The sequence below is a fragment of the Ambystoma mexicanum genome, chromosome 5p (genome assembly GCF_040938575.1).
Source record: "Ambystoma mexicanum isolate Mex_15411 chromosome 5p, UKY_AmexF1_1, whole genome shotgun sequence".
Lineage (NCBI taxonomy): Eukaryota > Metazoa > Chordata > Amphibia > Caudata > Ambystomatidae > Ambystoma > Ambystoma mexicanum.
In genome coordinates, this window is record NC_090930.1 from 576,283,073 (window position 1) to 576,355,161 (window position 72,089).

The following is a 72,089-nucleotide window of genomic DNA, read 5'->3' on the forward strand; positions in this document are numbered from 1 at the left end:
GAGCGTAGGCTAAGGAGACAAGCTGGACCCCTGAAGGTTTACCCTTACATCTGGGATCTCCTTTAATGTGGTCAGTCGAGCCACAAACAAAGCATTTACCGAACGCTTTTTGGAATGGTGGCTTGTTCTGACCTCCTTCCGGTTTGGCACCAGAAGACACACTATCCTGCTGTGGTTTTCCCGGTGGCTTACCCTTCTGGTTTTGTTTGGGGCCCTCTGTGAAATTTGAGTTATTCGAATTCTCTATTGAGTCTTTTTTAGGCTGTTTTCCCTCATCCTTTTTCTGAGTTGCCCCAGAATCCTTATGAGTAGCCCTGTTGGCAACCCACAAGTCAGTGGCCTTAGCTAGCGTCTGGGAATCCAATTCCTTCGAATCAGCCAAGTGCTGTCTGAGCTCAGGAGAACAGGCATCATAAATCGACTCCAACATAAAAAGATTCTTCATACCCTCATAAGTGTTCACTTTGTAACCCTTAATCCATCCCTCTAAGTTTTTCAATCCTTCACTCACCCAGGTAGCCCAAGGGGTACCTTCATGCTTTTTGAGGGTTCTAAACCTCTTAAGATACTGGGAAGGGGTCTTCCCGAATCTAGCTATCAAAGCTAGTTTCACACTTTCGTAATCCGTCTTATCCGCCTCCCCCAACTCCATTACCACATCAGTCGCAACAGGAGGGAGCCTAGAGAACAACCAGGGAAGTAAATCATTCCCGGTGATGTCCTGGAGCCCATGATTGTACTCAAACAGTTTTAACCAATCCAACACATCCAATCTCGGTTCATACATACCCACTAATTCCTTAGGCATCCGGGGTCTTTTGGGACTGGAGCTCCTAGAGGAACCAGAGGAGAGAGAAGCATTTTCCATAGACAGCTTTTTAATTTCTAACTCGTGATTAAGTTCTATTTCCCTGAGTCTTAACTCAGCTTGCTTCTGCTCAGCCTGGGCATTCATCCGTCTGAACTCGAGCTCTTGGTTTCATTCAGATTGAGCCAAGAACCGTTTGTATTCTAATTCGAGCTTCATTTTTTCAAGTTCAAAATAAGCAGGGTTACTTGTGGGACCTGGTATGGTCCCCGTAGGTACAGCTGGTAAGGCAGGTAGAGGACCAGGGGAGACAGTTTCGTTAGCCTCTCCGTCCTCATCAGCCTCTTCATCGCTATCATCAGAATTACGATTTAGATCAACACCATCACTGTTATCTACATTTGCTGGAGAAATTGGTTCCTCCGAACCAGTACCCAGACTTTGGTTTGCCAGCAATCTCTCTATTAGTTCTAACTCCTTGCCTCTTACAGAAAGATTATCTTGCCTACAGAGAGCTTGCAAACTCTCAGTATTTTCACCTGACAAGGATTCTTGACTGTAAGTTTCCATCGTAGATATGTTTGTGAAAGTTGCTTTTTAGTGCTAAGCTTTGTGGTTAGTTATCCTAAAGTGTCGAAAAGCACTCTAAACTGTATACTCGATACAAATCCCACCGCTGCCACCAGTGTTAGGCGGAATCCTGTGCAGTTTCCTCTGGGACCACTGCAAAAGATTTAGGACTACAGGTGTTTGGCAGTAAACCCACTTGGTAGCAGTCTGTACCACACAGATTCACTTGGTAGCTGTGGCTGAGCAGTCAGACTTCTCTCAAGAAGAGTTAAGCAGTATGTGGAGTATACAATATAGGACAATTCTTCACAGTAAGACAAGCAAACATGCAACAAGGCTTCAGTGTAAAGATATTAAGGTATTTATTTATAACAGAACATCTATAGAAAACACTATGGCACTATCACTGCAAACAATTCAATTACAATTACTCTACGAAGAAGAAACGATCAAACCCCCTAACAATATTTCGACAAGTCTAGGTTCTACCGGTATCACTTATTTTCAGACAGAGGTGTATACCTCAACCTAGATGGCACTCTAATATCAGTTAGGACGGGAGAGAAAAATAGGCAGGTTACGAAATCAACACAGTTCAATACTTCACGGGTAAAGTGCAAGGCAAGAAGACAAGAACCACAATAGATCATAAAGTTCAGAGGCCAGGCCCACTCGGAGAGAGGCAAGGCGATTTGTCCCTAAAAGTCTCTAGTGGAAATGCGTTCGAGTCTTTGTAGCAAATTGTTATCGGCAGATTGAACCAGTTCAGAACAACACGCTAGAAAAAGCTTGCAGGCAACCCAACGGAAAGGCGAGGATTAAGACACCTCACTCGAACCGATCGAAAGGGAAGCCAGGCGGACACGGTACCTTGTTTGTGGAGAGACAGCTCCGGCGGGGGCAGTTGTTCCTGGTGGTGGATGCACGTCGGGTCTTTGCCAAGAGTAGAGATGATCTCGTCGTCGAAGAAAAGTGAAGTCCGGTGCACCACCAGGGAAGAGACCAGCCGCGGAGTGCTCCGTCACAAGGCACCACCTTTTGGTCGCGGTACAGGGGTAGTGGCTATCCGGTTGCCGGGGTGCTCTGCACGGACAATTCGACCACCGCGTCCTGAGGCGAAGAAAAAGCAAAGGGGACTGGTTGTTCCCACCAGTCAGGGGAAGAGACTCTCCGGCAGGGAGATCTCCTCTGTCATCGGGAAGTGGTGAGTCGGTTCCGCAGGGCTCCACCGGAGGTGTCATCGTGCAGGTCGGCTCAGCGTTACCCTCGTCAGATTCTTAGGTCCTGTGGCGACTTCTGAAGATCCAGTCCCAAAAGCCCTGCTTTTATGCAGAAGACCCCCATTCATTCAGCCTAGCTGTCGATCAACACACGCTAAGTGGTGAGCGGGGAGGCTCACCACTTGGGCCAATCACACCAGAGTGCGACCGGACTTGGCAAGGCAACTCGGTCCAGGGTGCCTAAACCCCCTCCCACGCTCCTGTTGTAACCCAGACAGAATGGCACCACTTTGGAGGGTCTCTGTCCATGGGCCCACCAAAAGTGGAACAAAGGGCTCAACCTTTGGTTTATGAGTCACAGAGACGAACACAGACGCCATTTTACAAACCGAGTTCTGGCAGAAAATACCATCCGATAAACTTATTTAAGATAAGTAGACCTTTGGTACGTTAGAGATTAACGAGGAAAAGTATCAATCTCCAACAATGGGACGAATCCCATAGGGTTATGCTCGGGGTCGAACATAACAAGTAGTTTCCACTGCCACCAGCCAAAACTCGACGAGGGGGGACAGGACAGTGCCCCCTCGACCCAGGAGTAATCGAATTACCCCTACTAGCACGTCCACAATAAGATGGTTTGTACTAGTTCTGTTAGTAAATTTAGGTCTAGTAAAGCCAATGGTGACTTTACATGCCCGGGGAGACAGTAGTCAGTCCCCGGGTATGGAGTCTATGGTGGAGCTCCGCTAGGACGCCCCAGTGTTACGGCACGTAGGGTGCGGTGTAACACACATAAAAAAACATATGAGACCCTATGGAGTAAAGGACCCCATAGCCCATGTCCAAGAGTGAGAGGAAAAGAGTCTCACTCTTGGCAGGATGGAAAAAACAAACTCCAGAAATCCAGCAAAGCTGCTGGGGGACTCACTAGGTTAGGAAATTCAGCCTAAACAGAGAATTCTCCCTAACAGCCTGTCACAATAAATGACTTCTTGGAGGACAAAGAATCAATGGATTTATCTATCCATCTTGAATCTGCTGAAAGCCCGAAACCAGCCCTGAAGACGCAAATTTCTGAAAGTAGGTCTAACATCCAGGGCAAAGACTGTGAGCAACAGGGGGCTTTTCTTCTTCCGGGTTCAACTCTCAAAGCTTCAATCCCGGCGCTCCCTGAGAAGCACAACAAAGAAACTCCTCGGAGACCATCTGCCCACACTTCAACTGTCCATCGGAGATATTATGCCTCCACTACAGAGAGCTCACCGAAGGCTGAACAATGAAGATTGCCCGTGAGAGACCGACATGGGAAAAAAACATCAACCTAAGGAACCTTTCGGAAAGAAGACAGATCAAATTATGACCATCACCCCACAAGAATCTCTGAGATGTCAAGAACACATAATGATCGAAAGCAAGGGGAAAAGACGAGCTCTACGACTCGCCTTTTCATATTGGAACAAACCCCAAAGATAAAGGAGAATATGATCCTCAACAGGTGGACTATTCTACCTTGAAAACAGAGGATTTTATCCTTATTAAACCCTATCACAGAGAAGGGCTAGCCAAAGCATATCTACACATTAAAGCTTCGTCTCTCGTTAACATAAATACGGACGCTCACCATGACTTCGAGTCTAGTGGTTTTCGTCGCACTTAGCTCCAAACCAGCAGATTGAATATGACCAGAGGAAGGGATTACGCCCCCAAAAGTGGAACAACCCACCGTTTTGTCTCAAAAACAGGAGTGCTATACAGGAACTCAAGCTGGGGTAGACTTCCAAGAGGCCCAGATAGAGCCTCAAAGGACTCTGAGTCTGCCATAAACCAACGAGACATCCCTAAACCATCAGAGATCAACCATGCGATGTAGACTACCGTGATTCAAAGGTCCCTCCTACTTCATACACAAAACCTAAGGATTTTGATCAATTGCTACGATACTCACAAACACCGGAATAGGAGCCCGTACCTGCGCAAAAGATCAGACAGGTCTATGGACCGGAAAGCTTTGGAACCCACGTCTCCAACAAAACATCAAGAAGTAAGCTCAAGGAAAGGAATATGGGCATGGCTGCCGAAATCACTTGACCCAATGAACAAGAGATAGCAGTCACTGCCGCTGCGTCAGACCCTCTCCAAAAACCTTGACAAATGCAAAGACCAAATAAAACAGTGCCGACTAAAGCTCGGATCATGGAACACGAGAGGATACCATCACCTCACGCAACCAGGAAGAACAGACCTTGGCGCCTTTGACGTAATATGTCTTCAAGAAACCTGGTTGGAAGGGATTCCCCTCTTCGACGACTTCACAGTAATCACTTCCCTGGCAACCAGAGGCCTTCTGGGCAGACCCTCATCTGGCCTACTTCTAGCTGTTCGAAATGGCTCAGGGATAACCCTGATCGAGAAAACATCAGAATCTTATGGCCATCTAGCTGCCCTCTTATCCTGGGACTCCTGGGACAATCTGAAAATGGCGCCAAGGAAAATAAAATTGGGGGTAATCACCGTTATTGGAACCCCCAGAGAACAAGCACCAAAGCTCTTTGTACGACCGTAGGAGAAGTGATTGATGATTTCTTGGCTGACCACCAACTATCCAATATCCTGATCTGTGGCGACTTGAATGCTACCTGTTCCAACCTAAGCACTAGACTGCAATCAACATCTACAAGGTCAGCATCAGATGAAAGAGGCGCTGAATGGCAGTTGCTTATGAGATCTAGATCCCTGAACAATGCCTCATCTATATCTCGAGCCGTCCAAATGATTCCTACATGGGAAAGAGCATCCTCTTCTGCTACCTTGGACTATATATTTGTCTCTGCAGGTCTATTAGCCAGACTGGAATCGTTTGAAGTGCTGAGGTCTGACGAAAGTGACCATAACCTGGTGGCTATAACCTGGTCTGCCATCATCAACTTGGCAAAAAAATACAATCAGCAGTCTAAAGCCAATACAGATAATGGCAACAAACTAATAGTAGACTACCAACCTCTACTTATGAAGCATTGCATACCAACTAAACCAAGTAAAAGAAAAGACATGCATGGCTATAACACTATTCTTGTTGAACAATGTTGCAAGCTAAAACAGCTTAAAAGATGTACTCTGAAACTGGTAACTGGAGGGATAGCCCGACTAAGGCAGAACAAAGGGTGAAAAAGACTGGGAAATTAGGCAGTTCACTAACTGCAAAACGGCCAATGTAATTTACATCATTGAATGTCCTTGTGGGTTACGCTATGTTGGAAAAACAACCAGACAGATCCACAAAAGGATAGGAGAACATAGATCCCGTAACCGATGCAAATCTGCCGCTGCCCCAATGGTACAACATTACATTGAAAACCATCACGGTCCTGACGATATCCTATGGTGGATAGCAGATGCAGTACCAAATACGAATAACACCACCAACTCACTTAACCATAAAGAAGCATGGTGGATTTTTAAATTGAAAAGCACAACCACTGGGCTTAACGAGATAGACCCCTCGTACTTCAGCAGATAATTAACCTTTATCAAAGTTGTTCTCTCCAGCCAGGTTATTATTCCCCTATTTAGGGTTCTCATGCCCCCTTGAGATCCCACTATTCAGGGCCCCACTCAATTCACCGATACCATTTTAACAATAGTTGCGCCCCATACAATCCCTGTTAGGCGCTCTACCTCCTTCATGGGGATCCCATCCACAATATAGGGCCCCCTGGCACTTGCCTACATCTGTATACAGCCACAGCTTAATTTTCTCTATATATATTGTGCCCAATTGCAACTAGCTATTCACATCAGACCGACACCCAGCTCACAAAGGTCTGCAAATAATCGTAATATATTACAATTGTCATATAGCAATGCTATGAGCATGACTCCAGAATAGTGTCTCGCTGAATTACTCACACACAGCAACACTACAGACAGGCGGGCCCATGCATGCGCACCCGCGAATAACAACAATCCTAACACTACTCTCGGCGTGCATGCGCAGTCAGGGCAGCCGTGCACATCTCGGCACCATTACTTCCCAGCCTCAACAGAGTGCTCCAGTCGCAGCCTCGAAACGCGATTACACTCGCTAGCATGCAGTGAGCCTACATCTTCATTTTCAAGGTAAATACTCCTCCTGTACTTGGCTGTTCATACAATTTTTATTTCCACTACTCTTTCTAACGAGGCGCATGCATCTCGTTCTCCTCACAGGTTCATGTTAGGCAATCATGGTAACTAATACCCATCCAGCCTACATTACGTGCTGTTCCATGTGCTTGTGAGCAGCCATCTCACTGGAACCCCGCACGTTTTTTCCTGTGCCTCACCACTCAGTTACAACGCACAAAGGTGAGCGCCTGTTACTTTTATGCCTAGTCTGAGCTCATTCCTGTGCTGTTTTGTAACTGTCACTAACAGCATCCTTACCCAGAACACTATGTTCCCTAATTCCTGCAGTCACCTACAGCCGGAAAACAGAAAACTAAATCATTTCGCATCACAGCAGGCCACAGCTATTCCAGACCAAGGGAGTCCTGCAGCCCCCAAGGTCAGTCCCGTGTACCTCTTGTCCCTTATTTTTTAGTGGTGTACCACAAATATGGATGTATTATGTCTTGTTTTAACCAATACGTTTTTACACCTCTCAACCCAGTCACTAATAGAGACCCCCTGCTTCTCCTTTTAGGGAGACCTACCCCAGGGCCAAGATGAAGGCATCCAGCCGAAACGTCTCATCGACCAGCACCTCTAAATTCCTTCTGGTCCCTACTTCTTTTTAGATCAATATCTAGACGTCGACCACTTGTTATGTCACCCTCCAGCCTGGCTACACCTACCCAAGAGCTTTCTCATTAAGTGCTTGTGTCTTGGTTGTCATGTATAGATTACATGCTAATCACTTGTCACTAAGGTGGTGGTTTCACAGTGTTTCTTCTTAAACACTATTTTGTCATGTTTTGAAAATTTACCTTGTCATAAACAGATGCTTTAGGAAAAGTCAAGATTAATAATTAATCTCCTTATAAACTCTGTATTTTTGAAATGAACCCTCTGTGCATTTGCTGATTGTGTTCTTTCAACAAATGTTTTTCCCTTCTCTTCTTTTATTTTAAAAAAAATTATTGATGCAGTATTACCAATTGCATCCAGCAGCAAAATAAATTATAAAAGCTGTAAAATTGCTATCTATGTGTGTCTGAAACTCCCTTTGGTACATTCTCACATTTATAGTGTTTGTGTATCTTTCCTGACATAATAAAAATAACCCAGGCCTACTTAAGTCAAATAATAGGCCCTAAAAATGTTATACGACAGAACAGGCCCCCACTGTTGATCTAGTACTCTGAAACTGAGCACTAATGAAGCTTGGTCCCTATGTGCTATCGAACGAAAGATTTACAGCTTGTGGCTTAAATCTCACAGGATCTTTTTATACCAACAAGATGCGGAACACATGCTCCAGGTCGTCGCTCAAAAAAACCCAAAGGAATTCTGGTCGCTGGTAAGGCCTTCAGGCTTGCAATTGAATGAGATCCTTACCAACTCTGTAAGCGAAGAGAAGTAGGTGCTTCACTTCAAGAATCTCTTCGCTCAAATTTCAGACATCCCTATACAGTCGAATGAATCCATCTCGGTCCCATGGGAAGACGTAACAGACAAGGAGGATATCCTTGGGAAGATCAAAAACTAAAAGTCTCCAGAGCACCGGGCCCAGATGGCCTTACCAACTTGGACCTGAAGCAGTACCCGGAGGAATAGGCAACTTTGATCAGTCAAATCTTTGCACGGTGTATTGAATTTAAAACCATTCCACCATCTTGGATGACGGCGGTGGTGGTGCCCATTTTTAATAAGGGCTTGAGAGAAGATCCATCCAACTATCGGCCCATAGCCCTTTTGGATATTGTCGGTAAGATCTTTGCCTCGCTACTGCTTGAAAAATTCCAACATTGGGCAAAACTGTCGGCCTGCGCGGACCCTCTCCAAACCGGCTTTCTGAAAAATGCCAATACATCGGCCAACATCATGACTCTCAACATTCTGAAAAGTAAAGTTCGAGCAGGTGCTCTGCGAGTGTACCTTGCCTTCATGGACTTAATCCAAGCATTTGATCGGGTCGATCTACACAAGCTATGGGAGAAATTAGCGGTCTGGAATTGCCCTTCATCCATTTTGGCACCTATCAGAGCTCTCCATACAGGAACTAGTATGCAAGTCCGCCTAAGCGAAAAAGGCTTGTTTTCTGCAGAGATTCCATCTTTCAGAGGGATTAAACAGGGTTGCCCTCTGGCTCCTGCACTTTTCACAGCCTTTTTGGGAGATTATAAGGACTTGGCTCTTCAAGTTCGGGCTTTTCCGCCAAAAATTGACTCGTCGGAGATCCTGTACTTAATGTACGCGGACGACGTGATCCTGATCGATCAAACCCTGATCGGGCTCCAGCGCAAGCTCGTCAATTTGGCGACCTATTTATCCCAAAATCATCTGCAGATCAATAAGAACAAAACTAAAATTCTGATTATGGAAAAAGCCCCACTAAAAAAAAAAAAATCAGTCTGGTTCCTGGAAGGCTCGAACTAGAGTAAGTCGACCATTTTATATACCTGGGTGTCACCTTTGGCTGCTTCAAATCCAAGTCCAGTTGCAGCGATTGCTTTGGTCCAAGATCCGCAACCTCGCCGCCCAAGCACAAATGCTCGACAAGAAGTAGGGAAGGTTTTCCCTGTTGCCGGTCATCCAATTTTACAAAACAAAAGTTACTACGTCAATGATATATGGCATGGATGCTTCTCTGTCTATGCTAGAGACCATTTGGCCTAAATTGGAGGGCTTCTTTTGGCGCTCAGTCTTGAAAATCCCCAAGTCAACAGCTGTTTCTGTGATTAGACGTGAACTTGGTCTGCTTTCTCTATTGGTGTCTCTAAACAACAGCAGAATCCAACTGTTCCGAAAACTCCTGCTTCTGGACAGTCCAACGCTATATCACAAGATCAAAGAGGAGGACTCAAAAGGGACCTGTTCCCAACTATCTAGCTGTTGTGAAAAAAATAGAGCTCATCTGGCTTCAATAGCGTCTACGGAAGAGGAGTTGATGACCAATCCGTTGAGGATAAAAACTAAGATGGAGGCTCTAGATTGGATCAAAACTCTTAATCAGGTGGCTTCAAATAAACTTTTGGCCCATCTCCCCCAAATAGTGCGCAGACGAAAGGAAGTCGCAGAATATGTAAAATAATTCCCAAACAAGATCTTGAGAGGCACATTCCTTAGAGCTTGCTTCAATCTTTTACCTACGGGGGTAATTTTGAAAATGTGTTCCCAAGTGCCAACAAACGCATGCAGACTTTGGGCCTCATTACGAGGTTGGAGGCAGCCATGGAGCTATTAGCTCCATGGCTGCCTCCAAAACCCTTCTGACTCCGCCCTGGTGAATGGAGCAATTACCGGTCCATTCCGAGGTCGGAGGGACTGGTAATTCCCCATTCACCAGGGCCATTCCCCATTCCCATTTAAGCCCCCGTAGGGCTCAATGGGAATGGGGAAGGCGCTAATAACGGTACCGCAAATTGTCCCGTCCTTTACGTCTTTTACGCCTGCAAAAACCAGGCATTAAGGAAGGACCCACAAAGGGAACTCGTAGTAGGGAGGTAAGGGATTACCGGCACCGGTGCCCTTACCAGTGCCGGTAATCCCTTACCTCCCACCTCGTAATGAGGCCCTTTGTTTGGATAGTAACCAGCTGGAAACTATTTACCACTTAATGATGGAATGTCCAGCTACGCAAACCCTTAGAAAGACCTACCTCTCGCCATTGTTCTTGGACAGCGACTTTCGGGAGGAGGATCTTTGGTGGACGCACCTTCGGGCTGGTGACAACACTAAATGGACAATCGCAGCAGGCAATATTCTAAAATTGGCAATGGACAAAATTGCACATCTTTAACATGTGACTTCTACTGCAAGTTAAACATAAGCATAGACATAAGCACTCTTCTTCTCTTCTGATTTTTAATATTTCTCTCTTTTGACTAACTTCTCAACTTTTCCACTCCTCAACATCTCAATTCTTTCAGTTTCAATTTCAGTCCAACTGTCCTTCTCTACTACACAGAACAAGTCATGTAACTTTAGACTCTTTTATCTCTTTCTGCGTCTTGTAAAAGCCTTAATTGGCTGTAAAACAAGTAAATAAAAAAGAAGAAAGCATTTTACTGTACTTTAGGTCATTTTTCTTCAAACCAAGGTGTTGGAATGCATCTGAAAATGTAATGGAGTTTGTGACTCAAGACCTAAAGGTTGTGCATACACAAGATTTAGTTGTGGTCCACCACTAATATTTAGAGGGTCACCACAGGCCTACACTTATGTACCGGATCAGTTTGGAAGTAAAAACAAAAGAGGCTAATACACAGCCCTTGTTCAGGCCACTGGCAGTGGATATTATTGAAGTATATTAAGCAGGTGTCACAGGTTTCCCCTTTTCTCACCTGTTTTCTCTGTTTTGCGGAGTCCTTTGTCAGGGTTTTCTTCCGAGCAGTTCGGGTCTTGTACAAGCCCGCTCGGCCGTCTTCGGATTCCAGGATTCGTTCAGCTTCTTCGTCCGGGATCTAGGAAACTCCAGGAAGCTAGGAATGGAGGCAGCACGCGGAGGCGGTCTGCGCGGAACGCGGAAGAACAGGATTACGGAAGGTAGAAGGAAAGGAGAAGGAGGAAGGTCCGGGAACCGGGAAACAACACAGTTCAGGAGAACGAACTACGGAGCACGTCAGGCCACAGCTAACGGTAGCGTTGAGACGCACGGAACCGCAGGGGAGTGGCTAATTTATAGAACGTGCTGCATAGGACGTAAAGGTCGATAGACCGCGTTCCGTGTATACCGCCATGTTGGGTGTACTGCAGCGAGTAACCCCCGATGTGCCAGGGACCAGGAAGACCAGAAAGGGCGTGAACGACGAATCATGACAGCATGCCCCCTTCTAAAACCTGTTCCACCGGGTTTACCTGGATGAATTTGGTGGAACCTTCTGAGCAATCTGGGGGAGTTAAAATTTGAGACTGGTTCCCAGGTGCGTTCGCTGGGTGGATAACCTTTCCATTCCACAAGGTATTGAAGTTTGCCTCGTCTATATCGGGAATCACAAATACGAGAAACTTCGTATTCCAGCTGGTCATTGACAAGCAGAGGACTAGGTCTAAGAGTAGTCCGGGTAGTTTGGATGAAGGGCTTCAACAGGAATTTGTGAAAAACTGGATGTATCTTCTTCCAGGAATCCGGGAGTTGAAGTCGAAAGGCCACAGGATTGATGATCTCTTTTATAGAGAAGGGTCCATAATACCGGGGAGCCAACTTATTCGGTCTGAAATGTCGGGGTAGAAGTTTCGAGGATAGCCATACTTTATCCCCAATGGAGTATGAAGGCCCTGGTCTTCTCCTTGAATCTGCATAGTGATTGGTTTGTATTCGCTCTCTTTCGAGATGTTCCTTGGCTTCTCTATGCACATTTATGAGTGTTTCGATCCAGGAATCGACAGTAGGAACAGGTGTAGGGTGTGGAAGAACAGAGGGTAAGACCGAAGGATGAAATACTTGGCTGCAGAAAAAAGGGCTGGTCTTAACAGCCGAATGGTCTGAATTATTGTAAGCGAATTCGGCTACTGGTACTAAAAGTGACCAATCATCCTGGACTTTAGTAGAGAAATAACGAAGATATTGTTCAAGGGTTTGGTTTGCCCGTTCTGTGATCCCGTTGGTTTGGGGATGATATCCCGAGGAGAGAGCTTGTTGAATCCCTAGTATCCTGCAGAGGTGTTTCCAGAATTGAGATATATAGTGGGGTCCTCTGTCTGATATGATCTTGAAAGGGAGTCCATGCAGTCGGAAGACGTGTTCCAAGAAAATACCAGCAAGTTCTGAGGAGGATGGTAATTTATACAGAGGGGTAAAGTGAGCCATATGAGTGAATAGATCAATGGTGACCATGATAGTGGTATAACCTCTAGAAGGCGGCAATTCCACAATGAAGTCTGTAGCAATGATCTCCCAAGGTCTGGTTGGTGGTGTAGGCTGAAATAAGAGACCTGCTGGTTTCTGGTTATCATGTTTGTTCTGATTACAGACGGAGCAAGACTGAATATACAGTTGTACATCGGTCTTCATCTTGGGCCACCAAAATTGTCTTTGTATTAGACGGAGGGTGTTGGAAATACCACGATGTCCGGAATGAAGAGTATCATGGCAGAGGTTTATTATTCTTTGTTGTAATTTTTGAGTAGGGATAACCAGATTGGTATCTTTGACCAAGTATCCGTCCTTGGCTCTCAAGTTCCATTGATTCCTTTCTGAAATTCCTTTTAAAAGCTCCGAAGTCTGAGTTTGCATACACATTTCTTCCAGGAGGTTGTTTGCTTGAGCTACGAATATGGTATGAGGAAACATCTTAGGATACGTCCGATCCTCCGGAGGTTCATAGTCTGGACAACGAGAAGTGCATCAGCCATTACATTTTGGGTTCCAGGGATGTGGTGAATCTGAAACTGATATTGGGCAAAAAAGAAGGCCCACCGAGCTTGGTGACTATTCCTACATTGCAGTGCTTGCAATACTTGTAGGTTTCGATGGTCCATGCGGACATGGACCAGAAATTTGGCTCCTAGAAGTAAATGATGCCATTCTGTGAAGGCTTGACGGATGGCTAGCAGCTCTTTCTCTAGGACAGAGTAATGGGTTTCACTAGGGGTTAATGTCCGAGAAAGATAGGCGATGGGATGTTCCAAGTTATCCTCAAATTGCTGTTTTAGGACGGCTCCAATGGTGTAATTGTAGGCGTCTGTCTCCACTATGAATGGTCGATTAACATCAGGCTGAGCAAGAATGGGAGCTTGTGTAAATGCAGACTTTAGCTGTTGGAAGGCTTTCTCTTGGGTCAAGGTCCAACGAAAAGGAATGTCTTTTTTCAATAAGGCAATTATTAGTTGGACAATATCGAAAAAGGAAGGTATGAATTTCCTATAGAAATTAGCCAAGCCCAGGAAGGATTGTATCTGTTTAACCGAGGCAGGGCTAGGCCAGGATAAAATAGCCTTAACCTTGGATTGATCCATACCGATACCATCGGGAGTAAGGACAAACCCTAGGTAGTGAACAGTAGAAGTATGGAAGATGCATTTCTCGGGCTTTGCCAGGAGTTTATTTTCGCATAAGCGTTGTAATACTGCTTTCACATGTTCTTCGTGCTTGAGAGGGCCCTTCGAAAATATTAGAATATCGTCCGGGTAGACAATCACAAAAAGGAACAGCATGTCCGAAAACACTCGATCCATGAAATGTTGGAACACTGCTGGGGCATTAGCAAGTCCAAAGGGCATGAGTAAGTTTTCATAATGCCCAAAGGGTGTTCTGAAGGCTGTCTTCCACTCGTCACCTGCCCTGATATGAATCAAATGATAGGCGCCCCTGAGATCCAGCTTGGTGAACACAACTGTGTCTCTTACTGCTTCCAGGATGTCTGAGATTAAGGGCAACGGATAGCGGTCCCTGAGAGTACATTGATTTAGACCTCGATAATCCAGACACGGTCTGAGTTCTTTAGTGTCTTTTTTAGGAACGAAGAACAGGGAGGCCCCTGAAGGAGATTTAGATGGTCGTATAGTGCCATTTGCGTGATTTGTATCCAGGTATTCACGAAGGGCTTTCTTTTCAGGTTCTGATAGGATGAACATCCTTCCAAAGGGAATCACCGCAGAAGGTTCCGTTTCAATAGCACAATCTTCAGGTCTGTGGGGAGGTAAGGCCTGAACAATGGCAGAGGAGAAAACATCGGAATATTCCTGGTAAGCCTCCGGGACCCAGATGATGTTTGAGACTGAGATTGTGTTCTGATGAGTTGTAGAAAATCCTTTCGATGGGCTAGGATCAAGGTCTGGATGTAAGCAGTGGGACATACAAAACTCAGAACCCAGGAACAAGGATCCCGCTGCCCAATTGATATAGGGGTTGTGTCTTTGAAGCCAGGGCATTCCCAAAACCATGGGGTAATGGGCTGACTTGATGATGTCAAATCTTATCCTTTCTCGATGTTGATTTATAGCAAGCTCGATCTCCTTGATCTGCAGGGTTATAGGTCCAGAAGAAAGGGGTCTTCCATCAATTGCTTCCACAGGTTGCATGATAGTCCGGGATTCGTAAGGAATAAGATGTTTTAAGACCCATTCATGATCTATGAATACCCCCATAGCTCCACAATCGACCAGTGCCAGGATGGGGTATATTTCATTCTTGGATTTTGTCAAGAAGGCCTGTAAGATTACCAAGGAATTTTGTCCAGGAGAGTTCAAAGATGGAATAGAGGTGGAGCAGACATCTCTCTCCCGAACCTGCCGTGGGGGGGCAATCGGACATTCGCTTACTAAATGTTTGTCGGATGCACAATACATACATAATCCAGTATGAATCCTTCACATCCTCTCTTCAGGTGTAATGGGTCCACGGAAGGCCCCTAATTGCATAGGTTCAGGCTCATTGCCTGGAGTAGAAATGCCTTCTGAGCTCGAATGGGTTCCAATGGGGTTTTTCTGGAGTGGTAACTTGGTCTTCTTTTTTTCTGCCTTTCTCTCCTGAATGCAAAAGTCAATCTCTAGAGCGAGATCCATTAGGGCTTGAAAGGAACCCGGGCGTGCCACTCTGGCTAGTTTGTCCTTGATCTCTTCGTTTAGCCCTCTTCGAAATAAAGTAAAACAAGCTTCAGAGGACCAATCCGCTTCCTTAGCCAGCTGTTTGAAGCGTGTGACATACGTGAGCAAGTCCTGGGTACCTTGATGAAAGTCGAGTAAACGTTCCTGGGCACTGTAAACTTGTTCTGGGCGTTCGAACATGGTCTTGAGGGCCTCTATAAAGCTGTCATAGTCATCCAGGAGAGCATCACCAGTGTTAACCAATGGGGTGGCCCAGGTCAAGGCATTCCCGGAAAGATGTGAAATAATAAAGCCCACTTTAGCCCTGGGTGTAGAAAAATAATAAGGCTTAAATGTAAAGTGGACCAAACAAGAATCTAGGAATCCACGAAGACTCTTGGCTGAACCGTCGTACTTGTCAACGACGCCACCTAGAATTATACTCTCCTTCGTGGTGGAATCACGGGATAACACCAATTGTTTAGCGCAGCGTTTTCCGCCTTTAAGTTTTGCACTTCGGTCGTCAGCTCTTGCATGCCACGCATAAGATCCTGGACGGCTGTCTCCATGTCTGTATCGAGATCGGTCAGGTGGTGTCTCAATCTGTCACAGGTTTCCCTTTTTCTCATCTGAGTCCTTTGTCAGGGTTTTCTTCCGAGCAGTTCGGGTCTTGTACAAGCCCGCTCGGCCGTCTTCAGATTCCAGGATTCGTTCAGCTTCTTCGTCCGGGATCTAGGAAACTCCAGGAAGCTAGGAATGAAGGCAGCATGCGGAGGCGGTCCGCGCGGAACGCGGAAGAACAGGATCAAGGAAGGTAGAAGGAAAGGAGAAGGAGGAAGGTCTGGTAACCGATAAACAACACAGTTCAGGAGAACGAACTACAGAGCACGTCAGGCCACAGCTAACGGTAGCGTTGAGATGTGCGGAACCGCAGGGGAGTGGCTAATTCATAGAACGTGCTGCATAGGACGTAAAAGTTGATAGACCGCGTTCCGTGTATACGGCCATGTTGGGTGTACTGCAGCGAGTAACCCCCGATGTGCCAGGGACCAGGAAGACCAGAAAGGGCGTGATCGACGGATCATGACAGCGGGCCTTCCTAGATATTCTGTGGTCTCCATTCTCTACCTAAATTTTGACAGTTACTTGAGCATTAAGCCCATGCGCCCACGTCTTTCTGAGAGTGCAAAGATCACAAAAAACTCCTTTCTCTGTTTCCCAATGTAGTTAATGGGAGTTTTTATTATTACAACAATGCCCTCTGTGATAACATGTGTTTCGACGGGTTCTCCGTCTTTCTCAAATCAGGGCTTATTATTTTACCAAGTTCACAAAGTAAAATATATATATATATGCATGTAATTTTCAAACAGTCATTACACACATATGAAAAATCTATTCATAGATAATGACCATTGAGGGAGGGGAAAAGGGTAGGAGTGTTTAGGAATGAGAGAAAAAACATCAAAAAGAAGAAAATAAAAGGTAAAAAATGAAATTTTTGTTAGTTACTTTGGTATATATTTTGAACATTGTAAACATTCATCACTCACTCTTATTTTACTAAGTTTGCATTTACATGCCCATTTTAATAATGAAAGGTTCGTATGGTATTAGGGTTCAGGAGCTTACCCAATGTTACTTTTTCTCGTTTTTATCTCTGTCTTGTGTTTCAAGTCATGGGTTAAATCCCAAGCTAATTGAAAAAGTACATAAAAGTGATAAGTACAAACGTGTCCTGTTTGTGCACTAATCCCATTTTAACTTTTAATTTATCTTACGTTAAAGACGATGTGCGCTAGAATCTACAGATTTGGTTGATTTACTTCTAGAATTCCCTGTATTAAATTACATCCAAATTAATGTTGAGAGAAAACCCCCAGCACTGGCTGTGCTTTGTTTTGGTATTACTACCACGCAGTCATTCAATGTTTAATGTATTTCAGAATTTCTTTTTTTATATATTTGTAACTGTTGGCATCGCTAGTATAACATGAGCAGAATCACGTGTTTGCTCATGTTTATAGAAAATTGCCTGGGAAGCCCCCCATGGACGCTTACCTTTTGTTCTCGTTCTCGTACGAATGTGTCCTAGTTCGCTCCACGTCCCTACTAGTTTCTGTTCTATACATACAATGGTTGCTAAGCTCTCTACCTATACTGTATTTGTGATAAACTCTCGTTCCCCAAGTTCTCTATCAATTATTCTCGCAACACAAATAAAAGGTCAACCGGTAGCCTATAAACATATGAATAATGTTTTCCCTTTCATCATGTGTATTATTAGAGTAAATGAGTACATGTGTTTGCTAGACAAACAATTGTTCCTTCTTTCATAGAACCCCTATGAAATTCAGAAGACAATATATTTCTATTGCCTTTATCTCGAGATAAATTAGTAAATGTTGGCAAATATTTTCCCAGAGGTAACCAATTGTGGTATGAGTCAAGAAAAAGAGAGATTGGGCTGCTATACTTTATTTGTATTAATTGAAAGCATGTAAGCTTCCTTTCAGTGATACTTTTATTTTCTGTAGTGCAAGTATCCAAGAATTTGAAGAGCGGGTAAATTCATCACGTTCCTTTTGAGTCATTTTCCCACAATTGTTCTGCCCCTAGAACTAGTTATTTTAGTGAATTATCAGACCAGTTATGATGCACATTTATACTCTGTGCTTTGAAGACGCCTGTTCCCAAGATGGTATGAAACAAAGCCAAATAAAGGACGCACCCTGTAGGGAATGAGACCAGGAGATAGATTGCAAGTTGAACAAAGCTTATATCAATAAAGTTGCACACGCAGAGTGCTCGGCCAACAGATATATGGGCAGCAAATTATAAACGAGAGAATCGCCACAAGTGACGCCATGACATATAGTGAAGTACAAATATTTCAGTTGGTCGACCTGCACAGTCCCATATAGGATGTAGGTAATTTTGGCCTCCAATTGGTTGCTGTGGCTGGGGCAGTTCAGTTGGCACGTAGGTCGGCTGGGCTCATCTTCACTGGGTGAGGTCAGACTTTGTTCACAAGATGTCATACTTCTAACTAATCTAAGCTACACAATGACCATTGGCATGCAAAGAGTAATGTTAGACATGAAGCCATTAATTAGATGGAGAAAGCTATAAAATGTGGACCGATATCGTACATTCTAACCCATGCTTCTATGGGGGCAAGTGTACCTTTGGCCCTTCTTACATGTCTTATCTACTAGACCTTATCTGTGACTTGTTCTCCCTGGTGCATGTTGATTCAAACGAGTGGATGCATGGTTGTTAGTTTTGCAGAAGGACATATGATCGCACTGGATTATATATATGGTGGGCAATTTAGGGCAGTCCTGGGGAAGGGTCATCCAGCAGTTACATCAAAGAGAGAGAGAGAAAAATGCAGGCACAGGGTAGCACAAAATGGAGTCTGTGTGTCTTCCCAAATGTTGTTTTTTTTTTACCATCTTTTGCATGATTTACTTTAAGGCCAAATTATTAGAATTGACAAACAAACTTGGGGACGTCTCCCTCCATTTGGGTAAACACGTGATCCATTTTACGTGGGAATGTCAAGGGGTCTGAAAAGACCTTTCCTTCCTTACATTCCCCCCTTTCATTACTACTAAAGTAACAAATACCTTTGACCAGTGTTTCTGCATTCTTCTGCTTTCTTTACTGCTGCATCCCATGTTGGAGTCCCTTTTACTGGCATACGTGTACAACATACATGTCTCAAGCTTTTACCCCTCCTAGCGTATTTTTCAAGAGTGCATGTCATATAAATAAACCCCAATCCCCTGCCAGGTCCACCCATACCTCCTGATGGTTCTCTAAGTCTTGGGGCTCATCAATGGTTGTATGCCACAGATTATCTACTATATCTCCTGTGTCATACACTGTGGTCATGTGGTCCTCTGGTCTCATTATTTTCACCTGTGTGTACTTGTGCTTTCCTAATATTGTGAGGCACCTTAATTGGGTTATCCACTGTCACCATCATCATAGCACTACTAGGAACAGCTTTAGCACAGCATTGAACCACTACCTGGCACACACAGAAAATCAGCAGCAGAAAAACAATGATAGGGACCAGCATCTTCATTGCAGTCCAGAGCCATGATTGCACCCAGTCGAATACTGTGTTGAACCAGTCACTGGGCTAATCCCCTCCTTCCCTTTTCATTCTTGCCCGAGGTCATGTACAGCAGCAATCACATCTGATAGTTTCCCATTGTCGGCATCTGAAGAAGGTATGAAAGTGCAACCTGCGCTCCTGATTTTTTGGCAAACACTGCCTTCCATTGCTGTGAGGATGTCCAGGAAACAGCAGTTCTGCATCGTCATTAACAGCAAGGCTCTTAGTTCCACCTTGATAACGTTGAACCCGTTTTCAGTGTCATTAGCCAGTTGGATTATCTCCCATCTGACTATCTGCAGCCATTTGGCATTTACTCGAGCTTGGATGCTTGGTATCAGGGATGCAAAACATTTCTCTGCCGAGTTAAACAATGTATAAAAGTCAAGTATCTGTACCAGGAGGTTGGAAGAGTCTCGAGAAAGGTAGTTGGATACCCTCTTTTTGAGCGATACCTGTTCATGGAGCTGTTTTTCTGTCAGTGCATTATGGATGGGGGATTCTTCCTTCGTTGACTGGGGTGATGGCGACATCTCGATGGGCCCCCTCTCCCCCTGAACATAGCTTACTGGGATCACCAACAATCGCCTCTCAATGATTTCAGGAGATGAAAATATGCCTGGTTACCACATACCCAATATTTGTCCATCAAAGCAGCAGTTCCTTTTTGCATATCGGGAATAATAAGTGTTGTATTGAAATTTTTATTTGATCCCAGGGCCACCTTTCCTTCTCTGCGAAAGCAAAGATCAACTGTCTCTTCATGCTGTATTTTGATTGGTTTCTCAAGAGCCGTGACCCAATTAAGCTTTGTGATGTGTTTTGACCACGTTCCAGCACATGTATCTTCCATCCACTTCAGCCAGTCATCTGTCTGTTCGCGTAGTGCTTCAGCCTTGAACATCACTGTTGCATCATACCATTTGCTCTTAGTAAACATAGTCCCCTTTATTTCAAAAAAAGGTTCCTTAAAACACGTAGTACCTGTAAGGATATATTTAGGGATTTTATTGATAGTATGCAGTATGCCATATCTAAATGCAGCCATTTCAAAATAGGTGCACAACAGGTGCAAAATAGTTTTCAGTAACAGCCAGCAGGCATTTTTTCAGAACATTTAGTAAAATGTTTTAGCACAGTGTGCTGCCATTTTATTATGAAGAGGTGCACATTTTTTACAAATTGGATATTTTCATGTGTGCAAACTGCATTAAAAATACATAATTAATTAACCTTATACTTACTGCCTTACTAATATATTAACTTCAACCCCTGTAAAATGATTAATGCAGTTTTTGTGCGCAATGAAATGCATTCTATGTTTTTACATGCACGGTTTCCAATTCACCTTCTTTGCCATGAAGAGATGCACACTCAGTCCATGTGAGCGTTTTTTTTATTTTTTTTATTTTCGTGGAGAGCAGAAATAAGCCACTAGAAGGAAGATAAATAGAAACAGTTGCTTTGCAGAGCTGAGATCTTCATTGCCTTGAAAAATGAGGGCTGGTAGAGGACACATTCTTTTATTCTGATTGGTAGAGATTGAGGGTGGATGGGCCACGTCAATAGAGGGCTGACCTAGGGGTGATAGGTTGGAGGAGTTTTCTTAAGGAATAACCAGGGGGAAGAGTTCAGATCGTGCTGGGACAGAGAGACAGATGGTGCTACACTATAAATGCTGCTGGACTCCATGTGGGTGTGAGCGTTAGCTACAAACTTAAACAGCTGGGAGCTTCCCACACATGTGAAGGAGTTCTTGGCACTGGGTCTGCAAAGCGGCAAGGTTGTACCGATAAAATCCTGACAACGAGAGTTTCAGACTTCACTGGCCTGGGTGAGTTAGTGCCAAGTGAGGAAAAATAATGCATGGAAGATGACATAATTTGTTGGCAGTGCAGGGAGTTAAAAAAAATATAATACTGCATGTTTATCTTTATCCATGTTTAAAAGTGCTGAACACCACATTCATTTTTGCAATGTGACCACATTCATTTTTGCAATGTGTCTGCTGTTTTCTATTCTCTTTTATATTTTGTAGGCAATGCTGTGATATTATGTGGTAAGATGTATTTCTGTTTATAATTGTTATATAATACAGAGTGTAAAAAAACAAAGGCTGGGATTTTAGTGTAATTCATGCATCTGTGAATCATTTCGACACAGGGGAATCACAAGGGTTTGATGTTTATACCATAGCGGTAAAGCATTTGCTAATTTACCACATTAGCTAAAATAGCAAGCAAGGAAAAGTGAATAAATACCTTCAAGGTAGGAAGGTGTATAGGTGTTGTGAGTGATTCCTTCTTTGCATGCTGAAAAGAAGACAGTGTCAGATGAGACAAATTACATAAGCCAGTAATACCAGCCGTAAACCATAGGTGGTGCTCTGAATAAACTCATTGGGTTCTCTTAAGTGTGATAGGTCTGGGGGTTATCTAAAGGCGACCAAAAGACATTCTAATCGAGAGGAAAGGTTTGTTTTATGATGGGGTTGTAGTATAAAAAACCATGTTCACCACTATACCACAAAAATAAGGTAATTCTGAAAATACCACAAAGTAAGGTAGCACTAAAATTACCACCAACACAAGCTAACAATATATTATCACCAAAATAGGGTAATACTAAACTATGTCTAAATGTAAGGCCAGTTTACCGCCAATTCTCCACCAAAATAGCAGAGTAAGAAAATACTGCCAAATCCCAAATTTACCCCAATAAGACAAACCTTCCTACAAAATGGTGCATTGGGCCTGTGGGAGCAGACTGTAGAGCATCTACTGGGTGTGGAAAGTGTGTTCCACACTGCCATACATGCATTAAAGGGAACTCATTTTGTGAGAGCAATGTGACACTGAAAGTGAATCTGAGAATGTCTCAAATTGATGCCACATTCACAGAGTTGGTGGAATATTTGGAGGCAAAATTATATGCACATGGAACATGGTCATCGAATAATGCCACAGAGTGGCATGACCGTATCTATGGGAAGTTCAGAAAGAACCGTTGGACAACATTTTTGATAGCAAGGGACAGCATAATTCAGGTCTGTCTTCTGAGATTATTAAATGCTGCTGGCAAACCTGCAGAAAAAGACTGTTTGATATGGCTGTGTGCCAAAACATGGTTCATTTTAAATAGGTCTCTGCAAATGCAAGAAAATGTTGCCAAACTAAAGGTCGAATAAGATGAAGCTAGTGAACAGGAAACTAAGTTGAGAGCAGAACTGGAGGTATGTCAAAAGGACATGCAATCAAAGTGTAAATAATTCAACACTCCATTGTCTCAAAGGAAAAAACAGTTTGAGTACAGTGAGCAAGAATTAAAACACTTGAAAGGATTGGTAGGTCACCTTAGAAAAGATGAAGAGGAGGCTATTTTAGAGATGCAAGTTTTACAAAGAGAGAATCTAGAGAAAGAAGGTGAGCTCCAGACTGTTGAACAAGAGATAGCTAAAATGTTTCAAAAAATGGAAAAGTGGGACAAAGAGTTTAATGAATGTCAAATGCAGATGAGCGATATGCAAAATGTGATTAATAAAATGGGTTATAAAAACACATACTTGCGTAAGGAGGCAGACCGACTTCTTAAAAAGTGCAAGGATTTGGAACAGCAGATATGCGATTTCAGGTCCCAAGACAAGCAACAGGGCACCACATTCAATGGGATTGAGGTGAATTCCATTTCTACACTGGGAGATAGCATCCCAGTGGCTGTACCAGTGTCTGGGCTTGGTTGCAGCACCTTTTGGGGGTTGACTCACCCATTGGGGGTTGCCACCAATCCCACACAACTGGGACAAGGGTTGAACCACAAAGTGATGAAATTCCAAATATAGCGCAAATTAGCCCTATCAAGATAATAATTGCAATCAAGGCCCTGATCAAACCGTTCAAAAAAGGAAAGGAGTGCTGTATAGAGGACCACTTAGAAGGGGTGCATGATATATTTAAAGCCCTACACATACCCAATGAACAATACAGACAATACTTTCATTTAACTCTTGATGCTCCAAGAGCAAGCATCATCAGGGGATTGAATGAACAGGAGAACATGTCATGGGCAGAATTTGAAAAAGAGATTAGGCGTCATTTCTCTCCATTCCAGTCATTACAGGAGGCAAAGAAAGTTGCATACACGATCACAGCTGGGCCAAATACATCACCTCGCCAATTTCATCAAGACTTAAAAAGAGCTTTTTCTCGTTTTGATGTATCTTTTAATCCCAATTCCAATGAGTTTAAAACTGCCTATTTTTATGGTTTTCAGAAAGACATTATATCACAGTTATTGTGCGAGATTGATCGTGAGAAGTTCCTTGAATGGATTGTGCGCCAAAGTACAAAACTGTATGAAGTGCTCTACTGTCAGGGTAGATAGGTCGATAAAATGAAAGAAACAAGATCTAAATCGGAAGAATCTTCGGCAACGGTAATGGAGATCAGGTTGGCTAAAATGTCACTTGAGTCCGCTCAAAGTCCAGGCAAAAATAATATCACACCCGAACAGAGGGGTACTCCACAGAGGTTGCCGCCCTCGGCACCGATGTTTCAGTCACATGATCCTAGTAATAGGGAGAGTTACATTAGCCCTAGGTACTTAGGAGACAGACCCCGGGCAGGATATCGACCCAATATGTCAGTCATGAACAACAATCATAGACAAAATCAAGATCAAAGAAGTAATAGTCCCTACCAGACGTTTGGGACACAGAGCAGATTTGACTCCAACACCATGATATGTGGTAACCAGGACAGACCATGGTATGTGGATTGATTTACTGAAAATGGGAATCAGTATAGGGGACAATACTCACAAAATGAGAGACAGAACACGAGGCAGAATATGAACTATGCTCCACGTCAATACAATCAATCACTGCCAGCAGGGGATTACAACCAAAGAATAGGTACACCCCACTCTCTGCCCCACATGAATCAAGAGTTCAGAAACAATTCAAATAGGAATCACTATTCTGTGAGGTACCAGAATAGATTTAACCAGGTGGAGAATAACCAATATCGGCATAGGCCGCAAAGAGAAGATTCTAGAGAAATGGAAAGATTCCAGTGTCTCGAGGCCCAAGTAAAAATGTTGGCTGAACAAATAGGAAAATTCTGTACAGCTACAAAACAGTCATCCAATGAAGGGGCAGAAGTTCATAGAAGTGACCTGGTGGTTTCTGATAATAAGTGACTAAATATTCATGACACCTGCAATGATAAAAAGACAGATTCCCCTAATCCGGTTTTGTACAATGACCCTGAGCTGTTTAATGATTTAAAAACGAAAATACCTGCAAATGAACATGAGGCAGAAATTGCAAACACATGAAAAAAGAGGTTTGGTTTAACCTAGCGTTGAATCAAATGTTGGAAATTTGTTCAAATGAAAAAGGAAAACGAGAAGAGCATGAAATTCCAAAGGAACAAAGAGACAGATTTAAGAAAGACAACTCATGCACGGATAAAATAATTGATGAGGGAGTAGATGTGAATGTCAAAACATCCTCCCTAGACAATAAAAATGCTAATAAAATACAGGCAGGAAAAAAAGTACTAAAAAGGAGGGTACAGATTAGTCACCTGAAGAGTTATTTGAGCCACAGATTTTTGAAGAAATTAAAAAGACTGGTATCATGCTAAATACCAACAAATGCCCAGAATTAGAAAATGACAACTCATCAGTTGATGTTTATACGCATATTCAGTTGGAGAATTGCAGTTTCAACTCTGATGATCCAAGGATGGAAGGGCGAACAGTGGCCACAATCCAAATGACCTCTGAACATGGGGAGATGGGTAAAGCTCAAATGGAAATGGACAGAAAGGAGGGAAAAATGTCCTTTCATTTACTGATATGCTTAGCCAAGAGAGAGAAGGGTCTGATAAATGTGTGTATTAGAGGAAGTTGAGGACAGATATTATGCTCCCATTACTGTGGAAGAGAAGTGCAATACATTTGCAACGATTGACACAGGTGCACAGGCCACAATTTTGTCCAAAGAATTGGTAAAAAGTATCAATGAAGGGAGATCTCCACAGAATCAGATCAAAGTGAGACAGTGAAGGCCCAGTACATAACTTTAACGGTGAGGAGTTGCCTACCGAAGGTGTCACTGAAGTTGACATAAAGATAGGAAAACACAGAATGAAAAAGGAAGTATTAATCACATCTATTTGTCAAATTCCATTCTTGATGAGAACAGATTGCCTGAAAATATTGTCTCCTCTCATCAATGGGGTAAATGGGATTATGTGGTCGTTAACTAAAAAAACATTAAGGTCTACGAAAATAAAGTCACAAAACAGCAGCATAAATGAATGCCATACTGTTTCTAAATCGAATGATGCAGTGGAGGTGTACTTCCAGAATAGCTGTGTGCCTAGTCACCATTATTTTGATGTGTCAGGACAAAATGCAAAGTGAGAAAAAAAAAACAATCTGTGCAGATTTATTTGGATCCTAGGAAGAAATGGCAAACTGAAATAGATGAACACACATTGCGCTTCTATTTAAAAGAGAAGAAGTGCAAACAACGCCATCCCTAAAGCAGACACAGAAAAACACATCAGCACTCTTGCTGAAATACATATAGAAGATGAGCAGCCATGGATTCATATTGGTATAAATGGCCATTCTAAAATGATAAAAGCCACTTTGGCACTTGAACAGGAAAGGAGTTTTATTAATGAGAAACTACTGCAGAGAATAATGCAAAGGGAGGAGATCCCGAAATTTAGAATTAAAAACCAATACATTTCTGGTTTGGACAATCCAGATTTTGAAAATCGAATTGCAGGAAGGTGCATGCTAAAGATTAATGTTGGCCAAAAAACCATCTACCACAATTTGTGGATAATGCGTGGAACACAAAATGATTTTTATCTGGGCAATGATATCATGCACAGGATGTGCATGGTGTTAGATTTCCTTAACAAAAAAATATGGTCCCGGCTAGGCATGCCTGCACCCGAATTTGAATACAAAGGAAAGGCTTATCATTGTGCACAATTGCTGCCATATGCAATTGAACTACAGGTGAAGAAGGATATTACTATTCCTGCATTCACCAAGCAGGATGCTATAACACTAAAGCGCAAGAATGGACACAAATGAAGGACTCTGATGCATTTGTGTGCTTGAATGAATCCATGAAACAGCAAGGGATGGATTATGAATATACCCCATCGGTAGATATTGGGGAGGGGTCTGTCAAAATCATGGTGGATAATAGAGGATGTCAAGATGTTCATTTAGAAGAGAATTCCATGCTAGGAATGGCCATACAAAAATCACATTATATGGCAGATTGCAACAATATGGTGATTGGAAATATCCCTGAGAGATATGTGGATGCACAGGGTGTGTTACCAGAGTACCTGAATTGTCAACCTAAAAGGATGTTCAAAATTCAATCTGTGTATCCTTATGATTCCAATGAGACAGTCTGCTGTCGCCAGGAGAATTGTTTATTATTTGATTTAAATGAAAATGAAACTGGAAATCAGCACATTGAAATGGAGGCTGATACGACAACATATTTAAAAGTGGCAGCTTTGCAGAGAGATACAACCACGCAGTTGGAAGAAAGCACAGAGGTTCCTCCTTTGGAGGATTTCCCGGAATTTTCAAAAATGGTAGAGGAGCAGATTCTGTTAGCAGTTGCAAAGAGGATAAGAATGAATTGAGAAAAATATTTATTGAATTTAAGGATTTTTTTGCCAAAGAAACATATGATTGCGGCCTAACTGATTTACATGTTGCCACATTACCAGAGGGGTGTGGTAGAAATCCAGTATTTGTGCGCCAATATCGATTGCCAGTGGCATGCTTAGAGTCATAGGCAGAGATAATTGAAAACTTGGAATCTAGGGGATATATCAGACCCATTAATAGTACCTGCAACACTCCTACCTTGGGTGTATTGAAGCCAAATGGTCAATGGCGTCTGTGTGCAGACCTGAAAGAATTAAATAAAAGAGTGCCAGTATCTAGATGGCTGCTGCCATACATTGATCAAGGCCTTGCTCAGGTGCATGGGTCAAAGGTATTTTTTTTTGTTTTTTTTTATTTTTATTGGTTTGTTTCAAACCTTTAAAAATGTAAAAAGAATACAAGGCAAGTCATCAAACAAAACAAGTACGTCTTAGTGCGTCCTGTTCCATATTAGTCACCACATTCGTCGTTAGGTCACTGGTCAACCTTTCACCTCTATTGAGTAGCCGACTTAGTATGTAAACGGTCTTTAACGGCTTGGAGAAAGGAGACCAGGGCATATAGCACAGGTCTGTTCGACCCATCGAACAGGGCTTTCCACCAGTCCTCCCGGGATGCGAACTGAAATTTCTTTGTGACTGGGCCAAAAGTTCTGTTTCTTTCTTGTTCTAGCCCAGAGCATGTCGTTGTCAGGTGTTTAAGGGTCTCGTTTGTGGTGTTACAAAAACGACACGTCAGATCTAAGTTGATTGTGACCAGAAACAGAGACGCTCTTTAGTTGGCAGGACGTTGAGCCTGAATTTCAGATAAAGAGATCTCGACCACTGGTCCGGAAAACAGGACAGGTAACCCGTAGGATGGCCATAAGCTCGTGCCTCAGTCGGGAAGTCTTGCGCTGATCTTGATGCCGATTTTAAGTTGCAAGTATGGATCCAGTCAAGTCTCCAAAGCTTCAGTTTTGAGGCGTCAGGGTTTTCAATCAGCATTTGAGTTTTGATGTTATGTTCTTTCAGAACCTCGTGACATAACACATTCAATTGATACAGGATTGTGTCAGGTTGTTCAGACTCTAGGTTGTGGAGAATTGCGATTTGAGGCACCTGGTTTGTTAGTAAAGTTTTCCTGAAAAGGCTTAAGAGGTTCCAAGTAACCCTTGCCTGAATGGAAATGTAGCCAAGTTCATATCTTACGCAAGCTGTAGGAGTCCCCTTAGGGAGGTGTAAGACTTTGGTCCAAAAGATGTTTTCAAACGAGTTCCATACATCATTCCCACAACCAAACCCATTTTCTCCAGCATAAATCAGAGCTGGAACCACTTTTTGCTGAAAGAAATTAAGCGTAGGTTTTAGGGAACATTTCCCAAATTTTTTGTTGATTAAAGAAGCCTGACATGCCAGCTGACGGCATTTCATCCTTGCGGATTCTACCCAGGGTGCGTCATTCCTGCTAGCACTTATACGCATCCCTAAGTAGGTGGTGTTTTTTACAAGGCAGATAGGTTCTTTGGCCAAATACCATTTGAATTTCTGGGCATTTTATTTGGAGCCTTGGAGTTTTTCAAAGACAATGATTTCATATTTCCCCCTGTTGATATTCAGGCCGTTCTCTGTTAGGTATTTTTCCACAGCAGTAAGTTTGCGTTGCAGACCTATCGGTGTGGAATCCAACAGAATGATGTCATCCGCGTAGGCTAAGTAATCAATGTGCGTGCCGTGTATTTTCGGTGGAAACGTGTGTAGCCCAACAAAGACCTCTTTAATGTCCGATATAAACAGGTTAAAGATGCTCGCTGCTAGCGAGCCTTGTTTAACTCCTCTAGATGATTCAATGGGGGCTGATAGATTGCCCTTAATATCTAGTCTGACTCTAATGGAGGTGTTTGTGTGCAGTTCACGAATTGCAGCCAACAAGCTAGGTGGACAGTTCCATTTGCTCATTTTCCGCCATAATAGATCTCTGTTTATACTATCAAACGCCTGAGATAGATCGATTAGGGCCAGATAGGTCTTAGAGTTTTTGCGGTGGGCTTCCATCTTCAGTAGGTTTAACAGAAGCAGGTTAACGCAGCAGCCCACACCCTTGACAAAGCCTGTCTGTCTCGGATCCACAAGATTGCTTTTAGTGGACCACTCCAGAAGTTGTTGTTGGAGTAGGGTAGCGTACACTTTCCCTAATACATCGAGAAGTGCAATTGGTCTATAGTTCTTGGGGTTTCTGCGGTCTCCTTTTTTAAAGATCGGTATGATCACAGCGGATTTCCATGATTTAGGGGTCTTACAACGCTTGAGAATCCTGTTGAACAAATGCTCGCAAAATTCAGACCATTCTTCTGGATGTCTTTTGATCACAAAGTTTGTGAGCCCGTCAGGGCCAGGTGCTCTTGATTCATGCACATTCTTAATGACTCGCAGGATGTCTTCATACTCAAAGACAAGCTCCCAGTGCCTTAGAATTGGGGGTTCCCATTCTGTAGTAATTTTGTCTTTTTGAAAGAGAGCAGAATAGAACACTAGCCATTCAGTTTCTAGGACCGAGTTAGCTTGAAGGGCATGTTGTGGTGCAAAGGTGTCATTTATAAGTCTCCAGTAGTCGGCTGAGTTAGAACTCGCCATTTTTACCAACATAAGCTCTGCATCATTTTGTAGCATGGTGGCCCTGTGAGATTTTAACCAATTCTTATAGCCCTGTTTTAGCTTGCGTGATGAGATGCTTGGATCTGAGGATGGTGATTTGCATGCTTGTCTCAGTTTCTGACGGAGAAGTCTTTTCCGTTGGGAAATCTCAAGGTCAAATTTATGTTTCCGTTTGAATTCAGTGCTTCTTAGAGATTTGTTCTGTTCCTGATAAAGAGTCAGAAGATGATCGTATTCCAGTGTTCTAGAAGACTGAAAAACCGTCAAGATGCTTGCTACCTCGCTAGAATCAAGGTTTAGACGAATACGACCAGTTCCTGTTCTGACTGTGTGTGAGAAAAGATCTTGAGTACTGCTGGTATATGCAGAAAATTTTAAAATCACCATATCATGGTCACTATAAGTCGTTTTTCTGATCACGAGACTGATGGTTCTCGTGTGGATCTTTCCGGATACCAGGATGTAATCAAGTGTTCAGCTTTGGTCACCTCTTCTCCAAGTAGGAGCCGCCGGAATGTCTCCTGGTGTTAGTCCGTTGAGCATCGTTAGTTCACGTAAGTCCATTTCTTGACACCACTTGGTTGTCAGTTGTTGTTGCAATTTGCTGACCATTTTCTTGTTGTCAGTTAGCTTTAAGTGGCTAATACAGTCGATGTTGAGGTCACCGCAGATAATCAGGTCATGTAGGTTTCCTGTTTCCATAAGGTCGTCAATTGCCGTTGTGACTTCATCAATGAAAGGATTTGCTCTAGTAGCCCCATGATTCCAATAAAGATTGATGATACAGAGATTTGAGGCAAGGGCGTTCGCTGCGCCTGCAAAACTGACCGTTACCACCTGGATGAAAGGAGAAATGTTTTCACAGTTTATAAACCTAAGGCCTGAGTCTTTCCGGACTGCCACCAGAAGGCCAGCCATAGGTCTTCCTTTAGACTGTCTAATGGCAGGATTGGATTTTCACATAGCCATGTCTCCTGCAGACAAATGAGGTCCAAGTCAGCAGACCAGTCAGTGTTAAACAAGTGACTGAAGCCCCTAGTGTTCCAAGATCCCAGATTGTAATTTTTGTGTGGAGCAGGGGCTTGGCGTTAACACGACTGATCGTTATTTAGAGTGCCAGTCATTTTTGTTTGTGACCTCTGATGAATGGTCTTTGTCATAGTCCGCATTAGGTGGCGTACTGTCGCCTCCTTGGATTGTTATCTTTATGCAGTCGAACGTTCTTTTCTCAGACGGTAATTTTTGATCAAATTGTGCATATGGTCTTTCCCCTTTTGTAAGGGCTTGGCAGGTGAAGAACAATGGTCTGGAAGGTTGCCCCGAGCAATGCCAGTGGTTAAGATTCAGTTTAAACTTTCCAGCCATCACCTCTTTGTTTTTGCTTTGTCACCCCGAGTGGGACGGGTATGCCCAGTCGCAGGTCCCATGCCTGCCTGGCCTAGAGACCCAAGCTACTCCTCACTGATGAGGCCCAACAAGGCTGAAACATGTTTGGGGATGCTTGTGGTCTCGTGCAGAAGGGATGTAACCTAGCAGTTTGGGGTGGATTGCCCCTTTTGGGGTGGGACCAAGCCTGATTTGCATATGGTTTTTTCCCCTTCTGTAATGGCTTGGCAGGTGAAGAACGATGGACTGGAAGGTTGCCTAGAGCAACGCCAGTGTTTAAGATTCAGTCTAAATCTTCCATCCATCACCTCTTTGTTTTTGCTTTGTCACCCCGAGTGGGACGGGTATGACCAGACGTCGGTCCCGTGCCTGCTGGGCTAGAGACCCAAGCTACTCCTCACTGATGAGGCCCAACAAGGCTGAAACATGTTTGGGGATGCTTGTGGTCTTGTGCAGAAGGGATGTGACCTAGCAGTTTGGGTTGGATTGCCCCTTTTGGGGTGGGACCAAGCCTGATTTGCATATGGTTTTTCCCCTTCTGTAATGGCTTGACAGGTGAAGAACGATGGTCTGTAAGGTTGCCCAGAGAAATGCCAGTTTTTAAGATTCAGTATAAATCTCCCAGCCATCACCTCTTTGTTTTTGCTTTGTCACCCTGAGTGGGACGGGCATGCCCAGACGTGGGTCCCATGCATGCTGGGCCTAGAGACCCAAGCTACTCCTCATGATGAGGCCCAACAAGGCCGAAACATGTTTGGGGATGCTTGTGGTCTCGTGCAGAAGGGATGTGACCTAACAGTTTGGGCTGGACTGCCCCTTTGGGGGTGGGACCAAGCCTGATTTTCATATGGTTTTTCCCCTTCTGTAATGGCTTGGCAGGCGAAGAACGATGGTCTGGAGGGTTGCCCCGAGCAATGCCAGTGGTTAAGATTCAGTCTAAACCTTCCAGCCATCACCTTTTTGTTTTTTCTTTGTCACCCCGAGTGGGACGGGAATGCCCAGACGTGGGTCCTGTGCCTGCTGGGACTAGAGACCCAAGCTACTCTTCACTGATGAGGCCCAACAAGGCCAAAACATGTTGGGGATGCTTGTGGTCTCATGCAGAAGGGATGTGACCTAGCAGTTTGGGTTGGACTGCCCCTTATGGGGTGGGACCAAGCCTGATTTGCATATGGTTTTTCCCCTTCTGTAATAGCTTGGCAGGCGAAGAACGATGGTCTGGAAGGTTGCCCAAAGCAACGCCAGTGGTTAAGATTCAGTCTAAATCTCCCAGCCATCACCTCTTTGTTTTTGCTTTGTCACCCTGAGTGGGACGGGCATGCCCAGGCGTGGGTCCCATGCGTGCTAGGCCTAGAGACCCAAGCTACTCCTCACTGATGAGGCCCAACAAGGCGAAACATGTTTGGGGATGCTTGTGGTCTCGTGCAGAAGGGATGTGACCTAACAGTTTGGGCTGGACTGCCCCTTTTGAGGTGGGACCAAGCCTGATTTGCATATGGTTTTTCCCCTTCTGTAATGGCTTGGCAGGTGAAGAACGATGGTCTGGAAGATTGCCTAGAGCAGCGCCAGTGTTTAAGATTCAGTATAAATCTTCCAGCCATCACCTCTTTGTTTTTCCTGTGTCACCCCGAGTGGGACGAGTATGCCCAGACGTGGGTCCCCTGCCTGCTGGGCCTAGAGACCCAAGCTACTCCTCACTGATGAGGCCCAACAAGGCCGAAACATGTTTGGGAATGCTTGTGGTCTCGTGCAGAACGGATGTGACCTAGCAGACTGGGTTGGATTGCCCCTTTTGGGGTTTGACGAAGCCTGATTTGCATATAGTTTTTCCCCTTCTGTAATGGCTTGGCAGGTGAAGAACGATGGTCTGGAAGGTTGCCTAGAGCAGCGCCAGTGTTTAAGATTCAGTATAAATCTTCCAGCCAATACCTATTTGTTTTTCCTGTGTCACCCCGAGTGGGACGAGTATGCCCAGACGTGGGTCCCCTGCTTGCTGGGCCTAGAGACCCAAGCTACTCCTCACTGATGAGGCCCAACAAGGCCGAAACATGTTTGGGAATGCTTGTGGTCTCGTGCAGAAGGGATGTGACCTAGCAGTTTGGGTTGGATTGCCCCTTTTGGGGTTTGACCAAGCCTGATTTGCATATAGTTTTTCCCCTTCTGTAATGGCTTGGCAGGCGAAGAACGATGGTCTGGAAGGTTGCCCAGAGCAATGCCAGTGGTTAAGATTCAGTCTAAAAATTCCAGCCATCACCTCTTTGTTTCTTTGTTTTTGCTTTGTCACCCCGAGTGGGACGGTTATGCCCAGACGTGGGTCCAGCACCTGCTGGGCCTAAAGACCCAAGATACTCCTCACTGATGAGGCCCAACAAGACCGAAACATGTTTGGGGATGCTTGTGGTCTCGTGCAGAAGGGATGTGACCTAGCAGTTTGGGCTGGACTGCCCCTTTGGGGTGTGACCAAGCCTGATTTGCATATGGTTTTTCCCCTTCTGTAATGGCTTGGCAGGCGAAGAACGATGGTCTGGAAGGTTGCCCAGAGCAATGCCAGTGGTTAAGATTCAGTCTAAATAATCCAGCCATCACCTCTTTGTTTTTGCTTTGTCACCCTGAGTGGGACGGGCATGCCCAGGCGTGGGTCCCATGCGTGCTAGGCCTAGAGACCCAAGCTACTCCTCACTGATGAGGCCCAACAAGGCGAAACATGTTTGGGGATGCTTGTGGTCTCGTGCAGAAGGGATGTGACCTAACAGTTTGGGCTGGACTGCCCCTTTTGAGGTGGGACCAAGCCTGATTTGCATATGGTTTTTCCCCTTCTGTAATGGCTTGGCAGGTGAAGAACGATGGTCTGGAAGGTTGCCTAGAGCAGCGCCAGTGTTTAAGATTCAGTATAAATCTTCCAGCCATCACCTCTTTGTTTTTCCTGTGTCACCCCGAGTGGGACGAGTATGCCCAGACGTGGGTCCCCTGCCTGCTGGGCCTAGAGACCCAAGCTACTCCTCACTGATGAGGCCCAACAAGGCCGAAACATGTTTGGGAATGCTTGTGGTCTCGTGCAGAACGGATGTGACCTAGCAGACTGGGTTGGATTGCCCCTTTTGGGGTTTGACGAAGCCTGATTTGCATATAGTTTTTCCCCTTCTGTAATGGCTTGGCAGGTGAAGAACGATGGTCTGGAAGGTTGCCTAGAGCAGCGCCAGTGTTTAAGATTCAGTATAAATCTTCCAGCCAATACCTCTTTGTTTTTCCTGTGTCACCCCGAGTGGGACGAGTATGCCCAGACGTGGGTCCCCTGCTTGCTGGGCCTAGAGACCCAAGCTACTCCTCACTGATGAGGCCCAACAAGGCCGAAACATGTTTGGGAATGCTTGTGGTCTCGTGCAGAAGGGATGTGACCTAGCAGTTTGGGTTGGATTGCCCCTTTTGGGGTTTGACCAAGCCTGATTTGCATATAGTTTTTCCCCTTCTGTAATGGCTTGGCAGGCGAAGAACGATGGTCTGGAAGGTTGCCCAGAGCAATGCCAGTGGTTAAGATTCAGTCTAAAAATTCCAGCCATCACCTCTTTGTTTCTTTGTTTTTGCTTTGTCACCCCGAGTGGGACAGTTATGCCCAGACGTGGGTCCAGCACCTGCTGGGCCTAAAGACCCAAGATACTCCTCACTGATGAGGCCCAACAAGACCGAAACATGTTTGGGGATGCTTGTGGTCTCGTGCAGAAGGGATGTGACCTAGCAGTTTGGGCTGGACTGCCCCTTTGGGGTTTGACCAAGCCTGATTTGCATATGGTTTTTCCCCTTCTGTAATGGCTTGGCAGGCGAAGAACGATGGTCTGGAAGGTTGCCCAGAGCAATGCCAGTGGTTAAGATTCAGTCTAAATAATCCAGCCATCACCTCTTTGTTTTTGCTTTGTCACCCTGAGTGGGACGGGTATGCCCAGACGTGGGTCCTGTGCCTACTGGGCCTAGAGACCCAAGCTACTCCTCACTGATGAGGCCCAGCAAGGCCGAAACATGTTTGGGGATGCTTGTGGTCTTGTGCAGAAGGGATGTGACCTTGCAGTTTGGGCTTGACTGCCCCTTTCGGGGTGGGACCAAGCCTGATTTGGATATGGTTTTTCCCCTTCTGTAATGGCTTGGCAGGCGAAAAATGATAGTCTGGAAGGTTGCCCAGAGCAGTGCCAGTGGTTAAGATTCAGTCTAAATCTTCCAGCCATCACCTCTTTGTTTTTGCTTTGTCACCCTGAGTTGGACGGGCATGCCCAGGCGTGGGTCCCATGCATGCTAGGCCTAGAGACCCAAGCTACTCCTCACTGATGAGGCCCAACAAGGTCGAAACATGTTTGGGGATGCTTGTGGTCTTATGCAGAAGGGATGTGACCTTGCAGTTTGGGCTGGACTGCCCCTTTTGGGGTGGGACCAAGCCTGATTTGGATATGGTTTTTCCCCTTCTGTAATGGCTTGGCAGGCGAAGAACGATGGTCTGGAAGGTTGCCCAGAGCAACGCCAGTGGTTAAGATTCAGTCTAAATCTTCCAGCCATCACCTCTTTTTTTTGCTTTGTCACCCCGAGTGGGACGGGTATGCCCAGACGTGGGTCTGTGCCCGCTGGGCCTAGAGACCCAAGCTACTCCTCACTGATGAGGCCCAACAAGGCCGAAACAGGTTTGGGGATGCTTCTGGTCTTATGCAGAAGGGATGTGACCTTGCAGTTTGGGCTGGACTGCCCCTTTTGGGGTGGGACCAAGCCTGATTTGGATATGGTTTTTACCCTTCTGTAATGGCTTGACAGGCGAAAAATGATGGTCTGGAAGGTTGCCCAGAGCAATGCCAGTGGTTAAGATTCAGTCTATATCTTCCAGCCATCACCTCTTTGTTTTTGCTTTGTCACCCTGAGTTGGACGGGCATGCCCAGGCATGGGACCCATGCATGCTAGGCCTAGAGACCCAAGCTACTCCTCACTGATGAGGCCCAACAAGGCCGAAACATGTTTGGGGATGCTTGTGGTCTTGTGCAGAAGGGATGTGACCTTGCAGTTTGGGCTGGACTGCCCCTTTTGGGGTGGGACCAAGCCTGATTTGGATATGGTTTTTCCCCTTCTGTAATGGCTTGACAGGCGAAGAACGATGGTCTGGAAGGTTGCATAGAGCAACGCCAGTGGTTAAGATTCAGTCTAAATCTTCCAGCCATCACCCCTTTTTTTTGCTTTGTCACCCCGAGTGGGGCGGGTATGTCCAGACGTGGGTCCGTGCCCGCTGGGCCTAGAGACCCAAGCTACTCCTCACTGATGAGGCCCAACAAGGCCGAAACATGTTTGGGGATGCTTGTGGTCTTGTGCAGAAGGGATGTGACCTTCACTTTGGGCTGGACTGCCCCTTTTGGGGTGGGACCAAGCCTGATTTGGATATGGTTTTTCCCCTTCTGTAATGGCTTGGCAGGCTAAAAATGATGGTCTGGAAGGTTGCCCAGATCAATGCCAGTGGTTAAGATTCAGTCTAAACCTTCCAGCCATCATCTCTTTGTTTTTGCTTTGTCACTCCAAGTGGGCCGTGTATGCCCAGACGTGGGTCCCGTGCCTGCTGGGCCTAGAGACCCAAGCTACTCCTCACTGATGAGGCCCAACAAGACCGAAACTTGTTTGGGGATGCTTGTGGTCTTGTGCAGAAGGGATGTGACCTAACAGTTTGGCCTGGATTGCCCCTTTTGGGGTGGGACCAAGCCTGATTTGCATATGGTTTTTCCCCTTCTGTAATGGCTTGGCAGGCGAAGAACGATGGTCTGGAAGGTTGCCCAGAGCAACGCCAGTGGTTAAGATTCAGTCTAAATCTTCCAGCCATCACATCTTTGTTTTTGCTGTGTCACCCCGAGTGGGACGCCTATGCCCAAACGTGGGTCCCCTGCCTGCTGGGCCTAGAGACCCAATCTACTCCTCACTGATGAGGCCCAACAAGGCCGAAACATGTTTGGGGATGCTTGTGGTCTCGTGCAGAAGGGATGTGACCTAGCAGTTTGGGTTGGATTGCCCCTTTTGGGGTGGGACCAAGCCTGATTTGCATATAGTTTTTCCCCTTCTGTAATGGCTTGGCAGGCGAAGAACGGTGGTCTGGAAGGTTGCCCAGAGCAATGCCAGTGGTTAAGATTCAGTCTAAATCTTCCAGCCATCACCTCTTTGTTTTTGCTTTGCTACCCCAAGTGGGACGGGTATGCCCAGACGTGGATCCCGTACCTGCTGGGCCTAGAGACCCAAGCTACTCCACACTGATGAGGCCGACCAAGACCAAAACATGTTTGGGGATGCTTGTGGTCTCGTGCAGAAGGGATGTGACCTAGCAGTTTGGGCTAGACTGCCCTTTTTGGGGTGGGACCAAGCCTGATTTGCATATGGTGTTTCCCCTTCTCTAATGGCTTGGCAGGCGAAGAACGATGGTCTGGAAGGTTGCCCAGAGCAACGCCAGTGGTTAAGGTTCAGTCTAAATCTTCCAGCAATCACCTCTTTGTTTTTGCTGTGACTCCTTCTAAAGCGACAAGCATAAGTCGTCATGAGGTGTTGACAGGAAGGAAAATGGTACTGCCACAGGTTTATTATACAGGACTCATGAGCAAACACTTGTGAGTGCATCTACAGTTCACGAGTATGTGGGAGAACTGTAAAAGCATTTACAACATGCATTGCATGTGTGCAGCGAAATTTGGAAAGAGCTGCTGATAGTGCAAAGTCCTACTATGATAAAAAGACATCTGTGTAAGAGTATAAAATAGGTGATCGGGTATATAAGTTTCATTTCGGGAAAGGTAAACATAACAACTCCAAATTTAAAGCGGCATGGCAATTTCCCTTTTAAATAATAGATATAGGGCCTCATTACGACCCTGGCGGTAAGGGGTTAGCGCCAGCGTTAGCTGCGCCGACCCCTTACCGCCAATCACGAGTTCCCTTTCCGCCATGGCGGATTTTACACCTGCTTTTAGCGGGTGTAAAAAACCATGGCGGTAAGGGAACTTGGTGTTAATTACGCCACCGTAATTTACGGTGGCGTAATTAACGCCTTCCCCACTCCCATTATGCCCTATGGGGCAAAAATGGGAATGGGGAAGGGTAAATGGGGATTGGGGATTTACCGCCCCGCCAAGGTCGGAATGGGGCGGTAAATCCCCTTACCGCCATGGCGTTAACGTAGTTAGCACCATGGCGGTAAAGTCACGGCCCTGGCGGTAAGTTACCGCCAGGGCCGTGACTTTACCGCCATGGTGCTAACTACGTTAACGCCATGGCGGTAAGGGGATTTACCGCCCCATTCCGACCTTGGCGGGGCGGTAAATCCCCAATCCCCATTTACCCTTCCCCATTCCCATTTTTGCCCCATAGGGCATAATGGGAGTGGGGAAGGCGTTAATTACGCCACCGTAAATTACGGTGGCGTAATTAACACCAAGTTCCCTTACCGCCATGGTTTTTTACACCCGCTAAAAGCAGGTGTAAAAACCGCCATGGCGGAAAGGGAACTCGTAATTGGCGGTAAGGGGTCGGCGCAGCTAACGCTGGCGCTAACCCCTTACCGCCAGGGTCGTAATGAGGCCCAGAGTGTGAAATGGTGACAGATCAGTTTGTCCCTGTTAACCAAATTAAGCCCGGTCATCTGAAGCATGAAATCGGGAGACTTGAGCAGGTAGAGACAGGTTAAGTGTACTGATTACATGGAAACAAAAGGTGCAGTTGGCTATTTCATAATGCATGTAACCTAATGACAAGGTGATATATGTCTCACACCATGAGAAACCATATATATTGTTTAGTGTGGAGATAAATGCAAATGAAAGTGCCACATTTGGAAAAAAAAGTGTGGTAATGTGCATTGATGGAAGGTGCTGAATCATGTTAACTTACTATGGTACAGTGTGGTAAAGTATTATGCATGAACATTTTTGTGATGTTTTATAATGTGAGATGTAAATATTGTTGCTTTTTTCTAACATGTGCTTAATTGCAGGTATTTAAAAGTAAAGGATCATAATGTTTTGGGCCACATTTTTGTTTCTGGCCAGATAGTAGAAAGGATAAAATTGATATTGATATTTTATTTCTATCGCGCTCGTACACAAGTGTTTCAGAGCGCAACAAGGCAAGGTAGGGGGACAGGGGAGAACAAAAGAGCGATTTTACTAGGCCCAGTGACATTGGGAATGTGCAAGTGCATGAGAGAGGGGGAGTGGAAAAGTGCATGAGAGGGGGGAGAAGTGGAAAGTGTGAAGCAGAAGAGAAACAGATAAATAACAATAAATAAATAATAGAGGCAACAAACAGTGGTAGTGCACCCAGCAATTTGTAAGTGCTAGGTTTAAGGCAGCAGACAGCGTAGGTCTGATAAGTGCAGGAAGTAAAAGGGGGGTTGTATGGGTATAGATACAGACCCCAGTGCAAGGGGTGGTCCGGAGGCAGTGTGAGAGGGTGGCAGGGTGAGCAGGTACCTGGGCCCAGAGGACAGATGGTGGCCAGGTGCACGGTGCCAAGAGAGAACAGATCATCAGGAGAGAGGGGGAGCAAAGGCAGAAGAAAAGAGGAAGGTCTTGAGGTGCTTCCAGGACCAGAGATGGTTCTCCTCAGGTTTTGGAGTGGCAGGGAGGCTGTTCCAGAGGGAGGCCCCAGCCGGAGACAGAGATCTACCCCCATCGTGTTTCTTTCTTAAAATTGGTATTGTGCTATGTACTGAATGTTTCCTTTTCTATTTAGTTTAGATAAATGTAACTATCATCTTGGCCATGGGGTTGGAGTTTGCAGGACCAAAGGACGCAAGAGATGATGGATTCCTGGAGTCCACGGGATGAAGCCCCAGGAAAGCCTCCGGACCGAAATATGGAGGTGAAGACAAATAGACTGGGATACTAAAAGAGATGATGTCTGTGGAAAGACGTTCAAGAGTGCCAGGCTGGAAGACTTCCACTAAAGGGATGATGTAATGGAAGTTTGGTGATCAGGACATCTCAGAGGTGCAGTCATGAAGATGGTGAATGCCACCAATGAAACAGTAGTCAGTTGAGCTTAATTTTGAAGCATTGCTGGTGGACCATAGTATTGTCCAATGTGATTGAAAATGGGAATAATGCAGACCAACAAGTTTGTTATTTTATTTAATTCTTTTAGTTAGTTATGTTAGTCATTTGTTTTATCTATTTATTTTATTTTATTGTTTTGTTGTCATACATATACACTAATAAGAGATGTTTATTTCACACATATATATAAAGACTATGATTGAAAAGACAAACATACGTGGACACTTTGGTTGGAAATATACGTGTTCAATGTTCCGTTATAGATGCACATGCACATGTGTGAGGACTGATGGGCCCCATTTGGGATCTGCTTCACTTTTGTTATGATTAAGCAATGGTTTGTTATGAAATATTTAAATATTCATTTTATTTTATTAAGATGCTATTATTTCAACCGTGATTCATCTAAGAACAATAGAAAAAGAGAGTTTCCTCCAATTATGGGTTTATTTGCCAGAATTGTCGGAAAAAGGAGGGTATGTAAGGATATATTTGGCGATTTTATTGATAGTATGCAGTATGCCGTATCTAAATGCAGCCATTTCAAAATAGGTGCACAATAGGTGCAAAATAGTTTTCAGTATAAGCCAGCAGGCAATTTTTCAGAAGATTTAATAAAATGTTTTAGCATAGAGTGCTGTCATTTTAAAATGAAGAGGTGCACATTTTTTACAAATTGGATATTTGCATGTGTGTAAACTGCATTAGAAATACATAATTAATTATTAATGCAGTTTTTGTGCACAATGAAATGCCTTCTATGTTTTTACATACACGGTTTGAAATTCACCTTATTTTCCATGAAGAGATGCACACTCAGTCCATGTGAGCGTTTTCTTTTTTTCGTGGAGAGCATAAATATGCCACTGGAAGGAAGGAAAACAGAAACAGTTGCTTTGCAGAGCTGAAATCTTCATTGTCTTGAAAAATGAGGACTGGTACGTGACACATTCTTTTATTCTGATTGGTAGAGATTGAGGGTGGATGGGCCACATCAATAGAGGGCTAACCTATAGGTGATAGGCAGGAGGAGTTTTCTTAAGGAATAACCAGGGGCAAGAGTTCCAATCGTGATGGGAAAGAGAGACAGACGGTGCTACATAATAAATGCTGCTGGACTCCATGTGGGATGTGAGCGCTAGCTATGAACTTAAACAGCTGGGTGCTCCCCACACCTGCAAAGGAGTTTGTCTGCAAAGCGGCGAGGTTGTACCGATAAAATCCTGACAATGAGATTTTCAGACTTCACTGGCCTGGGTGACTTAGTGCCAAGTGAGGAAAAAGAATGAATGGGAGATGACATAATTTGTTGGCAGTGCAGGCAGTTAAAAAAAATATATAATACTGCATGTTTATCTTTCTCCATGTTTAAAAGTGCCGAACACCAAATTCGTTTTTGCAATGTGTCTTCTGTTTTCTGTTCTCTTTTCTATTTTGTAGGCGATGCTGTGACATCACGCAGTAAGAGGTATTTCTGTTTATAATTGTTATATACTACAGAGTGTGAAAAAGGCTGGGATGTTGGTGTCATTCATACATCTGCGAATTATTTCTATACAGGGGAATGAAAAGGGTTTGATGTTTATACCCGAGTGGTAAAGCATTCGCTAATTTACCACTGTAGCTAAAATAGCAAGCACGGAAAAGTGAATAAATACCTGCAAGGTTGGAAGGTGTAGGTGTTGTGAGTGATTCCTTCTTTGCATGCTGAAAAGAAGGCAGTGTCAGATGAGACACATAGATTACTGGATGTACATACGCCAGTAATACCAGCCACAAACCATAGGTGGCATTCTGAATAAACTCATTGGGTTCTCTGAAGTGTGATAGGTCTGGGGGTTCTCTACAGGTGACCAAAAGACATTCTAATAGAGAGGAAAGGTTTGCTTTATGATGGGGTTGTAGTATAAAAAACCATGCTCACCACTATACCACAACAATAAGGTAATTCTGAAAATACAGCAAAGTAAGATACCTCTAAAATTACCACCAACACAAGCTAACAATATGTTATCACCAAAATAGGGTAATACTGAACTATCTCTAAATGTAAGGCCAGTTTATCGCCAGTTTACCACCAAAATATCACGGTAAGAAAATACCGCCAAATCCCAAATTTACCCCAATAAAACAAAACCTCCTAAAAAACTCATTGCTTCTTTTTGCATACATTTTTCTTCAGGAGGTTGTAATTGTAGTTTTACTGTGTGTGCATGGAAGTTACATCCAATTCTACACAATGCAAGATGAAGGAGACACTTGTGTTCCACTATGGGGGTTTCTTGCGGCACTAAAACTTCAGGTGTTCCTGATGCATGGATGATCAGCACACACACACAACAGCTTTCATTAGTGGCTTGTTTGCCATTGGTGCTCATCTCTGAGTACCATTTGTTAGACTGTTCTGGGTGGCGGGGGTCTTCAATTGCATCTAATCCCAAGCGATGATAAAGGTCATTCTTATGTTGTTGTATTCCCCTTGCCTCCTCCCTTTCCCTCTTAGGGCATAATAGCCATATATAGCATTCTGCAAATAAATAGGGAAAATACCTGTGTTGAACTGTTCCACATAATCATTATTATATTTCCCATACTGCGCATTAGGAGAAGTAGGTAGTGTGGTAGCTTGGGGCATGGCGTGCACAAATTCAACATTTGAGGTAGGATCAGAGGTTGTCTGGAAATTAATGTGTGGTGTTGCAAATGTTTCTGAAGTTGGTTGATCATTATCGTAGACATACATGACATTGACACTTGGATTCATTTTAGGTAATCATGCTGGAAAGGGGCAATTGCATGGGTCTTATGTAACATGGTGAGATTTGCAGAAATATTATGGTCCCATATCAAATTTACTCCATCCCATATTAGCTTAGTACCTTCTTGTATTAATGTTCCCCCCTGCCCCCTCTTTGACATTACCAATGATAAAAGACAAACTAAAGTAGAAACACAAACACAGTGATATAATGGAAAATACTATTGCTACAAAATACAGCCCTCAATTATAAGAGTAAGCCCTAGTGGCCCTATCATTGTCCCTACTGCTATCTAACTCTCCTCTGTCTGTGTTGAGAGGGCTTGTCTCAGCCATTGTTGATCCTACAGAGTGGAATAAAAGTGGGTTAAGTACATATTTAGTTATTACACTATGATCATAAAGATACTTGTACTTGCGAGAGAGAGAGAGATAGAGAGAGAGTGAGAGAGAGAGAGAGAGAGAGAGAGAGAGAAAGGGTAGAAGTACTATTTATTCATACACTATATGTTTTCAGTATTCATTTTCTTTTCTCTCTCCTCATAATCACAAAAATAGAAACTATATATAGTACTAATATATAATATAGTAATTTTACTCATTAGGGCACTGCTACTTCGTGTTCCTCCGGTACTACTCTCTGTGGTGCTACGCTGTCATACGCTTTCCTAACGTCAGATAGATGTCTTCCAATAGGGCCAAACTTATGACTTTCTTGTGTTTGCCTTAAATAACCAGCCCAACAAAAACACAACTTGCTTACTCTGTTTTATTCTGGAACCTCTGTGTACATTTGCTTAGTCTTGTATCCACTGTTACCATATTTACTTACATATTCTATTGATATATTCCTTTGGTCAGTGCACACCCCATACAAACCCCCCTTTTTTGTCACTGTTTGTGTTTGCAGGTTGGGATTTTTCTGCAACTGTATAGGGGTGCAGCAGACCACTTCTTTGAATTTTTATGGTCTTTTTTGTATCTATTACCAGAGCGCTCGTAACCTTGCAATCCCACTGTCCCACTGTAATTCTTTTTTTTGTCCGCTGCTATGTGTTGTTTTGTTGTGTGGGCAGAGAAATGCAATTGTTGGAATGCTATTTGCAATAACTCTACAGGCATCATTATTTTTTCCGTTGCATTCTGTCTCAGAGGAAGTCCATGAGTGGTTGTGTAAACCCCTTTTTAGCCATAAGTCCTGTTCTGTGGATGGAGCTCTCTTTTGTAATTCTATAACATGTGCTATTGGCAAAGCATTATACCCATCCTCCCTTTGTTCATCCACTTTGCTTTTTTGCACACATTCCCCAGGCAGCGCTGTTGAAAAGTATGCTGCCTTTTTTGCTGTGGTTTCTGCTGCCATGTTTCCTAGTGATATTTTGTCACTGTTGTTTGTATGTGCTTGCCATTTTTCCAACGCCACTGTTGATGGTTCTGCAAGTGCCTTTATCAGTTCATTTAAAAGTTCAGCATGTTGTACTGGGGACCCATCTGCTCTCCTGAACCCCCGTCTCCTCCACCTGGACAACCCAGAATGTACTGTAGTGGTTACATATGCTGTGTTTGAATACATTGTCACTGCACAACCTTTAGCTGCATGGAGTGCTTGTATTAGTGCAACCAATTCTGCAGTTTTGACTGAATAGTGCATGGACAAACGTTTTTATATCAGTATTTCATATTCTTTCTCTTCCAATCTCACCACTGCTGCTCCCACATATTTTGCACCTGTTTCTGGACAAATTGTAGCTGATCCGTCCACAAAATACACTTCTTCACTGAATGCATTTTTACTTGCTTTAGTAATGTCGTCTCCTTCCCCTTCATATGTGGCACAATCTTGATTCTGCATGTCTTCTACAGTACATGGTTCTATGAGAAAAGTGGCTGGATTTACCGTTTTACAACGTACGACATGAATGTTTGGGCTTGATATTATGATTTCATATGCTGTTGCTCTTTGTGTTGTTAGGATCGATTTGGATTGTTCTAGTATTGCGAACAGTGAGTGTTCCACAAAAAGGGTGACAGAACATCCCATCAAAACGGTGGAGCTTTTTTCAATGGCGAGGCAGCTGTGGCAAGAGCCTTTACGCAAGTGAACTGCCCTTTCATCATGAAATCAAGAGTGCCACTGTAGTATGCTTGTGGCTTGTGTACTAATGATGTTTTTTGTGTCAGTACTGCAGTCATTAATGTTCCACCAGATTGGGAAAATAGGTAAAATTCCCTGTCGTAATCGGGGGTAGCAAGGACGGGTGCTGTGCAAATCAGGTCCTTTAGTGTGGTGAAGGCAGTGTGCATTTCAGGTATCCACGTTATTGGTTTGTTCTCTTTCTGTGCTTCTTTTAGCCCTTGTAGCAATGGTGTGATGTAAGCAGCATAGTCTAATATCCATGCTCGACACAAATTACCTATGCCAAGGAATTTTTGCATATCTTTCACGTGTGGGGTCTTGCTGTTGCTCTTACTGTCACAGCCCTATCGGGAATTATTCTTTTTCCATCTTTTGAGATCAATTACCCCAGATACAGTACTTCTGCAAGACAATATTGGAGTTTGTTTTTGTTTACCTTGTACCCCTTGTGGGCCAAGAGGGTGAGTAGTTGAATAGAATTCTTCCTGCACATGTCTTCTCCCTCACTACATATTAGCAGATCATCAACATACTGGATGATTGTGCTTTGAACAGCAATGTTGCCAAGGGCTTCATGCAATATTCTATAAAAAATGCTAAGGCTTTCACAGTACCCCTGGGGCAATCTACAATGTTTGTACCTTCTCCCCCCTAGTGTGAATGATGTCAGGTATTGTGAGTCTGGGTCAAGGGGAATGGAGATAAGGGCATTTTTCAAATCCACTACAGTAAAATGGGTTGCCTTCTTTGGGATACTGCACAAGATGGATGCCGGGTTTGGAACAAGAGGGAATTCTTTTTGAACAATATTATTAAGAGGATGTAGGTCCTGCACCATCCTCCACATTCCCGCCTTCGCTTTTTTGATAGGATAGATTGCAGTATTGCATGGGGAGTTGGAGAGGACAATAATCCCTTGTTGGATAAGTGCATGTATTGTTTCTCGTATTCCTTCTTCTGCTTCTCTAGACAAAGGGTATTGTTTTACTCTGGGCAACACAGCCCCTGGCTTTATTTTTATCCTCATGGGGGTCACTTCTTTAAGCAACCTTAAATCATGAGGATTAGTGGTCCATAAATATGATGGTACCTGTTGTACATTGGAGGGAGAATGAACAGTAGGAATGTTAATTCCATGCCTGGTCCTTCTCTGGAGTCTATATTACATCTAATGCAAATTGTCACCCAGGCAGCACCAACATTTGCACTTAGTGCTGTTGAATCGCCTGAATGCAATTTTAAACAGTCCCAAGGCAGAGGGAAAAGGAAAGAGTAAAACATACATATTTTTGAATTATATTATTATTATTAAAAAAAAGCATGACAAACCCACTTTTATTTGTTTGTTTTCCCCTCGGTCTTGTAAATAAATACCAACTGCAAATTATGTTTTTCAGGAAGCATTTATTAATGGATTCCAGTGGAATCCACCTGGTCTTTAGCAGCTGCAAAACTGGGGTGCATTTAATAGGAAACAATTTGTTTTACACCTTCACGAGAATACAGGCGTAAAGCATGCGGGTGATGTTATCTCTGTTCCATGCCCTGCCTCTGCTTTGTCACTGCAGGCAAATGGGGCAATGTGGGAATTGAGGCATTATGTCTCATTTCTACATTTGAATGTCCCACTCGGCCCTATTTACAATGAGGCTGTCTGACTCCAAAAGTCAGCAAAAGCCTTCGGAGTGTAAAATAATTAACACCTGCATGAGGTATTCATGCAGGCACATACATGGATTCCTATGGAATCCGTTTCCATTTAGCCATTGCTTAATGAAAGAGGATCCCGCAGTAATACATTTGGAGATGCCATCTGTAATGCATAATTATCAGGCAACGTTTACATCGTTGACAAAACAGAGAGTACAAGTGAAAAGTAGATGTCATTTCCTCTGGTGTTGCTCTTTACTATACAACTCCACTTTGAGATTGAGGAAAATGGCATGCAGTGACCCAACAACACATACGTGCTAATGTTGGTTGTCCACTACATCCAATTAATATTTTAGATAAATGATCCATTTTAGGGTGCCTTTTTGCCAAAAGGTGTGAAAGTGACGCATACAATGAAGGCGTAAATGATTTACGACTCTCTTGTATGTTCTGGCCAATACTATAGAATGACCAATGAAAGTGACGCATACAATCAAGGCGTAAATGATTTACGACTCACTTGTATGTTCTGGCCAATATTATAGAATGACCAATAAATTAATATGCCTTACTCCTTGAAAGTCAGGGGTAAACAAAAGAGGACACATTTTCCAAGTCTACACAACTTAGATAAAGGTGCTAAACATAGGCCTAAACGTGTTAAGCATGTCCTAACACATCTAGACATGCTCTGGGGCATTTTGTGGTTTTGAAGGTAGAGAGGCAGAACAGGAGTCACATTTCTGCCTTTGTTTTAGCCTATGCCTCCAAAAACCACTTGTTTATTTTATGCCAGCATGACATTTTCAGGCTGGAATAAAACTAATGGATTTCATGGAATCCACCTACCTTTTACATCAGTAAAAAGCCAGAGGGTTTGCATGGGAATCATTTGTAAATGCTGCCTGCCATGCTTAAATAGACGGTGATGTTTACTCTTTTCACATTGTGACATGCAACACAAAGCCATGCAGGCAAATATACCTATATTTATACCCTTGGAAACATACCTGGGGGCACCTGTTTGCTTCAAATTCAAAATGTATCAGCTCTTCTATGGGAGATTTGCACCCAGGTTGAAAATGACTTCCAAGGCGTTGCAACAAACGGCATACTCATTTTCCAAGACAGTTTACATCTCCAACCGTTACCGAAGCTTCTAACACTGCTCCAGTTCTGTGCCACAGGCACAATCCACCAAACTGTAGCCCTGACACAAGGCATTAATTAACCATCCATGTTTCTCCAGAATCCTCTCACAGTTTCTGAATGACACAATGATATGGCTGCACCACCACATGTGCTTATTCTTTGACCATGTTGCCTTAAACTGCAGAAGGGCCTAGTTACATATCATAGCATGCTTCCGCAACCTTGGCAACCTTGTAGGGGGCCTGGGATGCACACATGTGATCCTTGTCCAACCAAGGGCAACAGAATCAGTCTTCTGAAATAGACACATGGAACAGTCCATCAATGTGCATGCGGTGTAATGCGGACTTACTCTTTATGCATGTGTGCACCTGATCTTTGGGATCCACCCATGAATCATGGATCCTGCCATAAAGCACAGTACAACACATCGTGGAGCCATAACAGCAATGCTGGGCATGGAAGCTGTGCCTGAGACCCCCCTGCAACTAATGTATGCCACAACACATCTAACCCTCTGTGACCAAACCTCATACCAGTGCACTGGCAGGACACACATTTCCCTCTCAATGTCATAGGAGAACATGTGGATCAAATGAATGCTCTCCAGGAGCACAATCACATGTACCAAATGCACATAGTGGCATAGTGGCTGGGTTAAGTCCTATGCAGGGGTTTCCATTGACAGCTCACTAAAATCCCATTGTGTTGGCTGGGATGCAAGTCAGCTTGTAAGGACTCATTAGCAAAACTGGCAAGTCCATATGTTGAGTTTGCCCACAGGATTAGGTCATCATCAGTGAGCATTAAATATTGGATGGCATTGCACTCTCTGATGTTCAACTCTACCCGAAACAGAGGTGCTCTTCTTCCCTGCCAAAAGCTCTCTCGTATTTCCTCCTCTGCCTATCCACTTCCCACCTGACACTCTTCCCTACTCTTCTTCAGCTAGAAACCTCAGTATCATATTTGACCCTTCACACACATTCTCTACTTTCATCTCCAAAACTGGATCAGCAGCTCGCCTCAACCTCCTAATAATTATGAAAATCTGGCACCTCCTTCCTTTCAACACTGCAATGCAAATCTCAAGCACTCTTGTCTTCTCTAAAGTGGACTACTATGCCAGCATTCCATTTAGCCTCTACCACTGTGCTTTCTGTCCTCTTGACAAGATAATTAACTTTCCTGTCAGGACTCCCTTTGAACTCCCTCACTTCACACTTATGTCCTTGTACTATCAACCGGCAGGATGGCTGATGATGCAAAACAGGGCCGATTTAAATTTCTTCTACTGGTTCACAAATCTATCCACAGTAATGCACCTATGTAACTATGTTTCTCTGTGATGTCATCATTGTGGTCATAGGCTGTGTAACAGGGGGCGTGAAGTTAAGGTGACTTTAGCTGAATTTCAGGAGTCAAGTTGCGACAACTTCTCAACTTAACCTCTCTGCAACTAAAGTTTTTTTCCTTGAATTTTAAAGGTTTTGTTTACAAAGTATTGCTCACCTTAACCTTCCTGCAACGGAATTGTTTTTTGTGGAATTCCAAGGGTTGTGTTATTCCATACATAATTGACAGTAATAATACAGACATTTGAACTAATGAAAACGATGTATCATGTTTAGAAAGTAAAATAAAAACTAAACTGTGCAACAACATCCCACCCAAAGAAACATGTCCTTAAAAAAGTTTGTTTGCATATTTACTTAACTTTTTTAAGTGTTTAGATTTATATGCACTGTTGATGAATAGAAAAATATTAAAGTGTTACAGCAACTGTGTACAAAGACTACCCTCAAAATATCTTTAAAAAAATCTTTACAAGACTACTGGCCATATATATGTGGATATGGTTTTTTAGTTTAGTTTAGTTTAGTTTTATAGCTGCAGCACCAAGGATGCATGCATGGCTAAATGCAGCAACGACTGGTGGTGGTGGTTCTACGCCCAGCTTCCACATGGGATAACTTCAGCTAAATACATCAGGATATGTTGTTTTTGTATACCTCTATTGAAATGATCAATTAAAGGTCTTTGATCCATATTTATAGTGTGCGTTTTTATTGTTGATTTTTATAACTGAAAAGTAGGCCCTGAAAAGCAATGTTTGGGGGATAAGGATAAAAGAGTTAGGAACTGGGAAGGGAAAAACACTAGGATTCATGCATATAACAAATGGTTAAATAAAATATGTTTTTTGCATTTTATATTTTGTACATTGTGTGTGTTTTATTGTCTAAATAAGGGGGTAAACAAAATGAACACTTAAAAATATACCTAGCGTTGGCAATTGCCAAAGAGTCTTGCCCCACGCATCTATGCTGCTATATATATATATATAAAGACGTTGCCACTTAATATCAAAAAACTTTGAAATCAGCACCATCTCCAGCACCTGCATCCACCAGTGGGACATCACTGACACTGACACTGAATGAAGCCTCAATTTCTGCAGCAGTGTGAACTGCATTTGTTTCAGTTTTACCAGCTCCCAATATCTCAGTTATGAGAGTCCTGTGGAAATTATGCCATCAATGGGTAGCCGTGGGAGGTGCCACAACTAAGGAATGGGATAACTTAATATCTCAACACCAAATTAACTGTCATCCTCATTTTTTTTAAAGTGGCAATTCTTTCTTCAGTCTTTTTTCAGAAAAAAATAAAAACATACATAAAACAAAAACAAAAAATAATATATGTTCCTTTTTATTTTAATTTGCATTGTTATATGTTTCATCCATATGCGTTTTCTTTTCCACCACCTTATTTCCTTCCTCCAAAACCACCCTTTTAAGGGCCACCCTTTAAGTCACAAAAGTAGATGAAATTCAACATAGACGGCACATATATATTGCAATTTCTATTGTAATTTATTTTATGCAGTTTGAGTATCTAAAATCCCACAAAATGCCTGCTTGTAAGAGCGGGTGCAGTGTTAAAAGGGATGGCATAGAGCTGTGGATAGAATCTCTCCAGTCGTTATTCAGCTTAGTCGCACCATCACATACCTGCATATCATGAGCTGCTGATGTAACCGCAGCTGGAAAAAATAATATAGAAAAAATATAAAAATCTGTGTGTATAAATATGCGTATTGTACATATATGTATCATATTTATCAAATGTCTTACCTAATGCCTTTATATGTATTGTCTTCTTTCTTGAATATTAGTAACGGTATTGTCTTCTTTCTTGAATATTAGTAACTCAGAAACAGAATGAAATCTATTTCACAATGAAATAAAAACAAGACTATTGATGTTTAAAATAATAAAAGGTTGTATTCATTAATCATGCTCTAGAGTGAAATAAAACTTTTTGTTGGAGAGAAAAAAACCTGTATTCACCTCTTTAAAATATTTAACTATATAGTACACAGCATGCAGTAGCTGCCTTGTAGTTATGGTTAAGTTGCTCAACTCATTGGAAGAACACTTTTTGGGTGGCTTATAACTTTGTTCCCCCTGGACGAATCCTTACCAAACTTTTCAAAAAAAGTATATGGCCCGCTCTGAATGTTTTTGGCAAGTTTGGTGAAGTTTCGTCAAGGGGGGGGTCCCAACATTTCTTTTTTCGATAGATGCAATGGAAATAAAAAAACTTTGCTCACTCTTACAGCCAAAACCGCTAGACGGATTTTCACCAAATTTGTGGCAGGAGTGGAGGCTTGGTCCCAAAAGTGTGCTTTTGTAAAATCTGGTTTAAATTCATCCAGTAGTTTTCTTTAAAACATGGAAAAATGTAGGTCGCAAAAAATGTGTGATATCTAGGTCGGCTATGTGGACTCACTTCGCTGTTCACTCCACGGACAGGACTCCAATTGGTCCAGAGCGCAGCGTGATGTCTGTGTACACTCAATCCGCCTGCTGATTGACTTCTGAAAAGCGTGATGTGCGTCATATTTTTCCAAAATGCCCACCATGTTCTATCCACGGACAGCCGTGGCTGTCTGTGGATAGCTCAGTGGGGACATGGCTGGGAAACATATTTTGAGTCAATTGGTGTTGGGAAGAGGGACTGGGAAGGTTGGGGGAGTGAAAGATGGTTGATATCATTCATTTGTTTCGGTGGAAGAGTGTTTGGGGCGCGGCAATCTGCCGGCACTGCAATAGTCCAGGGAGAGGGCCTTGGGTGTGCATCTTATTTGGTGACTGCAGGCAGGCTTCTTTTGGGTTGGGGAGTAGAATGTAGATGATATGAGGATGTTTGTATAGGTTAAAAATAGGCCATGCACCCAAGAATCTAGGCACTGGCACAACTACTGCAGTACCATCTGGCCATGCGACAAAGAATTTGCCCACAAGTATTGCAGTAGGTAGTGTTTGGTGGTTAGTTGGAGAAACGTGTATGGGGTTATTTGGTGACTGCAACATAGTTTCTTAGAGTAGGGGAGTGGAATCCAGATGATATGGTGATATTGCCATTGGTGAAAGGTAGGGTTGGCGGTCTACTTTGATATATGCAAATACTGTTTAAATTGGAAAATTAAGAGCAAATTGTCATTTGTTGGTTGTGGCCAGTAACCAGATTCTTGGGTGCATGGTTGTATTATGCTATGCTGGTTGGGGCCAGCTAAGGACTGGCCACAACCACCACTGCATAATACTGCCATGTACCCAAAAATGTGGCCACTGGGCACAAGTATTGTAATAATATGTATACAGAAATGGAATTTGGCCATTGGAAAGACGCATTACAATAATATGTGTATAGTCATTATACATACTGTATAGGCAGCGTATACTTTTTAACACAGTGACACAATACCATTGAAGTGAAAATGGTACTTTCATTGATGTACCATTGTGGGCACAGATTGACTTTGTTGTACATGGTAATGCAGGATAAATCCTTGCTTCTTTCTCTGTGAAAAAAAAAACATAGTATAATATGTTGGGTAAGGTACTTCACAATGTTGCATTGCACACAATCTCACATACTCATGTACTTTTTAGACTCTCATAATTAGTACATTACAAGTACTATGCTTCAAACAACATTACTGTGCATTTTGCACAGTTGCTGTGTTTGGTTGCATAATCATTGGGTCTGTGGGGAAAAAATCTATGTAGGATTAAAAACACCCTAGTACATGTATTTGATGTTACATGTCACACTATGTTTGTTTGAAGTGTGCACTACTTACAGGAATGTTTAAGGTGCACAAATAAGTGCATTTCCTGTTACAAGCACTGTTGCAGCAGGAGGAATTTAAATGCTCTATGTCATTTTTCAATCCTTGCAAATGGCATGCTTTTGTAACATACATCCAGTTTTCATTTTGTTTGCGCTTTGTGGGAGTTTTAGGCTAGCTTTGTTAGTGGAAGAAGTGGTTTTAAAAACATGACAGAATGAAAGATGAAAATACCAGTTTGCACACTATGTGGGCAAGCATGCATGTTGTGGTAACATATTGAAGTGTAACATAGGATCTGGCACTTAAAGATCCTGTGGAAATGTTTCCAATGTGGTGTTGCTTTCATTTACAAAAACATAACAGAGGGTGCTGCTGAAATTGAAATATGTGTTTTGAAACTGTTATGAAAGTGCTCATTAAAAGAAAACTTTCTAAGCACACAGAATTGTAGGTAGCTGCCACTTGATTTCAGGAGAAGGGACAAATGAGAGTTGGATTATTGAGTAGGTTATGCAGGGTAAGTGGCAGTAACCCTGTTGTTATGCATGTGTAAAAGAGTTGGAAATGTACACAATATATGCATACCTGCAGGTTGTGTTGATGGGTGCAGATGTGAATGATTCTGGAAGTAGACATCTTGGAGAGTTTTACAGTACTTTTTGATGCAGGTGCTTGGGACCACCAGGAGACCTGTACTCTGAGTGTTGGCAGTACATCTGAAGTGTTGAACTGAGATGAGAGAGTTAGATGTAGAGCTCTTGGATGTGATTGGTCGATGGGTGTGTGACTGCTAAACAGTAGCCAATGAGTAAGTAGTACAAAGAGTGAAGTGGAAAGGGAAGAAGGGCTGCCCCTGTGTTACGGGGTCCACCAACACTGTGGTAGTCTACAGACAGGTTGTGCCACATCTGTGTCTTCTCAGCATGTCTGGCATGGAAATGGGAATGTAGGGATTGGCAAATCAGGTGTTCAGGTTATGCTTTATAGGAAGAGAGGGTAATACTTTTTTCATTGATGTGTCTAGTGAAGATGGCTGTGGTTGGAAAGATGGTGAGACTCTTTGTGTGTATGGTGGGAGATTGTTTCATTACTAATATGCAGAGGTATGCAGAGATTAGTGGCATATCTGCTACCATTGGATTTGAGGGAGTGGAGACTTTGTGGTGTGGTGTGCCTGGCTGCAATTTGCAAGGAGTGCTTGCACTTTGTTGAGAAATGGCCACTTTTAATACTACAGATGTTCTTGTTGTGCACTATGGAGGACGGCATTTGGGGTACATAGGTGCAGTAAATTTGCAGAGTGCACTGATGGACTTGCTAAAGTCACCAATGCTGCTTTTTCCATGTGCATAGGTGCTGTTTTCACACATACCAACTAGAGCACTATGGACATGCCCCAATGTTTTCTATCCTCAGCAAGATGCAGGGAGGTGTCTTATGAACAGAGGCATATCTTGGTTTTTTTGTAGTGTTGGGATGTTCTCTTTTGAGAACACTAATTCTGAGAGTGTGAATTTTTTCACTGCAGATGGTATTTATTTGACAAACACTGCAAATGCCATTTTGCTTTACAAAGAAAGGAATGCTCTGAAGAGGTTGATGTAAGCCATAAAAGCAAACAAAAACAGAGAAAAGCCAAAATAAAATAAAAAAGGTGTTTGTTTACAAGCAACTTTAAAAAAAGGCTCTTTTCAGAACCACCACTAAAGACAAAATCTCCTACCCTGGGTTAAATTTCTCTCCCCGCCCCCTTGAATTGGTCGATTTGTCCACGGACAGCGTGGTAGTTAGAGGATAGCCCATGCCACATCCAGTCTTTTGAGGATGGCAAGCATAGACATGGAACTGCGGAGCCAGGAGGATTGGCCAATAAGGTTTTCTCGGTGTGGTTTGTAAGGAGAGAGTGTGACAGAAGGCCTGTTTGCAGAGAGGAGTGCAGATGCCTATCGCTATTCCTGTGTTTTTCAAGAGGCAGAGTGTATGGATTTTTGGGGTACTCATGGATCCATTGGTTGCAGGTGTATGCAGAGCAGTGTGGAATGGCTGCAAATCTTGGATTTGATCATGATGATGTGCAGTGGTATGGAGTGCATGGCATGAAGAGGATGGACTTGCTCGAAATTTGTGCCACTTTGATGACGCACCAACAGCCAGCCATTATTATTGTTCATTGTGGAGGCAACCGTTTAGACCATGTAACCAAAATTTCACTGCAATTTGCAATGAAGGAGACATTTGGGTAAATAATGGACATGTTCTAAACTCCTGAGTAATTTTTTCTTGCATTGCCCAGAGACATATGTGGCTGCGCTCCAGTTCATTTGGTCCGTAAATGGAGAAATCAAGGCGCAACGTCAACAAAGCTATGTGTGCATTTTTGAGAGATGTTGGCATGACGTCTTTCCATAATGAAATCATTACATGTCACAGTACTAACATGTTTTGCAGAGATGGAGTACATCTTACTGATGCTGATAATCAGCTTTTCTTGCAAAACATCCTTAATGCTTTGCAGCCCTTTTTTCAAATATAGCAAGCATTTTGTAGTAGGGGTTTCCTACTTTACTCTAAAACTTGAAAAGAAAACGTACAAAAACTAAAAAAAGGATCTTTTCAGAGCCGCCACTTTTTCCCGCAAAAGAGTGCAATGGTTTAGAAGCTGCCACCAGCCACATTTTTTAGATGTCTGCGCACTACCACACTGTCCGCAGACTTTGCAGGTTGCACAGGGGCCTGCACCTTTTTTTTGGTATTTCTATTTTTGAACTGTGAAAGGTGGCTCTGAAAAGAACCATATTTTTTTGTTGGTCTTTTGTGTTTTATGATTGTATTTAATTTTTTAAACAGGAAACACAAGGAAGGGAAGGGAGGTCAGGGAAGGGGCACCAACCACAGGGATGAAGTGGCAGGTGGAGAGAGGAAGACGTTGGGTGGGCCTCACTTAGGTAGGGGGCACTGTTTCTCGTGCTCTCAGACTGTAGCCTTGAAAGCACTTTGAAACTACTCCTCCCTGCAGAGTACTGCATCACAGTACATACAGAGTACAGTGACCCTCGAAAGGAAAGGGTCCACTGCGTTATCTATGGCCTCTGAGGCATGTTCAGCGATCCGCTGCCCCATAGAACTGTCTCTTGTGGTGGCAGGAGCAGATGTTCAGGATGCAACAGAGGAAGTCAACCTGCTACTGTCTGCAAAAGTGATGACCCTCCAAACTTCTGCCTTTAGGTTAGACCTTAGTTGTCACTGCATCAAGGTGCTCCTGTATCTATACAGCCCAGGCTTTCCGTGCATTGAACCTTGGTTGCATGCACCTTGGGTAACCCCCAACGGTTGTAAACAGCCTCCACACCCAAAACTCACGCTTGCAGCGGGTATTAGGAAGTTCCACTACCTCATCCTCTTCGTCTTATTGATCCCCCGCTACATCACCATGCCCTCCAGATGGTGATGGTGGTGTTGGTGGAGATGGTGGTGTTGGTGGTGCTGAGGCAGCTGCAGCAGCCATGGATGCCATTGTAGATCAAAAGCAGCACACCAAAAGCAGAACACCAGAAACAGCAATGTGTAGGCAGTACTCAGTCCTGGCCAGCCAGAAACACAATGAGGAGCAGCAGCGGGGTGTGACCTTTTATAGGGGTGCACTCCATGGACAGTTGCACGTTCTGCATAAAGTCTAACCAGCAGGCTGGGCTAAAAAATATGCCATTGCTTATGTTTATATCTGATTAGGTTCCTGTACAAACAACACTGCAATAGAAAGTTGTTTATAGAAATACATTTAACAGATTAAGTAGTTCATGATACATCCCCCGGTCACCCCTATCATCTTTTTACCACCATTATAATCAGAACCGCTTGGACAGAGTTTTTAACAAAATTAATGTCACATGTGATGTCATCAGTGATGTCATCTTTGTTGTCCTGGGTGTTAGTCTTAGTGGTGGAGCAAGTTATGGTTGCTTAGCTTTTCATTACTGGTGAGTTTTTTTTAAATTTTACTTGAAAGCATAAATCCCTTTAACACAGTTTTTCCACTGAATTTGATAGATTTGTATTCGTTCAACTTAACCATAACATCCCTTTAAAAAGATTTTTTCACTGAATGTATATGTATTTATATATATGTATATACAAATTATTTACTATCTCCCTTTCTACAAGTATATCTATATATGTTATATAGAAATGTCAACAATTGTATGGAATAACCATTGCATAGAAGATAAAAAAAAAACTTAAAAGTATAACACTTTCAAAGAGAAGGAGTATCTACAGTGTAGTATAGAAAAAATAAATGCTGTTTGATAACCTCAACTAGACTAACAACTTAGGTAACTACAAACTTGGTTTTGCATCAGCAAATTCTAAATAGAATTGTCCACAATGTCAAAAGTCAAATGTTTCTGCACCTATAAAGGCATTTTGCTACAATGAAGATATGTTCCAATACTGTACAAACATTATTTAATATTAAATGATGACACATTTGCAGATTAATGTATGCACCCTTAACCAGGAAACCAAGACATATAACCTAAATATTTCTGCAGTTTTAGAAATAAATGTATGAAGACATGGCAACATTGTAATAATATGTTGATTATAAATCTTTGTGAAGTATAGTCATACCAATATTTCAAATAATAGGTAGACAATAAAAATGTCTCTGTGTGTACACCTCTTATCACTTAGCAAAAACTACACTAAGATCCTAACCAATGTAATTTCCATACTTCTTGTAAAATCTTACTGTGCCCTTTGGGCTATGTGCACACATGGTCGTGTTCAGTGTGGAATACATTTTTTACTAAATCAAACTTCATTTTAAAATATAATCATTATGTCCACATTGTCATTACAATATTTCTTTTTTAATTTGGTGTGCATCCTTTTTTTGACGACCTACAATAATAAGCTAATGACAATTTTGTATACACTACTATAAAAAAATGTCCACAGTGTAATGACTCACTACATTAGATGACTTTTCTGAAAACTTTGACACTGCAAATAGAACATCCTTGAACATTGAGCAAACTAACACTTGAAATAAGCTGTCTTCATTGTTTAATTGAATTGCAATACGCTTTTAAAACATTGTGTGTGTCCTTATTTTGACCACCTAAACACATAACAAGTAAACACAGCATATCTATATCCTTTCCTAAAACACTTATTAGTTGTTAGATATCATTAATTTTACAAACATTGTTCTTTATTGTTTTTGTATCTACATCCTACATCCCACTTGTTACCTGTTGCACGCTCAATATAATGTACATGGAACCATTTATGTAACCTATCACTTATAAGGAACATATGTGCATATTAAAATATAAATTGATTTACACAATAAAAACAGAATGCTGTTTTCTCTTCTAATGTATGCAATCTTCAGAATATGATCTCTACTTGTATGTCTTACTAATTGAAAAATACCTCCTAGTAACAATCCATCTTCCACTTTACATAAAACATTTATTACTTGATTCTTCCATTTCAAACTTTTATTTTACATGTTGATATTCACAAAGAATATAAAACATATATTTTAAAACTGTGGTTCTTACAACATTAAATACACATTTTAAACCCTTTGACAATCTAGCTTGGTGTGTGACTATAGAGTCATTACAAACAAGACAATCAACTTCTGTACGCACCCATGTTGTGAAATATCCATAGTGAATATATGTCCCCTCATGAAAAATAATTGTACATGTCTTTAAAGTGTTCTTTCTAGTAGAACATTGACTATTTACAAAATGCATTAGTGATGTGTTAATGTTCCTACCATTTACACTGTATCTTTGAAACATAATCAATACATATTTATAAAAATGTTGATTTTGCCGTATTGATTTTAAATTACAACCACAGTCACTGCATTGCATATCAAGGAATACTTTAGTTAGAAAATCAGACAAATGTAAACTTTTCTGATCAGGTATAGGAACATAAACAAATATTTCAGAAATATCCTTAGTAGTGTAATCTTTCTTACATTGTGGACACATATGATTCCAGCCGTAACTAAATCCTACATACCTATCTACATTAGCAGTTTCCTGCACTAATAAATCAAAGACAATTATTAAACATTCTTGACTACTTTCCTTTGTATTTTGAGAAAATTGTTGATTTTCACTTGCAGCAGCTACTACATTTTGGATTGACATTGCTGAATGTGTACTGTGGGGCTTTTCATCAAGAGATATTTTAAGAAATGAAAGTTCCACACATAGCTGCTTGTCTGCTGTGGAAGCTATTTCTTGCATCAATGGTGTCATTTGAAACAACATGCACGAAGATGGATTAAAATAGCATTTAACTCTTGTTTCATTACTAAATCTGCAATGAGAGTATGTCATAGTTGAACAACTCTCCAACTCTGGTAGATTCTGTGTTTTTTTTTTAGTCTCAAGAGGAATTATTTTATTTGAATGTAGTTTCACTAACTCCTTATGTTTCATGGCTAAGTGCTTTGCAGCTACAGGTAGAAGGTTCAGGTGAGGAGCATATATTACATGTAACCTATTATATTCTTCAATGCAAGATATCTCAGCTGTCACTTTTCTTTCATCAAAATGTGTTAACAATGAACCTTCAATATTTTTCACATGAGACAGAACTACTTATGACATTCTTTCTTGAAACACTGTATGACCAATTTCAATTAGTGCTGCTTCTAAAGTCAACACTTGTGATTTGTGAATAGTAATAGCATATGCAGAGCACAACGGAAATTGTGCTTGTTTAACAAAGTTATCCTTAAAAAGTATGAAATGTGCAGCAGTCTGAGAAATCAAATGAGTTTCTTCGACACAATCAAACTTTACTTCAACATGTTTAATATTTGAACTGTGAGGAAAAGTGCAAAATGCAATCACTCTTCCCATTGCTCCATTGACTAGACCAATTCCTACATTGAAGTTCCTCTTTAACAATACTTGTGCATTGAAACACAGTTTTAAACCTGCATCTAGACCTGCTGTCTTAGAAATTGAATTATCTAGTTGAACTAATCGAGCTTTTGCTCTCTTATCCAATTCTAATGCCATAACATACACACCTAAAACATCACACAATTTTATCTCAACAATATTTTGCCTCTCTGACAGTAGCATTGTAGAGTTAAAGTGTTTCACTCTGCAATTGTGCACATCAAAGCAACACAAGAAATGTTTCTTTCCTGAAGAGTCAACATGACATCAGATGGCTGCAATCTGCATGATAAATATTAGAAATCAGTCTTCCTTTTAAGACTGCATTCACATTCTCTTCAAAAACACCTATACACATCTGATTAGGTATGGCTACATACTCTATGTCACAGATTACCTTATATTAATGGTAAGTTCCTGGAATTCAAAACTGTGCCAAAGGTTAAAATAACCAATACGTTGTATAGTTTTCTGACTATACTTAGATTTCAGCATTTTGAAAACTGGTTGACCTTTCCATGATTTCATTGTAACAAGTCTACAAAGACAAGTAAATGTTTACCTCCAAACAAAAGGTTGTAGTCAGTCTTCAAAACCTGTTGGATTTGCAAGCGAATGAAACCTAGCATCAAGTTAGACACCATACTCACTTCATCTACAATCAAGGTATTTCATTTTCTGAGAACTTTTCCTACTTCTTGTGCTGAACTTGATATAAGTTTGTGATACTATAGTTTGTTGTCATGCTCCACTGGTAGCATCAACAGTCAATGTAAAGTAACACCTCCAAAATTGACTGCTGCTAAACCTGTTTGAACAGTTACAATACATAGCAAAGAGCAATCAGTTACATTTTGGATCATAGCTCTTTTTGCATGAATTGAAAAAGATTTACCTGCTCCTGCTTGTCCACTAACATACAACAATACAGGTTTGTATTTGACAAAAGAAAGTTCATGCTTGTTATGCTGTAAACCATGTAAGAACCTATCTTTACTTTTATAATTAGCTTCTTTTCGCTCTACATTAAGTTTTGTAGTTAATCATAATTTTCATCTGCAACATTTGTTTGTTGCATTGCACTTTCAACTTCTTCAATGGCAAGCTCAACATCAGTTTGAATAATTGACTCATCAAGCACATTTTGACTTCCTGCTGCAGAATATTGACTTCCCTGAGGAGTCTATTTTGCCAATTCAGCTGCCAAAAGTTCCTCTTGGCATAGCTCTTTCTTCAGTAACTCCAGGTACTGCTCAAATTTTGGATATGTAATTAAGCTTTTTTTTTTAACCAAAAATGATTCTTCAAAAACATCAAAACCTCCAAGCAAATCACTCTCTGCACTCCATGGGAAGAACAACTGTAAAGGACAAACATTAAATACATCCTTTTTCTCTGTAGTTTGGCAAGAGTGTTTAATTTGGTTAATGACGTTTGCCTTTGCATGTCTCACTAGACAACCAGTGCATCCATGTACTTTAAACCATCCTCTGTCACTGTTTGCTTCAATATTTCTATATGAGTAGCATGTGCTACTTCATATAAACAAAGATCCTCCAACACTTCAGATTGATTTGAATAATATGTATCAAACAAGTTGGTTTTCAGAATCTCTGTACTGTCAGGTAATGTTTCAGGTAACTGCTCAATTTCACTTAAAGACTTCATTTCCCAATGTCTAGTTCTAGCTGGGCCAAGACTTAACCAAAGTACATTAATGCTAGATCCATACAGAGGCATGCTAGTTAGCCAATCTGCAGCTTTGTAGCTACCACCCTCTCTATGTAAGAGCATCTTTAGACCAAAGCTTAGATGTTTCTGTCAAAGACTTTAACCTGCTGATAAAACTGCCCATACCTCAGCTGCATTGTTCTTTTCAACTTTTGGCATGTATGTTGTAACATAATTAGCAACAGCTGTTGTATCATCAGCAATATACTGTACATCAGTATTTGCATTCCAAAGCTGAGCAATGACAGGATTGTAAATATTAATGAATTTTCATTCCTTATTGCCTTTTAAATGATAGATATTTCTTGTTGAATTGCCAGTAACATGGTGTGGAACAGATGGCATTGAATTATTCACTTGACCAACTGGTGTTTTCTCTGATACTACTTTCCACATGAGAGCCTTTGAAATTGTTCCACCTTGTTTCGTAGATCAGCATTCACATGCTCAGCAGGAATGGAAAAAGTAACATATTTTTCTATGAATCCCATCACACAGCCAACACTTTCTTTCCCAATCTGAAGAGAATATTGAATCCAGAACAGCATATGTATATATGGGACCCCATGTGCCTGGTACTCTTTCCTCCAAAATAAAATGTCCACAGTGGCCAATGGACCATTTTCATTATTACATATAGGGTGTACCATGGCTAGGAAATCTGTGATGAAAGAACCACAATACACTTACAGGGTCCATGGAACACAAATAGCCTGGTGTTATGTGTTTTATGTTTTCTTTCTGTGAATTGGTTTCACAAATACACTCTGCAAGATGATCCCAACCATTCTCAGAGCAACTTAAAGTCACAAACCAGGTTGGAGAGCCCATGGTTCTGATCATACATCTAACCTCGGAGTGTCTCCTATACCAATATTCTATGGTTCCTCTAAATGTTGCAAGAATATTGGTAAGTTTACCCTCTAAACTTATTTTTTTTTCTTTCACCTGTTGCAGCATCTCACATGCAGAAAGATTTTGAAATCTAGTTCCGGTCTGAAGTATATGAGCAAAAGCATAGTTCACTTTCATACAATAAGTGAAACATATATTCAACAAATATATTTAACATTGGTGTGGAATCGGGAATCTTCAGAATACATTTTTGTACAACAATATTATGAAGAAGAGATTGGAACCTTCTGATAATCCAATCTGCCTCATGTACCAGTAGGAAAAATCATTGGGAAACAATGAGCTTCTAACATCTTTTCCCAGACACTGATTAGTGCTCCTTTTGTTGCTTTCATTTGATACCATTCTAAACTGTTGCCCACGACTTCACGTGAGTGTAGAGAGTGAACACTGTAGTGCTCACTCAAACTATTCCCTTCTGCAATGGATAGACATTGGAACTGACCTTCACTGCCTTTGTTTGTTGACTCAACATCAACAATAGTCAAGTCTGGTACAGTCACACTGCCTTTGTATAAGTCATTGTGCTCCAATAGAAACACCAAATCATGTTTCACCCTTCCAATATCTATAATCAGTTGCCAAACGTTCTTTCCTTTAGTGGCAACACCATTTACTAAAACAAATAATCTGCAATGTCACCCTTCACTCCTGGAGTGTTGACATTTTCTTCCAATTTGAGAGGTAAATACACAACTTTGCCTCTCACAGCTTGCACTAAATTGCATTCACTTCAAACATCTTCAATTTCTTAAGCACAACAGGAGTATCAGGCACTATCATGTCATTCAAGACACTTCTTGCAGGAACACTTGTTTGATTATAAAACCCAACACATTGTCTACAAACATAAAGTGGCTCAATTGTGTCCAATCGTTTGTCTACAAACAAATACAAATACAGTTCTGTCCAAACATCTTCTACACTCTGTTTAATTTTCTCATCAATGTAAATTAGTTACACTTGAGGCTTTGAAATGCATTATATATTTATAATTTGCAGTGTACATACTAAACTTTCTACAGTTCCAAAAGTGTTAGATTTAAAGGTGCAGGAGACATACTTGGTGTTTTGCCCTCATATAGTTTAACTACAAGGTATGTAATTTTACTATGCTGTGCTGCCAGGAAATTGACTCTTACATCTACTCTTATCAATAAAAAGAAAAGTTAGAGTGACCCAGAAGTCGTGTTTGTTTCACAAACTTCACAGTTATCTATTCTCAGTAGCATCCTGATCTGTCTTTGAGCATTATTATTTACTCTGCCAAACTTGCAAAAATCTCTTTAAGTCTTCTATGTTATGTTATGTTATGTTATGTTATGTTATGTTATGTTATGTTATGTTACGTTATATTTGGCATTAACATAGTGCTCTATATATCATTGGTATGACCTCAAAGTGCTGGTCGGTGGAACGCCCTTGGGGATCGTGGTCCAGGACAGTTGAGAGAGTAAGGTAAAGTAGGGTGCTTGGTTGAACCAATTACGTATGCAGCTGAAGAAATTGCCTGATGGTAGCTGCATCCTAACATTAGGTGTGGTGGTAGTTGATATCAGTAAATTGTGTGAAGACTGGGCGAAGGTCACCAGGACTGGGTTCTGGCTGTGTTAGGCTTGTTTAGAACACTTATGTGTGCAGCTAGGCTGAATTTGGGGTATAGCTGGTTTTATCAGAGTGTTGAGGTGTTCATGAAGTAGTGTTCGTATGTGAGCAGCTAGGCCAAATTTGATTGAGGGGTAAAGCTGCCTTCTAATTGTGTGTTGGTGTAGAGAAGAGAGTGAGGTGAGTTCATGGGAGGAGGATTTGATTTAGCAAGCCCGCTGTTCTGGATTTAAGGTCTGTGTTTGCAATTGCCGCATTCAGAGTAAACATATTCATAATTGAATAGCTGCACTCAGTGGCGTTATTCCTCAGGAGTATTCTGAACATTTGTCATCAGGTAGCAAGGTCTCAGCAGTCATAGATGGTCATATTTGGCATTATGCAAAGAGCCATTATGGAAAGAGCCAGGTTTTTAGAACTTTGTGGAAGACCATGTGATTGTGGGTGTGTGTTGAATATGAGCGGGGAGTGAGGGCTAATTTTGGAAAAGTGGATGCTCCGATCCTGGCAGAATTAGAGGTTGGAATCGCTAGAAAGAGGGCAGTGCTTGATGTGAGGGTGCGTGATGGTAGTTAGGGTTTTATCTTTTCTTGTAGGTACATTGGGCCGGTCTTGTACATGGCTCAGTGAGTAAAGCTTAGAGTCTTGAAGGTGGCCCTTTGTCTGACTGGGAGCCAGTGGAGGGTTTGAAGAGCAGAAGAGATGTGGTCTCAGTGTCCCAGGTAGAGGAGGAGTTTGGTGGCACCGTTTTGGGCTCTTCGTAGTTTGTTGAGTTGGTATGCCGGTGCTCCCAGGTATTAGGAGTATATATACCAGTCTCGACATAACAATAGTCATAACATCGGCGAGTCTGTTGGGGTAGGAGAGGTAAGGGAAAATGCACCTTAGGTGATAGTGACAGCATTTTTAAACATTATTTATCTAATGGGAGAGAGTTAGGCCTAAGTCCATAGTGCAGCCTAGGTTTTTGACTATATCGGAGGAGTGGAGGTGGGCTGAGCGAGGGGGGCCATGGGAGCAGTTGTGGGAGAAGGGCGGTATTGCTGCACACAATGATGTCAGATTTATCAGGTTTCAAAAGGAGGTGGTTACAAGTCATCCATCGGTCAATATCACAGAGACAAGCCTCAAAGTCAGGACGTGGTTTAGTGCTATTCTCTGGATTCTTAGGATAATCTGGGTATCATCGGCGTAGTTGTAACAAGAAAGATTGCACACACAGCTGATTCCTGGTAGAGTGGTCAGATAGAGGTTGAAGATGAGAGCAGAGAGGCATGCACCTTGGGGTACAGTGTTGATGGGGCAAGCAGTTGAGACAAAGGTGGAAGGAAGATGTTTTGTTTCCTGTTGCTGTGGAAGGAGGCAATCCATTTGAGTGCCGAGCCATGGATTCCTAGGGAGTGGAGCTGGTCAAGGAGCATTGAATGGTTAACAGTGTCAAAAGCTGCAGAGAGATAGAGGAGTATCAGTGGTGCACATCCCTCAGAGTATACTGTGACCTTGAGATCATCCCAGACCAAGATCAGAGTGGTTTCTGTTCCATGTCGAGGTCTGAAGCCTGATTGGGTGGGGTCAGGGAGATTGTTTGATTCTACAAAGTGGTTGAGTTGGAATTATGCAGTTCATTCAATGAGTTTCGCTAGAAATCTGGTGTTGGAGATCGGTCTGTTATTCTTGGGTTCAAGTGGGTCAAGGGATGCTTTTTTTAGAAGTGCCTTGATGTGGGCTGTTTTAAAGGCTTCTGGGAAGAGGCCAGAGGTGAGCAAGCCATTTAATATGGCTCTTGAATGTTCTCCAGCACAGGTAGAGGAGAATGTTCCTTTCATAACAGAGGCGGGGCAAGGGTGAAGGGGTGATCAAGAGGGTCTGCAGGCTTTTGTTAGGTCAAGGAACTCGAGTCTGGAGATGGGTATGACATAGTCGAAGTTTGGTCGAGTGGGCGTCAGGGCAATGGGATCAAGAGCGGTTGGTGTAGGGTAGTCTTTCAGCAAGGACAATTTGGAGTGAAGGGTTTCCAACCTGTCAAGTGCGATGTTGTAGAGATGTAAAGAGAGGGAGTCGCAGAGTGATTGTGTGGGAATGGATTGGATGGAGGTGTAAGCAGGTTTCACAAATTCGAAGAGGATCTTGTGGAGTTCTTTGCTGCTGCTGCTGCTGCCACAGTTCAGGGTGTGTTTGTTGTAATAGGTTTTTTTGGCATTAAAGAACTCGGATTTGTAATTATGGTGGTGTCCTTCTGACCTACCACATTGGCCGGACCCAAATCTGACACCACCTTCATTCAGTTCACCTACAGCCCCTGGACCTCCACCAACAAGATCAGCAATAGAAATGGGTCCAGTAATTGAATACCTCAGGGTTGGTTACTTTGTGTTTGGGGTGAGCATATACACCACTCTGTGCCCCCACACCCTATAGGTATTGCACTACCCTTACTATTTCATGGCTGTGATCAGAGAAGTTCTAGCATAGGATTACCCCCTCCTAATGCACTCCTAATTTTGTTCTAAAAACATTTACCAAAACAATTTTCTTTTAAGCTGCATTTTACTTGTCTGTTGGCTGAAGCCAAAACTATGGCTTCCTATCTCGCTCTTTCAGACTTGCCTGTATTTTGAACTCTTGACCTAGTTACCTGGTGGTGGAGGGTGAACAAGGATATGTTGGGGTTGGTTTTAAATGTTCACCATTTGCGTTCAAGAGAGTTATTTCATTTTCTGAGTATCCTCAGGTGGGGCGTGTACCATCTGGTGGACAGTCCTTTGCGTGAGGTTACAGGGCGTGAAGGGGTGAGTGGAATTAGTGATTCTTCAAGCCAGTAATCGAAAGATTCAATGGTTAAGGGTCTACCACAGGACAGCATTGCAGGGGGATGGAGTAGCAGGGCTTCAGCTAAGTCGGGGAGTACTTTGACATTGTTCCAGCATTTGCAAGACAGATGTGGCGCAGGGGGAGCTGCAGGAGATGGGGCTGGTGTGTGGATTGAGAAAGGGATGGCAAAGTGTTCTGTCTAGATAAGTGGCTTGGGACTGGATATAGAGACCAGGTCATAGGAGCTGAAGATTGTGTCGAGGTTGTGTCCACCTGAATGAGTTGGACGAGTTGTACAAGAACACAAGAAAACAAGATAAGTTATCAGTATTGCACAAAAAATTGCACGTCCGCACCTCACTTTACTTTTTTAGGTTTTATTCTAGATTGACCTAAACTTAAATTGTTTATATTATTAGACCTTAGTATTTCTTTTTTTTTTTTTTTAAATCACCCCGTTTTGGACTTCATAGCTACGCTCAGGGGTGTTGCTAGGTCTGGAAAAGATCAGGTGCTAACCTAATGTTGGGACTGGCGGGACTCGGGGCTAGCTATAGACTTTTGGCTGTAGCCCCTGAGCTTCTATCTGGGGCTACAACCAAAAGACCTGGGGCTATAGCCCCCTCAGCCTCCTCCTATAAATCCCTCTGGCTACGCCAACTCTCATCAATTGCAAGAGGGTATTCTTTCCTTGAATGTAACTCTCCTCATTAAAAAATCTTTCTGTATGAGAAAGTGTGTTTCCACTCTCTGCCAAACACGTCACAAAAGTTATCACATGTAAGTACATGAACTGTTTCTATATTTCTATGAATTGGTGTAGTTACCTTAAGTAATTTCTTAAGTTTATTCAATACAAAAATTAACAATTTTCTTTTAATATAAAAAGTATTTTTTAATTATTACTTCTACTTTATACTTTTGCAAAACAAATTCACAACATACCTAGATTTTGGTTTCATGCTTCTCCAAAGATTTGTAAAAAAACTCGTGAGTGGTACATTTTGCTATATATGCCTTTATTCCTCGGTTTCAAACTGATAGAATGTTTGCTATCTTTTCTTATAAACAATGTGTTTTTTTACTTACTACTTATGAATTTGATACATTTTTTCGTTTATTAACTTCAATAAAAACATTCTGGGTTCCATTAATGTGTTCAGTTGGCATATCTCCTATTTGAAATGGCAGTTTTTCCGAAGTATTATCGATAACATGTATTGTATTATCTACAGTATTTGTATCTCCAGATTTGAGAACACTACTTTGAAAAATATTAAATTGTAAAACTTTACTTCACTACACACGATTCTTCCGTCTGGCACCTTGTTGTTGCTTGCTTGATGGCATTTTAGGGAAAAAGCTGTAAAGAAAATAATTGGGATGGTGAAGGTCAGTGATAGTATTTTTCATATTTTCAATATATAATATAGTTGTTTATATAAATTGTATTCAGTATATTTAGGTTTGTAATTTAGCATAGTTTATAAGCATTATATGGAAAGTATGGTTTTCCAAAGTTTTAGTTCAGTGTTTTCTGAAGAAAGTTCAAGCAGTAGTACAGGTTATGCTGCGGTTATGTGTGAGAAAAATACATTTCCCATATCAAATGTCCTTGCTTTTTTTTCTATAGGCAAATAACATAGTTGGTGCACATATTTGACTTCATATGTGCATCCTTTATAATGAATTCTAAGGCTGTAAAACAAATGGTCACTATGATCTATACAATTAGCTCAGGTTTCATTCAGGCTTAGCATCTTGAAAATGCACAGTACCAAGAACAAATGCATCACAAACTGAGAAAATCAGTTACCATCCATTCAAACTATACTTTGCTCATCTTATTTACACTACATGCAATCCTTCACACACTCTCTCCAATCATATAAGGATAATCTATAAGCAGCATATCTGCCTATTGGGCAAAAGGCATACCTTCACCTGAAATTTGAAGGAAGAGCACATGGTCTTCTCCCTCTACATTCATTCATCACTTTAAACTGAACATGAAAAAGAGGGCTTCTTAGTCCTGAGCCAATTAAACATGGGATACATTAGCATAAAATGTTAATTAACATACATAAAGGTGCTGCAAGATAATATATTACATATTTTGGTTTGATGTAGCAACCTGCCATTCATTAATCTCTGGTGTGTCCTCAATTCACAAGGAAGGTGTTGAGGGAGGAGTGCTGGAAGAAAATGCACTGTCACTCAGTTGATCCACCCAGTTCCAGTTTTCAAATCTTACATGCCTCTACTTAAGGACTGTAGGTCAGCACCAGGCAGACAGTATTGAGTAGACTGCTGGTCACGTGCCTGGGACATGCCACACATTTGCTCTTCCCACCACCCATTTAATCAGTCCTCCTTGGGGGACCTCATCAAAGAATGTACAAAGACAAGCACCTCACCTGTTTGTACCTGTTCAGGCATCATAGGGCCAATGGCCTAACCCACTATCCTACATTTCACCTACAAACACATCACTACTACTGCTACTCAACACAAGATATCAGCATTTATGTTGTTTCCCTATGTCCTTCCCCCCCCTGCCCATCCCGACTACCACTAGGGTTAGAATGGCCAAGTGCCTGGGCAGCCCCAGAAAGCTACCCTAGCGAACCTCATCAATAACGCCCTTGCTCCCATCCCAGTGAACATTTCTTCAGTAATACCTGGCATAGTGTAACCATAATTCCAAAGTACAATTCCCAAACCACTTCTAAAGAGAAGAAATGTTCACTGGAAACTTACCAATTGAAATGAACTTTCTCTGTAAAATGGCAGAATCCATGAATTATCACAAATAAGAGAAATAAAATGTGTCAACATTAGAACAAAGTTAGCATTTATCAACTGCACTATATTTATAGACACCTTCAGAAACATTCACAAATCTGACACAAAATGAGTTACAAATATGGGGCCATAGTGAAGAGTTTGACATCCAAATTCGAAGCGCAAACACACCTGCAATATGTTTCAAGGCTAGAGGTATGCTGCTTGTTTATTGATACAAATTACTATGCACCCCTATTCATTGTACATCGCCCTATGTCTGTGCATTGTGTAACAACATATGTGATTGCAAACAAATTGTGAACCTGTTAAATATGGTTGTTGATTATTGTGATGCATTACTACCAAAGGTGGTGCAGAACATTATAGTACCCATACTGTTCTACATACAATACAGAGATGGAATTTGCTTTCAAATCTGTGACCGAAATGTAGACTCAATTGCTCATACATTGTTAGTGAGGAAACTGTACATAGTTGTGCTATATAATGAAATATTTAGATGGAGTGGAAATACTGCAGTATAAAAAATGCCCCATGCAGACTTCGCTCTAAGTGCTTGAGTAATGTGGCATGGTATTAAGCTGCTCATATCACATAAATAAGATGAGGAAAGTAGAGTTTCAATAGGAGGGCACCGAGTTTGTCGGATTGTGATATATCTGTGGTTGGCACAGTATATTTTTGGGATGATAAATCTTAATGAAACGTGAGCTAATCCTATATGCCACAGTAACCATTTCTTTCATAACCGACCAATTTATGATAAAGCATGCACATATTGAGAGGAAGTAAGTTGATACATTGACAGGGTCAAGAGAACAGAGTTCTCCTCGTGTTTTTGTATATTTATTTATTTATTTATTTTATTTTAGTATTTGTAGAGCGCGCTACAGCCCAGAGGCAAAGAGGCGCTATAAGGAGATTTAAAGAAGGCTTGCTTGAGGGTTACAATAAGCGGCCCCATATGGTATACTTAGGTAGATTCAGTTACAGGGTTACAGACGATATACAGTCCTATTACATAGTTACAGCGGGTATACAGTGAAAGTTACAGTTAGTTACTCATATACTTTTCTAGGTAGCACGAGGCATAACAGAGCATGTGCTAGGTGATATAGTGGAGGTGCAGACCTAGACTGACGGGCTCTTTTATACAAAGAGCTGGGTTTTTAAGGCCTTGCGGAAGGCTGTGTGAGACTCAATTGATCTAATCTGAGCTGGGAGGTTGTTCAATAGGGTCGCCGCCATAGAGGGGAAGCTAGTGCCTCCTGCCCGCACTCTGCGCGTGTGCGGGACAGTGATGCGATTAGCATAGGCTACTCTAGACGGTCTGGTGATTGTTTGTCTGGTAATCCTCTGTGTCAGATAAGGGGGGGCCTGATTGTGCAGACATTTATGTGTAAGGGCCAAGGTTTTGAAGACCACCCTTTCCTTGATGGGGAGCCAGTGTACCTGCCTCCTGATCCCTGAGATGTGTTCCTTGCGAGAGGTGCCAGTAGCAGCTCTTAAGGCATTATTTTGTGCAATCTGGAGTTTGGTGAGGTTTTTTTGGGAGGTTCCAATGAACAGCGCATTACAGTAGTCAAGCCTGGAGCCGATAATGGCTCTGGCAATTGAGATGCAGTTTTGCTGAGATAGGAAGGGCCTGATGGCATTGATGAGTTTGGAGTGATATGCTGCGGAGGAGGCGACGGCATTGACCTGTCTGTCCATGGTGAGGCTGGGTTCTAGATATACACACAGTGTTTTGATGGTTTGGGAGACTCTGATGGGAATATTATCCACGGTGAAAGATTGATAGTTGGCGTCAAGTTTGCCCAGTGTAGATGGGGAGCCGACAAGAAGTAGTTCGTTCTTATCACTGTTTAGACAGAGCCAGTTCTCCGCCATCCACGATTGGATGGTGGCATAGATCCTGTCGAGTGTGTCCAGGTCTGTGGTGTGTCACCTGACAGGGGGATGAGGACCTGTGTGTCATCTGCATAGTTTGTATATGAGATGCCCAAGGAGTCCAGAATCCTGAAGAGAGGCCTCGTGAAGAGATTGTAGAGTGTGGGGGCTATGCAGGAGCCCTGTGGGACTCTGCATTTGATGGAGCTGGGCGTAGCATTAGTCAGGGAAGACCTTCATTAACCTCTCTTGAAGGAACAAGGAGATCCAATCGCATGCTTTGGTACAGAAGTGGGCTGAGTTTGTGAGATGGTGGCATAGCGTTTTGTGTTCGACTAGATCGAAGGCCGCAGAGAGGTC